A 72,089-nucleotide genomic window follows, 5' to 3' on the forward strand; every position below is an offset into this window, starting at 1 on the left:
GGCTCTCTGCATGGCCACCTCGGTTGCGAGGCTAGCGCCGTTCTTGCGAAGACCTGCCATATCTGAAGCAGTCTGCTGTGTTTGGTTCGCGATGGCCGCCATGATCTCCTTTTGGTGCTGACTATGCTCGCTAGCGACACCCATGACATGAGCCCTTACTGCACTTTCTGATTATGCGATCTGTTGTTGGGTATCTGTTGCATTTTGGGTGATGCGTTGGTCTAACTCGCGCATGCGCTGGTCCATCTTTGCTTGTTCCCTTTCAAAATCAGCGAGTATCTTCTTGCAGTGATTTTCAATGTTCTCCATGATGATCGCGAACCTCACCTCCGAGGTCACTCCTTCTGGAATAGGCTTTGCGACGAAAGCCTCTCTTCCTCCACTTTCCACTGTACTAGGAATAGCGATAGTGATAACATTGGCGGCAACGCCGGCTTATTGAGCAGTAACACTCTGGCCCTCAGTAGTGGCCGAGTGATTCTCTTCCCGTTCATTAGACATGTCAGATGATTGAGCAGGATGAGAGAATCGTTAAATCACTTGTTCTTCAGAAAGACCACGACAGTCCGCGCGAGAGTGAAGTCTGTAACTGGAGGTCTTGTGTCTTGAGCAGTTAGCTTAAACCTTTTGGTAAGGGTTTTCGCTCGACTTCCCACTGGCTGTGTTCACGAAGAGACACTATTACAGGTCCCACTGGGTGTACCAAAATGTTTGACGCGGAAACCAGTTGGCTTGCAAACTATCTCTTTTGAGCGTGTGTGCGCAGGAGTGCTAGCACCATAGGGTGCAGTCGTCGGGGTAGTCCCTTGACCTGACTTCTTCTTCAAGCGCTATGGACGAGGAGAGCACTAACCTCGTCACAGGGTTGTTCTCTAGCCTTTCGGGAAATGACTTCTTGCCTTACAGATAAGGACTTTGGGTGTGATCTCTTCGCGTCACCGAATCGATACTTAGTATTGTAGACTAAGCAGAGCAATCACCTAGGAAGTTTGGAGAAAGCACGGGTTTTGTTAAAGCGTGACTTTAGCTTGGCTGTGTTGCGAGGGTGTTAACCTTACTTCGCTGGTGGTATCAGTGGCAATAGTACTGGCAGTCGCCTCGCGAGGAGACTAGGACTGGAAGCACAGTCGCCGGGTTGATCTGGTGATGCTGACAATTTGCTCGCGAGGAGACTAGGACTGGCGGGCGGACACCGGGTTTCAACGAGGTTGAAGGTTTGCTCCGGGGAGGCTTTGTAATCTCTGGGATTAGTTGATTCGGAAAAAGGTCCTTTGTTCTGTCCTTGAACCCTAGTATTTATACCTAGGGTTTTGACTGTTCCTTGCTATAGAAGGATTAATTATTGATTGAAGTTTCCTATTCAATCTCTGCTACTTGATTCCAATAAGGTTTCGTTTTCCCTATGGACTACGGAATGGGTGAAGCTGTAACCCAAACCCAAGCAGGCTTATTTTTGGGCCCCAGGTATCGGCCCGCTATGCTAAATCTACTAAAAGATCTTGCTAAAATTACTTTTGGGCTCAAACACTATCTACATAGTTTTGAAGGTAAAGTCATACACGTGACTTGAGTGAGTGTTAAATGTTAACAAGTAAAACTGTAAAACAAAAGAAGTAGGGCATTAAAAAGTGAAAAAAATGAAGCAACCACATGAGTTTGAGTTGAGCGTGAACCACACACGGACCTAAATTAGATCCTTAACATGCGCTCGCTTGAAGCAACAGACTTTTTTTTTTGGTGTGTCTCCCACAAGACTGGAACCTTCCCCCACTTTCTCCAAATTTAGGGTTTCTCCAGGGTTTATCACACACCAATACCCCCTCAGACCCAAAAAAAAAGATAAAAAACAAAAAAAGCAAAATTCCAATTGCACTAAAGACTCAACCTTTCTGTTCGATTGATTCATCGATAGAGCTTCCCCCCAAATGGGTGGCTCCAATGGCGTCAGGCTCTTTTACTCGCTCGCTCGCCGCTCCACAACCTCCGTATTTCTCTTCCTCCTTTATACAATCGATTACAAACTTGAATCATTATCATTTTCATTCTAATTTCTTGAATTTGGATTGGTTTTAGGTATATGCCAGAGTGCTTGGAGGTGGTTATAGGATGTTTAACACTGGGATTTGCAACAATTCCAGGGTTTTAGGAAACTATTCTTCTACTACTACTACTACCAGTAATGGTATGTCAAGCACACACCTTTTTTTTTTTTTTTTCAGTTTTCTTTTTCCTTCAGTTCAAGAAATGGGTTCTCTACTTGGGTTTTAGCAAAGGGAAATGAAATGAAAGGAGGCTCTTGTTGAAATATTCGAGTTTATGGTGAATTGTTCTCAATCTAGTGATAAGCAGAATCATAGTTTTCTTATTCCTATCTGAATGGACCCATTTCTTTCTTTGCCAGTTTACAGAAGGTTTCCGGGAGCTCTGAGTACCAATTGGACTACAGTGAGATCAATTCATGGAACTCGTATCCCTCACATCCCCATAACTTTTCATTTTGATTTATTTGTTCATGTATATAACTGTTCTAGTAATTTCTGTTTTTTTTATATAACATGAAAATCTGGGTGTCTTTGTCTCATCATTTTTTTTTTTTAGGTTGAGAAAACTTTGGTATAAATACTTTAAGGAGAGAACCGGAGCTTAAGGTTTTGTTTATATGTATCACACAGTTTCTTATATTACGACACCATTATTTGTTGTTACTTTGATATACGTAAAAGAGTCTGAAATTTATTTGCGTGGCTTGCACTTTCTTTTGTGTGCCAGCATCTATGGCTGCGAGAGATTACTATGAGACACTTGGGGCTAGCAAAGACCTGGTTCCACTCCGGATTCATTTTTCTCTCGAAGTGCCTTGTTCTTCCCTTATAGTTGCCCAGCTTTACTTCCACATAAGGATCAGAACTTGCAGTAATGGAGCTGGGAGGGAGATCTTTGGCCTTCACAACTCGAACATAAAGATAAAACATCTGCTCAACAAGGTCATAAGTGCTTGCAAATCTCTCACCACCACTCATCCATCCTCTTCCTCCATATGCTTCACCATTTGGCCACTTCTCACCAAGCTGAGGGTTGGTGTCCTTGAGGTCGTAGTCTTCTTCGTAGCTATGAGGAGCTTGCGGACGAACTAGCTGCATGGTTATGCTTGCTGCTTTCTGCACTTGATATTTTTGTAGGTGATGGAATGTTACTGCTTCCTTCGTCTCCTTCTTTGGATCTGGAGCAGAGGAAGTGCCAATCAAAGAAACAGTAGCAACAGCTTTCGGAACAGCAGCGAATACTTTGCTATGAGATAGGACTTTGTGTATTTCTAGTAGTTGATGAGACTTGGAAAGAGGGGCTTCTAGTGTTTTGGGTAGAGGAGATTTGGGTTCAGATTCTAGTGAAATATAGATTTTTAGGCCAATTCACCCTTGACGGATGAGAAAAACCACTTCTTCTCTAGTTGGAATCTTTCATAAGCTTCCTTGCCTTTTTTAACAGTATTTGAGCAAGGAATTCTTACAGTTCCAAGGAAATGTCGATCAGGAATAGGGACTCTCCTCTCGTTGTACACAGAGACTTCGACGGTTTTGTGATGGAAGTTTTCAATTTGGTGGATGTCGAAGACAAGTTTTAGGTTCCAAATGGGGTTTTGAGGTTCTTTCACTACTAGAAAAAGGGCCTAAGGGGACACATAGAATAGGGACAGATGAAGGATGTGTGCCTTTAAGTGATCAATAGGTACAGGAGAAGATATGTGTCCCTTTAGTTAGAAAAAGAACAGATGAAGTGTCCCTATTTGATAAAAATACCACATACACACTACTAATATGTATTTTTATCTCCACAATGGGGAGAATGGATGGACGAAGTGTCCCTATTTGATAAAAACTAACACGTATACACTGAAATACGTATTTTATCTCCCATTCTCTCCCTCCCATTTCTTCTTGTTTGTTTTCACGAGGTGTGTATTGCGACTCCACTTCTGTTCCCAGTGCCACATCTCTCTTTGACAAACCCCGATCGAAGCCATCTCTCAAAAATGAACCCTGACCAAAACCATCTTTGCCTCTAGCTAGGTTATTCAATTTGTAGCTTATGAGTTAGGGGTGGGAAACTTGAAGATCTAGGTTGGTTTGGGAAAACTGAAGGGGATCTAGCCTAGGTTTAAGGGTTGTTCAATCTGGGTTCTTTGGTTGTGTTGTTCCATTAGTTTCTTCACCCGATTTTTCTTTTGTGTTCTTCAGTCCGGTTCTTCGATTCGATTTTTCAGTTGGGTTCTTGGGCGGTGGTGGTTGGTTTCATCTTACCATTGAAGCCAGCTACTGTCAAGAAGGCTAGCACTGCTCTCCTTATGATGAGGTATTATAGTCAAATTCATTTTCAATTTCAAATTTCAAATGGGGAGCTCTTACTTTTTAACCTTATATTAAGAACTAGGAAGTAAACTAAACGAAGCTTATATTATGGAAAAGAAGGTGCCTTTCTCATTATTCTTTGCATTTCAGAATCTGGGTCTTGATCTGATTTTCGTTCTATGTTTGTTTCCAATAGCTTATTGTTTTTTTGGTTGAATATTGATAGTGGGTTTAGTTGATTTCTTAGGCTTTTGTTTGGCTTAGTTATGAAAATGGACCGATACAAGTTAGCTAAGATTGAAACTTTTTTTCATTTTTGGTCTGATCAAAGATTCAAAGCTTCAAATTTTGATCGCTTAGGCATGGACATTGTGCCCAATTAAGCTAATTTTTTTTACCCTATTTTATTTCGAGGGTAATTGAACCTTGCTCTGTAAAGCTTCAAATTTTGATGGGGAGGCATGTACATTTTTAGCAATTAAGCCTATTTTGACTCTGTTTTTAACTCTGTTTCAGTCTGATGTTATATGAACTTATGACCATAGATTTTACTAATTTTGGTAGTAGTATGTGTTTTTGAAACCATTTTTGGTCCTGACGATGTTAGTGACTTAGTGAGCATTGTGTTCTTAGTAGGATAAACAAAGTTGATTATGATGAAGGCAAGAGGCACATGGAACAGGATCAAGCATGTTAAACTAGCTGGTGAAAATTGGGCTGCTATAGACTGCTTTAGAAATATGATTAGATCAAAAGTTGGGTATGAAAGTGTGACATTAGTTATTATTCTATCTGCGATTGTAGGCACAAATAATTTGGAGGTGGGGACAGATTCATGGTGCTGCTTTGGAGGTTAAAGGTTTCAGCTGATAATAGCGGTGAGTATGATTAGCATTAGATGAGTGAACAACCAAAACATTATGCCATCACATATTTTCCTTTCACTTTTAAGGTCATTTTCTACACACCTTCAATTAAGCTTCAGTTGAATTATTGTTTGCTCTTAGATTGTGCACGTAAATTTGTTTGGTTGCTATTAGGCCTCATGTTTGTGCCTACATATTTCTATATTAAAGGTAATCTCTCATACCAATAGTTTTTCTACTGCAGTCCTTTGTCATAGTATGTCACGTTCTTCTATTCTTACTAATACAATTTGTGTTTTTCTTTAAGTGTGTCACAATTTTAGCTGCATCTGACATGTTTTTTGAAATGACCAAAATCTTTTGTTTTTGATTTGGAAAGAAACGAAAGACCCAAAGTTTTGATATTAAGTTGTTGCATATTTGAGGGTTAATGCATACTGCTTTTTACAGTTTTACTTGGAATATTTTGGTTATGATCTAACCTTTGTGATTTTGATTGTACTTCTCTTGGTTTACATTCTCCATGTAAAGCTCATTGAAGACCTTTTGTAAGATGAGAGCTTGAAGAGTAAAAATATATGTTAAAGTTTGCATCTTTTGTTTGAGTTGAATTCAAGTTTAAACAGGCTTAAATCGCTTAATGAATGAGCAAGCAAGTACTTTGAATGAGAAAAAATGAACAGAATGTGGTTATCCAGTTAATATAGCTCAATATTTATACCTCTTTTGTCAAAAAAGAAATAAAATGAGCAATCTTTAAGAACCTCTCTTGAGGGATATGTTCTCCTTTACTAAGGATCTAGCCGTGGTATGCTAGAAGAGGCTTTCCATCTAGGGAGAAAAGGGTGTTTATCTAACTTCTATCATTCATTTCTTGCCCCAGTTAGAAAAATTTGGGTAGAATTTGGAGAGAGGTGTGTGTGGAGTTTTCCTATATCAGTAAGATAAGTCATGGTACTTTTGGGTTTATCTGCTGATGCTTAAGTTTATTGTTAAATATTAACTAGCAGAAACTAAGAAAGGTGTAGTTCTGATTTCAAATGGTGTTCAATGGGAACCTTATCTTGGTTATTTAACAAAAGAGACAGCTGATCCAACCTTTAAGAGTGCTGAGCTTCCATGCAATATGCAAGAGTTTTCAATGTTGTTTCTGCTTTTGATATTGGACAAGTGGAAGGCTACCTCTCTTTTTATCGTAGTCATATGGATATCTTTAATAGTTTTCTTTGTACCTCTGTGTTAGAGTTCTACCATTTATTTGTTCAATACACAAGTTTTCTACAGAAAAAAAAAAAAATTGGAGGAAAGGTAAAATGTTTAGGCACTGGTCCTCGAGGACCGTTTTGGAATTAGCAGTAGTCAGCCTTTTCTTATTAGTTCCTTATACTGCTGATTTTTAATTATGAGAATGATTTAACAAAAGATTTGCTAATTTTGTTAACTGAAAAAGACTTTTCATATGTTTTATATTTCATTCGCAGATGACTAACTGATAAATGTACTGTGTGCATTTGCAGCTGTACTCAAAACACTGAATCAGTTTTTGTCATCAGAACCAACCAACTTGGTAATTTTCTCACTTTTTTGATACATGTACAAACTAACCATCATATGTTTCTTGCTTTGAAACTTACTCAAACTTTCAATCACAGGGAGTTTTTGGCTCAGCTTTCTAGGTTGGTGTATCGACATGGTATCTATGCTCAACCTTTGGGGATTATATTACAATTATCACCACTTTTATCCAGCAGTAAAGTTTAGTTGAATTTTCTATTGTATCCATGTTCAAGCCTTTGGGGATTATAGTTACAGTTGCCATTGGTTTTGCATTGAAACCTACTATTGCTCTTTTGACTCAGAAAATTCAGAATAAAGCACGGGCTATCTAGCTTCATTTAGGGTTTAACTACCAAAAGATAATTGTTTTTATGTACTCTACTAAACTGAAAACGCTAATACCCGCAGCAAAGCGCGGGCTATCTATCTAGTTTTTGTCAAATGTAAGTTTCATTTCACTATTGAGACCTCTGATATATATATATATATTTTGAGGTTTCACATGTTACTAAGATGGCTAATGGGAACATGCGTAAAAATTGATGCTTCTTTATTAATCTGTGATCTTGAAAAGCCACATACTCTTGTCCTGCTAGTTTAGTTCAATGCTATGATTTATGCTAGACCTGTTCAGAAGTTGCACAGCTTGTACACTTGTGTCTGGTGAAAGACGAGTTATATTGATCATCAAACATTCATGTACAAATTAGCTTCATTCAGGATGCAGCGATGATTCCAAACATGCCTTGACTGAATTGTGTAGTAGTATGGTAGGGTTAATAGTAGTAGCATGTGCTTCAGCTTATTAAGTGCTGCTTTGATCATATAATTCACATACTTGTGCAGTTTGCTGGTTGTCGGTCTGCTACAATCTCTATTCAGGAAGTATGTGTATAAAGGTAGTTGATTTCATATTGAAGCGGGTCGGACTGTTGGACCAAGTGCTACTGAAGTACTTAGCTTTTTCATGTATTAATGATCCACTGAATTGAAGTTTCGTAGTTGGATATGGTAACTTATTCTATTGTATCATTGAAATACTTATTCATTAATCCGATTACGATTACTGTTTTTATTCTTTGATATGGTTTCTACTGCATATTGGAGTACTTTACCGTTGGAATTGTCCAGGATTGATTTGAATCTATTATGGTCAGGGAACCGGGAAAAAAAAAAAAGGGTCATTGGCACAGATTAAGTGTCCCCAAGAGTGAGTATATTTTTCATGTATTTGTACAAGTGTAGTACAATACTTGATACAGAATCCAGATTTGTAGTGTAGAGAGACCCATGGGAGCTACTCTTTTATTTGGGGACACTTGAGTTTGAGATATGTGTGCCATTTAGCAATGGGAACACAAGCAATAGGCACACATATGATATATGTCTCTATAGCTCAATGGGGACACATATTTGTCCCTATAGGTATCAAAAGGCACACATATTATTAGTCCCCTTAGGCCCTTTTTCTAGTAGTGTTTGGAACAGTTTTGGTTCGGCTAAGCTGGTTCACAAAATCAACTTCTACAAATGGACTAGCAGACCCCTCTCTGTCTTTGGGCATAAGATCATGAGCATCTACAACTTCTACCACCAGCTTCATCTTGGCTGCTGGGAGAATCTATAAGGAAGTAGCACCTCACAAGTGATCCAAAACTAACTTCAGAAGCAAAGAAGTTGTATAAAGGAAGGAACACAATTTAAAAGGAAAAAAGAAGAAGAAAGAGTAGAGGTTCTTTCTCTTGCACGGTGGTGCTATTGTTATTTTTGGAGAAGCAAGGAATGTCTTGATGAAGACGGTGGTGCCACTTCTTTAAATATATATCCAAGCCAAAAAATGGAGGGAAGCCTTGAACTTTTTCTAGAGTAGGAAAGTGAACCTTTGCCATACCTTAATTCTCAAAATTATGATTAGTTTGGTTACCAAGATATCATGAATTTGGTTCCAAAGCTCAATGCAAATTTTAATTTTGGATTCATCCTTTCGATTTGAATAACCAAACAGGGCATTATCAGCTAGTACCATTAAGGCATCACGGACCTGGCAAAGAGAACCTTTAGATTTATATATGTTTGAGCCCAAAAGTAATTTTGGCAAAATCCTTTAGTGGGTTTGAGCCAGCGGGCCTATACCTGTGGCCCAAAAATAGAACTACTCGGGTTTGGGTTATGGCTTCGCCCATTCCGTGTTTCATAAGGAGACGAAACCTTATTGAAATCGAGTAGTAGAGACTAAACAGGAAACTTCAATTAAGAATCCTTCTGAGGCAAGGAGCAGTCGAAACCCAAGGGTATAAATAGAGGGTTAAGCGGCGAAATCAAGGACCTCTCTCAAATCAATCAATCCTAGCGATTACAAAGCCTTCCCAGAGAAAACCTTCAACCTTGTTGAAACCCGGTGACTGCCAGTCAGTCCTAGTCTCCTTGCGAGCCGACTGTCAGCCTCACCAGATCAACTCGGCGACCGTACTTCCAGTCCCAGTCTCCTCGCGAGCCGACTGCCAGTACTACTACCACCGATACACCCAGCGAAGCAAGGGTAACGCCCTCGCAACCCAGCGAAGCTAAAGATACGCTTTAGCAAACCTCGTGCTTTCTCAGAACTTCCCAGTGATTGCTCTGCTCAACCTACAACGTTGAGTATCGATTTTGGTGACCGAAGAGATCACACCCAAAGTCCTTATCCGTAAGGCAAAAGTCCTTTTCCGAAAGGCTAGACAAGAACCCTGTGACGAGGTTGGTGCTCTCCTCGTCCACAGTGCTTGAAGAAGAAGTCAGGTCAAGGGACTCCCCCAACGACTGCACCCCGCGGTGCTGGCACGCCTGCGTAATCACTCGCTCAAAAGAGACAGTTTGCAAGCCAACTGGTTTTGGAGCCAAACATTTTGGTACGCCCAGTGGGACCTACAATAGTGTTTCTTTGTGAACGCAACCATTGGGAAGTCTAGCGATAACCCTTACCAAAAAGGCTACGCTAACTGCTCAAAACATAAGACCTCCAGTTACAGACCGCATTCTCGCGCGGACTGTCGTGGTCTTTCTGAGGAACAAGTGACGCAACGATTCTCTCATCAACACCAATCATCGCCATGTCGAATGTACAAGATGAGGATCGCTCGACCGCTACTGAGGGTCAGAGCGTCAATGATAATCAGGCCAGCAAGCCTGTCATCCCCGCCACTGTCGACACTTCAGTGGAAAGTGGAGAAGGAGAGGCTTTTGTTCCGAAGCCTATCCCGGAAGGTGTGACCGCTGAGGTCAAGTTTGCGATCATCATGGAGAATGTCGAGAACCATCGCAAGAAGATGGACGCTGATTTCGCCAGAGAAACCGCAAAATTGGAAAAGCTTCTCCGCGAAATTGAGCAGCGGATGACTCTACATACGGAGAGTACCCGGCAGCAGATCGCACAATCAGAAAGTGCGGTGAAGGCACACGCAGCAGGTATCGCTAGCGGGCAGGACCAGCGCCATAAGGCAATTTTGGACGCCATAGCGGATCACACCAAGCAGACCGCATCGAATATAGCAGATCTTCACAAGGATGGAGCCAACCTGGCAACTGAGGTGGCTATGCAGAGAGCCGAATTGAACCAGGCGAGGGATGTATTGAACAAAGCCTTAGGGGATCCTAACACTATCCTTGGCTCTCTTGGCCAGCCATCCAGTTTAGCCAAGTACGTGCCGCCAAATCAGCGCGAGAAGACTAACCAAAATGCCGGTTTTTCTTTAGCTACTGTTGCTACTACTCCGTCGAAGAACAAAGAACAAGCCCTGGTTATTAGTGGCAGTAAGGAAAAGACTGCTTCATCAAGCGGACATGCCACCAAGAAACACCAAGTCTCGAAGGGCCCGGGAACTGCGTCGGAACCTATGACTTTCGTCCAGTACGACAGCGACGGAGCAGAGATGGTATATCAAGAATTCCCTGTCGAAGGAAGAGGTTACGCCTGCAGTAACTCTCCGGCAACAAGCTACTACCCGCATTGTGCATGTCGGGGAAGGATCAACAATGGTGAACCAAGCAGCCTCTGGGCAAACTACTCACCGAAATGCGGTGACACCTCCTCTGCCTCCGGGCCCAGAGTATGTGAGGCGTGATGAGGTAGAGGAGATGATCAGATTGGCAAACCCTAGAGCCCAGCCGGATGGGGTTTATGAGGGACCTTTCCCGCCACATATCATGCTCGCACCTTTCCCTTGAGGTTATAAAAATATCATCTTTTCTACTTTTTCAAGGGAGGACACTGAAGATGCGGCGACACATCTGGCCAGGTTTAGGGTACAGTGTGGCCAATATCAGAATGATGATGTCCTCAAGTGCAGGATCTTTGGCACTTCGCTGTCAGGTGCTGCCTTCAGATGGTTCTCTAAACTCAGGCCAGGGACAGTGGCGGATTGGCCGGCAATGGAACTACTTTTCCGTGAGACATTTGGAAATATTGAACCTGAAGTAGACCTAACCTCTCTCACTCAGATGGCCCAACAGCCTACAGAATCGGTAGTCGCATATCTTCAGCGCTTTCAAATCCAGAAAGCCAAATTGAATGTCATCCTACCCGAAAAGGAGTTAGTCAAGTTGGCGGTCAAGGGTTTGGAGCCCCGACAGCGAAAGAAGCAACACGGCAGCATGATTCAGTCGATGGGTCAACTCATCACGGAGGTGGGCAGTTTTGAACATCTCCTCAGAGAGACAGATGCAAGGAAGAATGCTTCCAGAGGGACGTACGTGCCAGGTAAGCACCGTACTGTAGCGGCCCTGAGCTACCAGCTGGCCACTTACGACCCTTATTACCATCACAACATTGGAGAAGTGGTCCAAGACGACGAAGAGGACGAGGATAACGATATAGCAGCTTACGAGCTAACCGGGAAGAAGAACCCGTCCTTGAAGCAGTTGAAGATTTCCAAAGAGCCTGTTAAGCTCAAATCGATGGCCTTCACCAAACCGGAGTTCGCAACATATACTTATGATGCCAACAAAGCTCACGAGATCCTCGACGAGATGATTACTGCGAAGATGGTGAAGACTGATTTCGAGCCTTTTCCACGGCCAGAGCAGTTGAAGGGAAAGAAATACTGCAAGTTCCATAATCTGTGGAACCACAACACCGTGGACTGTGTAAAGCTCAAAGACCAGATTCAGGTATGGCTTAATAAAGGTAGTTTGCAGGTAGAAGCTCCGGTCACAGCGGCGACACTAGTTGATGTGGATCCCTTCCCTGACACCGGGATCAATATGGTCAATGTGGATTGGAACAAACAGCAGTGACGGAAACCAACTCTGGATTTGGTTCCAAGCAAACAGAGTGATAGCTCCATCGCAGATGAAGCGCCAGTCAAGGATAGAACTGGGTCAACCAACCAGGCCTCACCCGTGATTCTGTGCTCGCGTTGCAAAGAGGAATGCGGTATCCAAATACCACACGAGGATGTCTAACAGACATTTCACTTTGGTTCTCTACCACCAATCAAGTGGGCTTCGTCATCGCGGAACTATCAACCTTCCAGTCCAAGAGAAAGGGAGAAGACGATATCACCACCATCCCCCAGAGACTCCAACTTATTCATGAAGCTAAAAGCGGCTGCAGGCAGTCCAAAACAAGAGCAGACCAAGAGCGACAGCAAAGATATCTTGACCAAGCCCTATATACCACCTGCTTCAGCTAACCCTATCAAGGAGGGCAGATGGTACACCAGGGAAAAGGGGAAGGCAGTGGAGATTAGCTCGTCCAGGAAAAGGAAGTTACAGCCCAGGTTTGACGAGGCCAAGCGCGCTCTAGAGGCTTTAGATCAGGGCCTGATCAAGCCTTCTCAGCTAGTCAAGTCGCCCGAGCAATACCAGAAAGAGATGGAAGCGCTGGCTGCTAAACCATTGAGACCACCCCGTGTTTTTAACAAACATACAGATTCACTAACAGGGGCTTCAAAGCCCAATGTGTTTTGCAGGATTACTAAGGAGCGCTCACCACCTCTTACTCGAATGGGGAGCTCGCCAAGTCGGCGCCCGCATGTCAAGCGCAGGCTCTTCCACCAGACACCAGTGGTCAAAGCTTCAGTCTTTGATAGGCTGGGGGGCAAGAAGAGGGCTAGTGACACCTTGCAGTGGTGACCCAAGAAAATCCAAAGTGTGGTCATCTCTGCTTCAGAAGAGCACATGGAAACAGAGATCCCTAAGTCGGTCGTTGTGGAACAGGAACTTGAGTCACCAGAGCTTGGACATTGCGAGGTAAAGTGCCTAACGGAAGGTTTGTTGGTAGATAGTTTTGCTAAGCAATTCGAAACTGATATCCCGGTCGAGGAGCCCAAGCTCGAATTGGACGATGACATGGAGGGGACTGAGACAGCTGACGTTTCTTGCAGCATGGTTTATGTACTCCCCGCAAGATATGCATTGCCAGTCGCTGCTCAGGATTGCTTGGGGACAGAAGAAGAGAATGTGCAACCATTGCAGGTCACTTCGGCAGCCGCGACACCTGTAGAAGACAGGGTCTCGCCGGAACCAGAAGAGGTTCCAAACAAGGGGTCACACATGAACTTCTCCAAGCCAACGCCAGCCATGGTCTAACATATGCGACCGCTATACATTACGGCAGACATCGGCGGTATCAAAGTCAGCAAAATCATGATTGACACCGAAGCGGCCGTTAATGTCGTCACTACTAGGACCATGCACTTACTTGGGATCAAGTGGGAGAAAATCCAGTCCACATCTCTTGCACTCAAAAATTTCGCGGGCACTGTAACAAAAACCTTAGGGTTATTGTTCTTGGGTATTAAGGTCGGACCAGCAGAGGGGGTTTATGCCTTCTTCGTGACGGATTGCTATGCGGCCTACAGTGTTATTTTGGGCAGAGACTGGATCCACAGGAGTTATTGTGTACCCTCAACACTTCATCAAGAGCTAGTTATGTGGAATAGGGAGACAGCTACGGCGGAGGTGGTCAGAGCAGATCCCCGTCCATTCCCGGTCTCCACAAATTATGTAGATGCCAGATACTATTTGGAGCCTATCACTCCATTACAGGTTAGTGGCATCGATGACAAGGGCCGCCCCACAGGGGTGACGGCCTCTGAACTGGCACAGTGGGGGCTCACGCTCGCAAAAGAAGGCTTGGAAAGGCCTGGCCACGTTGTGCCCAAACCGTTAACCGATTAATGGATTACAACCTCTCAGAGGAGGGGATAGAGGCCTTCTACTCAATACATGAACGGTTGTCATCATACATGGTGGAAAAATAGGCTTATGATCGCATCGCGACCTTAGAGGTCGTTAATGAAGAACTTTCTGACCCAGAGGATGAAGATGAAGTCACTATTCAACTTGCCCCGGCAGCGCTGGACGATACGCCTCCTAAAGTTAGGGACCCTACTGAGAAAGTTAATCTAGGTACGGTGGACGAGCCCATGGAGGTATCTATCAGCGCTTACCTAGAGCCTAGCGAGAAACAGAGGCTCACTGAGTTACTATTAGAGTTTAAAGACTGCTTCGCAGAAAAATACGAAGACATGCCCGGCCTGTCACCAGATTTGGTGTGTCACCAACTACCAACTCTTCCTGACAAGAGGCCCGTCAAGCAGGAGCCTCGCCGAATGAATTCGGGGACCTAGATCCTCGTAAAGGAGGAGGTAGAAAAAATGCACAAGTCAGGTATTATAAGAGTTGCCAAATATAATCAGTGGCTATCTAATATAGTGCCTGTCTGGAAAAAGAATGGCAAGATGAGAGTCTGCGTTGATTATAGAGACTTGAATCTCGCTACACCTAAGGATGTTTACCCCATGCCGATCGCGGATATGTTGGTAGACGCTGTGGCAGGACATGAGTTGTTGTCCTTTATGGATGGCACTGCAGGATATCACCAGATCTCGGTCGCTGAAGAAGATAGACACAAGACCGCCTTCCGTTGCCCTGGCTTCGCAGGAGTTTTTGAATATGTGGTCATGCCGTTCGGATTGAAGAATGCTGGTGCGACGTATCAGAGAGCCATGAACCTGATATTCCACGACATCCTGGGAAAGGTTTTAGAGGTGTACATTGATGACGTAGTCGTCAAGTCTCAGAGGAAGGGGGACCACATCGCCGATCTCAGGAAAGTATTTAAGCACATGCGCAGACATAGACTCAAGATGAACCCGGCCAAATGTGTGTTTAGGGTCCAGGCAGGAGACTTTCTGGGGTTTATAGTTCATCAGCGAGGAATTGAGGTCCCCAAAGACAAGGCCAGCGCAGTCATTAACGCATCTCCCCAGCGGACGAAAAAGGAATTACAGCATCTGTTGGGTAAGATTAATTTCCTAAGACTTTTTATCTCTAACTCTGCAGGAAAAATCCAGTCGTTCTCACCCTTGCTGAGGTTACAAGGACAAAATGAGTTTGTTTGGGAACCTAAACATCAAGAGGCTTTCGACAGTATCAAGGCCTATTTGGCAAGCCCACCAATCCTGGTTCCACCCCGAGCCGGGACCCCATTGAAGCTATACATTTCAGCAGCTGAGGCTTCCATTGGCAGCCTACTCGCGCAAGATGATGAGGGAGGTGTCGAGCATGCTATATTTTATCTCAGCCGCACATTAACAGACTGCGAGACAAGGTACACCCCTATGGAGAAACTGTGCCTAACTCTATACTTTTCAGCATGCAAGTTGCGGCACTACATGCTATCCTTTACTACTTGCATCATCGCGCAAACCGACTTGGTCAAATACATGTTATCACGGCCTATCTTGAGAGGCCACATTGGCAAATGGGTATTAGCTCTCTCAGAGTTTTTGCTCCAGTATGTACCTCAGAAAGCTGTCAAGGGGCAGGCCATAACAGACTTTCTCGCCCATCATCCTACATTAGAGATACCCAAGCTGAAGGAGTTAGAGATAGCCTTCACCACTACAACTCGACCAGATTTGGCGCGCATCCCTGAGTAAGCGGTTTGGTACCAAGCTACGGTCTCTCTACAGCCTTGGGTATTATTCTTTGATGGTTCAAGAACTGACACACTGGCTGGGGCAGGAATTGTTTTGGAAAATCCAGCCGGTGACCGCTTCTCTTATTCATTCCAGCTAGAATTCCAATGTACTAATAATCAGGCTGAATATGAAGCTCTTATCATTGGACTCGAAGTCTTATTGGAAATGGGAGTACGGGACGTTCAGATTCGCGGCGATTCTCAGCTCGTTATAAACCAGCTCCAGGAAAAATATCGCTGTGCGAGTTGGTTGCTCGTACCATACCTGAATCGCGCTATTGAGCTTCTGGACCAATTTACCAATGTCGATCTGGAACATATACCACGCGAGCGTAACTTTACAACTAATGAACAAGCTCAGTTGGCCACAGGCATTACCTTGAAGTATGGAGTGCGCGAGCGCATTTTGAAAGTTGAGCGTTGCACATTACCCTCATGGCTTGCACGACCTGATCCACCAGACGATCCCGTGGTCGCGGTGCTAGACCCTATTGATGTGGATTGGCGAATCCCGTTGATTGAGTACCTCAAACAGCCAGACCCTAGAGCTGACAGGAAGATTCGTTTCCTCGCGCTAAATTACTTCCTTAGAGGTGACGAGTTGCGCCGACGTGGGGAGGATGGTATCGACTTTCGATGTGTCTATGGCAATGAAGCTAAACGTTTGATGCGTGAAGTCCACACGGGGATATGTGGGGCCCATCAGGCGGGGCCTAAGATGCGCTGGCTTCTGCGCTGTCATGGTTATTACTGGCCCAGTATTTTAAAGGATTGCATCACATTCGCCAAAGGTTGTGAGGACTGTCAAGCGCATGGTCCAGTCCAGCATGTTCCTAACATTCCTATGCAACCTATCATTAAACCTTGGCCTGCGCGAGGCTGGGCACTAGACTTGATTGGGATGATCCACCCACATTCTTCCCTTCAGCACAAGTTTATCATCGTCGCCACTGACTACTTCACTAAATGGGTAGAGGCAGAGCCTTTGAAAGAAGCCTCCGGTGCCACCATTCGCCAGTTTATTTTCTGTAACATTCTCTGCAGGTTTGGTATCCCTGAGGTGCTGGTTTCAGACAGGGGGGCAGCGTTCATGGGAGGCCCGGTCGAGGAACTGGTCAATGATTTTGGTATTCAATTCATCCATAGCACTCCGTATTACGCTCAATCTAATGGTCAAGCGGAAGCTAGCAACAAGACCATCATCACCTTACTAAAGAAGATGTTGGTAGAAAACCCTCGCCAATGGCATGACACTTTATATGAGACACTTTGGGCCTATCGCACTTCTAAACGGAATCCCACCGCAACAACGCCGTATGCTTTGATGTTTGGTCATGACGCTGTCCTACCGTTAGAAATTAACGTACATTCCCTTCGCGTGCAAGAACAACATCATTTGCTTGGTGAAGATTACGTTCAAGTTATGTGGCAGGAACACGAAGATTTAAGCGAGCAGCGCTTGGCGGCGTTGGACAATTTGGTGATGGAAAAACAGCGTATCGCACGCGCCTATGATAAGAGGACGCATGGTCGTAGTTACAAAGAAGGCGACCTCGTTTGGAAGGCCATTTTACCCCTGGGTGAAAAATTAACCGGTTGCGGTAAATGGACGCCGCGATGGGAGGGACCCTTTGTTATTCACCGAATTTTGGAGCGCGGGGCCTTTCACCTTAGAGATATCGATGGCGACATCCATCGCAACCCCATTAACGGCCGTTTCCTGAAGAAATATTACCCAAGTGTCTGGGAGTTCGAAGATCCACCTGATCCCGTTCTTGCCCAGGTTGGGGGGCAACCTTAATCTTCATCGACTCGCATCATTTCTCTATGATTATTCGGCTTTTTCGCTGTGGCCTATAGTTTTTGTCTCTACTTCCCCGATGAACATTGGGGGGCAAATCCATATCTAGTTAGGCCTTCTTGAGGCTATTATATAACAGCCTATACAAGAGGCTTTGTTTGTACTCATAATCCAAGTTATCCCAGTTACTTTTTCAATTTTTTTCAAATTGCATGTCTTGACAAAGTGTGTGAAGAATAGATGTGAGAGCCTATACAAGAGGCTTTGTTTTTTACTAACAAATTTTTTGCAGATTTTTGGTTAAAACAAGAATTTTATTCATAAAGTGGCTTTGCGGCCAGAAGCATACAACAGAATAGAGCAATACAGTTTCACATGCAATTACAATGGTAGTTCTGACAGGAGCATAAAAGTTTAAAAGTGACTGGTTGTGGTTGCGGGGAGGAGGATCTGGGCGCTACCACCTCAGAGCATTCTTCCTTTCTTCACTTAGATCCTCCTCCGATCTGAGTCGCCACTACTGTCATCGGTACCGGAGGAAGAGGGAAAGAAATAATCCTTCATACCCCTTCCTTGGGCCTTTCCTCAGGGCAGGAGTTGGGTTCCGGAGCAGGCGCGACTCATAACCACATCTACCTCCTGGGGAAAAACAGAAGTCTCGTACCCAGGCCCCAGAGGTAGACCGCGGAGGCAGAACGGTAGACCTCAAAGTGGTCTTCCGCCCTTCCTCCACTCCCTCCTCGCGGGCAGTCTGAAAAGTTGGACTCCTCAGAATGTTGTTCTACCGCGTTAGGAGCGCGGTATGTTCTTCGGTTTAACTGAGACTGGCAAGTTCATCCAAATTTTCAGAAACCAAAGACATGCCGCCGAACCTGAGATTAGGCAATGAGGCCTACCCAGGTCTTGAGATTAAGCCATGAAGCCTAAGAGTTTGTGGCTAATGGTGAAATCATGGACGGAAGATTTTAGAAACTGAAGAAAGAGCAACAGGTCTTGCGAGGTTATCTTTGGGAAAGGCATGGTGATTTGGTTATCGCTCTTCTTTGGATACCGGTATTTATAGGGCCAGCCTCGCATCGTGCGATAAGCAGTTGAGGCACTTTCAACGCCATCAATAAGAGAATCAATGCAGTTAAATGCTATAATCTCGGAAATGGAAGATATTGAAAACGCGTGGGAAGCAGGACAGTCTCCAAGGAAGTAACCGCCCAAATTGGGATTATCTTTTCAATGGTTTTGCTTTTCATTAATTGTCAGAGTCTAAAATGATATTTGGGCCTAACAAAGCGGGCTAAATATTAAATATTAATTTTGTTCATACAAAGCAAAATGGGCCTGAAGTAAGAGGCCTAGAGTTTACGACCCGCATGGGTCAAGCGAAGCAAGTGTTCGTCTACACGAAAGCAAGCGTCAGCAGCAGCTCGCTCTGCTTGTCGGACTGCTTCGCGTGCTTGAGCCAAGTTCTGAGACATCGCTTCTAAGGCCGCTAGGGGCTGCTCTATCTGAGGTTCCTCTTGCTCAAGTTGGGGCGTCACCACCACCAATTGGGCCTCGGCTTCGATCAGTTGGGCTTGAAGGTCCTGAATGTGGGTCCGAAGGTGGTTCTGTGAGATCCGTAGGTCCCTGACGCGGATGGCTCGATCGCCTAAGGAGTCACGAGACACTTCCGCTTGTTGTGCAAGGCCGCGATAGTGAGCCTGGACCTGCCTAGCCTGCGTGGTCGCGATCGTTATCTCATTAATCTGTGTATGGAGGTTTTGTAGGAGCTCATATATCTCAACAAATTCAGCTTCAGTGATAGTGCGTTCGCGGCGAAGCACCATAAGATATTCTTGAGCTCTGGCAGGTGCGCCCGGCAGTAAAATGTCAGGACCCAGAAGTCGCTGCAGACTGTCCCTCGCTTCGTCTGTGACTCCTGGGGGAGCCACTTCGAGTGCGTGAACCAGCCTTTCCAGCCTATTAGGAGGCTCGGGAGGAGGAACGTTGGCAATAGCATTAGCGTCAGCAGCAACCGCAGCAGGAATTTCCTGAGGCTCGACGATGGGGGCCGCGACCGGTTCCGGTGCTGCATTCATATAAGCTCCTACTTCTAGAACCTGGGGGGCAAGTTCTTGAGCCACCACGCCCTCACCAGCGGGCTCAGCAGGATCAGCGACAGCGACCTCCTCAGTAGGGACATTACCCTATAATGGGGAAGGATTGTCAGATGTACAAAGATAAACAAGAACTGAGGCATTGACTTTATGCCAAGGGTACCTCTGCGATAGGAGCCTCGTCTGGGATACCTACCGGCACGGGCTCTTGAACCGCCTCGGTAGGATCCGGATTGAGCGATACGTCTGCCGAGGGTTGTGCAGTGATCGGCTCCTCAGGTGGTGCATCCGAAAGGGGTGCATTTTCTTCCGGCTCGGGTGAACTGTCCTCTATGATTTGCACAGGAATGGAGGCTGAAGCGCCAACATTGCTGATAGGAGGTGGAAGGTTTTCAGGCTGAAGCGCCAACATGGCGCTTGTGAAGCAGTTGTTCCTTAGCTAGCAGCTGAAGAGCCTTCCCCAGCATGTTCAGATGGCCTGCGATGAACCTGTGAAGAAAAGTTATGAAGTATGGACTGAGGTGTGGATAAGTCCTAGTATGAGCTCTTTGCTTCTTACCAATCGGTCAGCCAGTGGTTAGTCTCCTTCCCAGGGGTCAGCGCAAGGGTCCGAGCGACTGCGCTTGCGAGCTATAGCAGCTGCGACCTGTCAGAATCAAGAGGTTAGAATTTAAACCACAAAGTATGATCCGGAGGATAAAGGATCCTTACTGCTTGTGGATCGTCATCATCAGAGGAGGAAGAATCGTTGGCTGCAGGTTCAGTGAGTACTGCTTTCTGTTTTCCAGGTTGTCCGGCGGTCGGGGAAGCACTGGTTGTGCGGCGGCCAGGGCGCGGCGCACTCCCCTAGTAAAAATAAGTATGAGTAAAATGGGTAAACAATGAAGGAATTTGCAGGGGTTAAAGTTACGGTACTTACTTCTGGAGGAGGTTCACGAATTACGATGCCAGCTTGGGCTGGGCGAGGGGCTCGCGCTGGTCGGACCACTTGAAGAGGCCTGGGTCTTGTAGTATCTTCAGAGAAGCGAGCGAGCATTTCGATATCGGCAGGATAGGGATTCCTCAGCTAACCAAAGAGAGTTGCGAAGAGTTCGTCGTCTGGTTGGGTCCAGCAATTGACGGAGACTTCTGTCCACCAAATCTCATATCCTTCTTCAATTCCGTCTACAGCGTCGATGGTCTGGGCCCAATCAGGAAGGTCAACTAGCGCGAGCATGCTTTGTGCCGGTGGGGGCCCTGAGGGGGGGCCCGAATCTGCTCCAAGAAGTGTTATAGTTCCAGGCATCGTACAGAGGGAACGGTACCAATTGAACAAGGCCAAACTGGCGGGCAAAGTGATTGGGAGCGTAAAGCTCGTAGCTGAGTTCTTCAGCGGCTAACCTGATGTCTGAACAGGAGATCGAGGGGCGAAAAGCCAGGCGAGCGCGGTTGGGGTAGCGAGGATCGCCAGGAAGAAAACCATATCCGAGCACAGATGGGAATCTTCTGCCCAGAATTATGTCACAGTACGGCATCTCATCTACCAAGTACAGGTAAGAAAAACATTCAGAATAGGGGGGAGACGAGTACTTGTCCTTGCGGCAGAACCATCGACCTAAGAGTTGATCGGCCGGTGGAAGTAGCAGGATATCTTCGCGGCGGAAGAATTGGAAGTAAGTCTGGATCCAAAAGTCCAAAATACAGAAAGGGTCGGATATGTTGGTCTCAAATGGGTGCATTGTCGCTTGGTATAGCATGCGGTAGAGGGCCCCTAGTACCGGTTGTCCTAGCCCGACGTTGCGGCCGTTGTAGAGGGCCGTTGCTAGTTAGGTCCAAGTGCCAGTGGGCTTACAGGAGGAGGTGCAGAATATGAACTTACAAAGCCAATACTCAAGGAAAGCAATTCCTCCGGTCGCATTATGTTCCCGGCTGTAATATGCCAACCATCTCGGGTATGAACCACTATGAGCGCTGCGACCTTGCTGGGTCATGGTCAAAGTAAAGTTGACAGAGTCAAATTGGCCATGCACATAAGGCTCGCCATCACTGGGCAGGCCAGTGATGGCGAGGATATCCAACAGGGTGACACTCATTTGACCGAATCTAAAGTCAAATGTGTTAGTGGCGGTATTCCAGAAACAGAGGAAAGCAGCGAGCGGCGAGCGATTACCACTGCGAGGAAGATTGAAACATAGATCAATGGTGTGAGTGATGCCTGCAGCGTTCCAATGACCTAGATCTCGTGCCCGCGTCTCGCGATACCAGGAGGTTTCCGAAACACTGATAAAGGATGGCCAATTCCCTATCTTGGCTCGGCGGTTCTGGGCACCCTAACTGCTAAAATCTCCAGGAGTCCTTCAGAGGACTGGAATGGGTCGGCGAATTGGAAGACCGTATAGGGCGATGGCGTCGTCCGGGATAACACCTTGCGGCGCTGGGCCCAGTCCGGTTTGATGGTCAGAAAAACGAAGGAGTAGGGGTCGATGAATAGAGGTTTCGAGATGAATGCGAGCGCCGATGTTGACTCCCCAAGTCCGAGCAGCCTTTTCGTTTAACTCTTCTTCTTGGTCGATGATGATTTTCTTAGGGGGAGCCATTTCTGGTTTGTTTGCAGAAGAGATGTTGGCAGAAATGGGTTTTTTCTGGGTTTAAGAGACCGGAAGGGTTTTCTGATGTGACAGAGTTGCGGCTGTGAGTTTAAATAAAAGAATTTGTGAGGGAAACGATGCGATAAAAAGCGTTTCACAAACGAAAGGACGCGACCTTCATTAATGGCATCGTTTCAAGCGACCGGCACGTCTTTCTAAGCCCCCTTCAATCAGTTACATTCTAGCGGGCTTGATTTCGGGGCCTGGGGGGCAATGTTTGAGCCCAAAAGTTCTATTGGCAAAATCCTTTAGTGGGTTTGAGCCAGCGGGCCGATACCTGCGGCCCAAAAATAGAACTACTCGGGTTTGGGTTATGGCTTCGCCCATTCCGTGTTTCATAAGGAGACGAAACCTTATTGAAATCGAGTAGTAGAGACTAAACAGGAAACTTCAATTAAGAATCCTTCTGAGGCAAGGAGCAGTCGAAACCCTAGGGTATAAATAGAGGGTTAAGCGGAGAAATCAAGGACCTCTCTCGAATCAATCAATCCCAGCGATTACAAAGCCTCCCCGGAGCAAATCTTCAACCTTGTTGAAACCCGGTGACCGCCAGTCAGTCCTAGTCTCCTTGCGAGCCGACTGTCAGCCTCACCAGATCAACCCGGCGACCGTACTTCCAGTCTCAGTCTCCTCACGAGCCGACTGCCAGTACTACTGCCACCGATACACCCAGCGAAGCAAGGGTAACGCTCTCGCAACCCAGCGAAGCTAAAGATACACTTTAGCAAACCTCGTGCTTTCTCAGAACTTCCCAGTGATTGCTCTGCTCAACCTACAACGTTGAGTATCGATTTTGGTGACCGAAGAGATCACACCCAAAGTCCTTATCCGTAAGGCAAAAGTCCTTTTCCGAAAGGCTAGAGAAGAACCATGTGACGAGGTTGGTGCTCTCCTCGTCCACAGCGCTTGAAGAAGAAGTCAGGTCAAGGGACTCCCCCAACGACTGCACCCCGCGGTGCTGGCACGCCTGCGCAATCACTCGCTCAAAAGAGACAGTTTGCAAGCCAACTGGTTTTGGAGCCAAACAATATAGAGATTATTTTGTGTTTTCAAGCTGTGTTACTTTTGCTTCTCTTAGGAGCCATATTTTACTTTAAAGCTTTCCTTCCTTAATATCTATGAATCATTAGAGAAAACTGGCAACTATTTTTCATATCACCTACTTTTGCACGTGGACTTCATAGTTTCTTTTGCTGGGGAATCCTACCATTCCAATTGTGTTGCTTTTTGTTTGCGGAAGATGAAGATCGATATATCTAAAGCTAATATTTGTTTGATGCTGCAACTTTCTTCCGGATCGATCACTTGTAATTACCATATTCCCATTTGACCCTTCCCTTTCTGTTTTGACAATGCAGGTCTTGTGCTACAGAAATAGGTGTTTGATCAAGGGCAAACCTGTAAGTTGATTGAACTCTGATAAGTGTGTTCAAGGAACATCCCTTTCTTGGGTAGGCAGTAATCAATCTGTATGTGAATTTTGGAGTAAAGTAGTTGGGAAAAGAAAGGCATAGTTGGAGGTCATGATTTGCATGCAAAAGCAAATCTGCAGGGCTTATGTTGTGAGCTATCTCAAAGATGCTTTTCTTTCTGCTTAAATTATTCACTAGGTTTCTTCTTTAATCTTGTTTTTAATTGTTGTCTCCCTCTTATCTTCCATTGTTGAAACTGTTCAACATCATGTTCAAGCCAGCTCAATTCCTTTCTAAACTACGTGGTTCAGATTCATATACATATGGTGGGATTGATGTACTTTCATAGAACTGCATTAATGGGCCACAAAACAAATAAATAAACGAAATTTGTTAACCATATGTTATGCTCTTTCAAGGCGGTTGTGAAGATCATTACTAAGATTTTGCTCTTTCAGACTTTTTAATCTGACACAGCTTTGGGTACATCACTAGAAAGAATGCCCGCTTGTTGCTGTGGTTTTTATTTATTTATTTATTTTTTAACTCAAATTTATACATATTACAAATAACATATTATTAAATATTGCTGTGAAAGGCCTTATTTAAAAAAAAAAAATTGTTAAAATCAATACATGGGAGTTTGTTCACTAAAAAAAAAAAGTATAGGAGCTTTTGACACCGTTACAAAAGAACAGAGCAGTATTTCAAATAACTTATGAAGGCTAAATACCAACAACTCAATGGTAACTCAGTACATACAAAACATTCATTCCACTTTCAAATGAACCAGTTATGCAAAAGGATTCTCCATGATATACTTAGATTCGACAACTTGCTACAATCGTTGATCTCTATAGTCATAGTTGTCAACATGACTATTTCCATTAACATCGAGCACCACAGTCTCTAGTATTAGTTTCTCTACTCATCATATAATTAGCCACTGCAAAACCATGAGTATCATAAAATGATCAATAAATGCAAAACACTAAATTTTACGTTGTTAAATTAAAGCTCATCTACTCATCACAAATCAAGTTGCTAAGAACTTGGGGTGGGGTGGGGGGAATAATGTCATTTTAACCTAAATAGAAAATGGCAGTATCAAATATGTCCATTGACAGTAGGAAAGAGGGTAACATGTGACAAAACTATACAACACCATCAAATCAACCATTTTATAAATAAGTAAAAATTTATCAGGGGGACTTTACTGTTTAAATGGATTAAGATTATAAGTGTGAAGGCAAACCTCAGGGTCCATTTAGAATGCAGTCCCCTGCAAAACTTGAATTTCATTCACTTTGGTGGTTATCTGGAAAAAGGCACAGCGAATACTATTAGGATTCAAAATGATTGTGAAAACTATTAAAAATATAGAATGGCACAGAGGAACAGAAGACATACCTTTGCCAATCCAAAATCTGCAAGCTTGGCAGATCCATAAGCTGTCGCCTAAAAACTTTGCACAGAAAAAATGAATAGTTCAGAATCAATGTAGACAAAAAAATGCTGAAAGCAAGCAATGAATCCATAATTCACTACTTCATCTCTTTTCTGCTTCTATTCTGCTGTCAGAATTGCTCACCTTATCAACCTGCAAAACTATAGCAGTCTATCTGCTTCATCTCTTTTCTGCTTCTATTCTGCTGTCAGAATTGCTCACCTTATCAACCTGCAAAACTATAGCAGTCTATCGTCAATCTTGCGCATTTCCATATATTTCTCTGTATGTAATAGCAAGGCTCAATTGTCTAAAGAAGCTGAATGTTGTACATTATGATCCCCACCACTAACTGTAACATCAAAACCCTTTATATCCCTTCGTATCGGGGGGGAGGAAAAAACAACCTTAATTTCCCAATCTATCTAGAAACAGCAATATCATCAGAGTTCACCCAAACAAATGCATCTAACAAATTCCAAGCATCAAAAGCCATTAATAGAACTCACATCTTGAAACATTTGAGTAACACTATCTGCCAAGCTTGAAGCCATCTCTTGCTCTGAAACCTTATCGGAGAACTCCACTGAAACCAAAGAGGCTCTACACTTCTAAAAGCGGCAATTCTCCACGAACCTAAAGCAACCAGATGCACAATTCAAATATTCAATCCAAGAACTTGTCCATACATATAAACACAATCCAATCTTATTGAAAAAGAAAAAAACCAAAGTCTTTCTGGGCTTCTCTGCAACCAGATTATACAACAAACACAGTAAACAAATATAAGCAAATTGAAGAAAACCAGAAGGAAGACAAATTACTACGCAAGCCAGAAGAAAGACAAAACTTACCAATGACCAAGAGCAAGCCAGAAGAAAGATGCTTCAAAAAGACAATTATGTTGCCTTTGAAACTTCCAACCAGAACAATCAACACAGTTTCAGAGGTAATACTTGCCCTACATAATATAAAATGTCAGCAATCCCTTCAGGTGCAAAGTGAACACAACAAAAAAATAAAAATTGCATTTCACATTAACTTCTAATCAACCCTGAAAAATCAAAATGAGCAGAGCACTTCTTTAACAACGGAGTCATGTTTTAACCTAACTAATTAATCGACAAAAAACGCAATATTGTCTTGTAGATTAATTAACAAACAAACAAACAACATAGGTAAAACTAATACAACCTCTATTCCAGAAAACAAAAAAATTGTGGTAATTCCCAAACTCTGGAGAAACTGAGACCAAAGTAATGTCCATAATTTAACTCTAGCTCATAGAAATTCAACCACCTCTCAAATGTAATTTTCAAAAATCATTAAAGTAAACAACGAAAAAAAATCGCTGACAGTCCATAGTTCCATTTGGCTTTACCCATCATAATCCCTATACAACCAAATGTTATGCTTCTCCATAAGTGGATCATAATCCCTATACAATCAAACTCGATCAAGGTTTCAAATTTCAGTTTCGGTTTTGATTTCGATACTTCAAATTCAAGGAAATTTTGGTTAAAAATAAAGAAATCACATTAATTATACTTATAAAATGATAATTTTGAATGAAACTTTTACATAGACTAAACTAACCTATAATAAACATATTTACAATGTAACCTCACTAAAATCATACATAAATAATAGAATTGTGATATTTAATATGGACGAGTATTTAACTAAAACTGTAGTAAGTTGCTGAACTAGTGTTTTTATCTATATGTAATTATAAATGTTTTGTATATTGATAATGTGAATGTGATTTATTTATTTATTTAATTTTTTTTTTATGGCTGGAACCCAGTGGGAGGCTTAGCCATCACGCATTTTTCACTAATAATTGGTATTACGTTCCCCCCCCCCCCCCCCCTCCCCGCAGTTGTATTTTTCTAATTATTAGTGAAAAAGACGTGATGGTCAAGCCTCCTACAAGGAGCAGTATTGTATGATACTAAATGGAAGCAGGTCGACCATATGGATCGAACCACATCATAGTAATACTTATTCTTAATACTTTATATTGCTTTTATTGTACTTGTTTATTTTCATTCACGGAGTTTTGGTATTACGTCCCCCCCCTCCCGGCCGCTGTGGGGACAGTTGTATTTTTCTAATTATTAGTGAAAAAGACGTGATGGCCAAGCCTCACACTGGGTTCCAGCCATAAAAAAAAAATAATAAATAAAAAAAGAACAAAGAAAAAAAAAGTAAATTACATTCACATTATCAATATACAACATAATTAAATTTTTTTATTTTTACTTTATTTTATTTTTTTATTATATTTTTCTTATTTTAAAAGAGGATCAAAGGGTTTCACTCTTGCCCCCATGGTGACTCGAACCCATGACTTCGTACATATATAGTAGGTGCTCTAACCACTGAGCTAACATAATTATAATTACATATAGATAAAAACACTAGTTTATAAGTACTAGTTAATTACTCGTACATATTAAATATCACAATTCTATTATAAATGTATAATTTTAGAGAGGCTACATTGTAAGTAGTTTTATTATAGGTTAGTTTAGTCTATGTAAAAGTTTCATTCAAAAATATCATTTTATAAATGCAATTAATATCATTTCTTTATTTTCAATCGAAATTTCCTTAAATTTGAAGTACCGAAACCGAAATTTAAAACCTTGGCCGAGAGAGAGGTAGGTGTTGAGACCAAAATTTTCTCTTAGAGGTCCAATTCGATGAACTCCCACGAGTAAGTTGTCATCGATTTTGGATTAGAGTTTGGTGTCCAAAGCAAGAAAAAATATACCAATTCATTTGGCCACCAGATCAGCAGAATGATTTCATTGATTGATCAAAGCATTCAAAGCAACATGAGACAAATATGGAGGTAGGCCAAACTAAATTACACCTCTTGGTGTGATTGGTTATTGGTCCGTGTGTTCTTTTCTTAAGAAATACAAACAATAGCCAACAAGAAATTGAGATCAGCTTTGACTATAAAATCCTTTTGAATTTGTAATCTTATCAACAAGTATTCAAATTCATATGCAATCATAATAGAGGATGCATGAGTCGGTCTATGAAAGAAGAAAAAGTGATCAGCCTCATTTAACATATACTAAAGCTCAATCCACTGTTCTACTGTTCATACTGTTGACAACTGTTTATAAGCGTGTGAAAAGACAGTTTTGCCCTTTGTGTTCCATCAATTACCGGCTGCCACTCTGAGTGCTACAAACACTGTACATACGGAAGTACTGTCTCTCTTCCCTCGCGAATTTAACCTGAGAAAGAGAGAAACTTGGACATGCTTCTCTGCTCAGCTTAATTTGGGGTTAAATTCGTGCTTACCCAGTTGGTAAATAGATTGGTTTGACGGTGAAGCTACGAAACTCCAGAAACCAATACCAATTGATCCTCCTGACCGATCTCCATCTGCCACTGCTCTCTTAATTTTCAGGTTCATCAGACTTCACAACAATCAGGTAATGAATTTCCTTGCTACGTTTTGTGTGCATAGAGACTTGGGTATAGTTAGATTATGTTAGTTTTCTTGAATTCCTTACTACGTTTTGTGAGTCTTTTTTTTTTTCCATGTGATTGATGATTTCCTGGGTCTGGGTAATTCAGAGACTTGGGAGTGCGTGTTTATGAATTTCCATGTTAGATTGGATATAGTTTCTGGGTTTTTTTTTCTCCATTTGTATTAGTGATTGGGAAGAAAAAGAAAGAATAGGTGAAATCTTGATTTTGGTTTTTATTTCCAAAATACTAATTTCTCTTGAAACATTATATGGATGGATGGATGGATGGATGGGTTTAAGATAGTATTATGTTTTGTTTTGTTTATTTTGTCAGATGGAAAGTTTTGTTTTGTCAGTTTTAAGATAGGATTATGATTTTTTGTTTGATCACATACAGAACCAACTTATGTACGAGAGCCATTCGGTGCTCTAGAAGAAGGTAACGAAAGACATTTAGTTTCAGTAATGAATTCCTGTCAATAATTAGGGTTTAATTTTGATCGAGTTTTCTTACTCAACATTTCAATTTGTAGGCACAACTCGCTGGACGGTTTGTCAGCCTGAAACAATGGTTGGTATATTTATGTACATTGATGCATATATTTATTTGTTTCTGAGTTGCACCAAAATTAACAAGGGTTATAGTAATCCATACTATTTTTGTGACATTTTTCCGGTGTAATTGCAGGCAACTCTGGCAGATACGTTTCTTGCTGACTGTGATTAGCTATCTGACAATGAAGCTGATATTCCTGTGAGTATTTTACAACCTTTCTTATGAGAAACTTATAATGCTTTTGTCCTTTATTAGGACTTGGCAGACTTAGAGACACTGAACTATTTAATATGGATACTGATGTGCAAACATGGAAGAAGATGTTGATGCAAGTGTGTTTCGAATGACTCTTTTACTTATTCTCAGCAAATATTTTGGTCTCCAAAACTTTAAGTCTCTGTAAGCTTAAAATCTAATCAAAAAATAGAGAATCAGGGGAGGACTCAAAGTTATCTTTTATGAGAGTCGTGAGCACAAAAGAGCGAGAATATAGATTAAATAATCTAAAAAACGGTAAAAACCATTTAAACTTCAATAGATTTAGTTCCATACCCTCCTAATATAAAAGTATGATTAAAATTAGTGTTTAGAATGCCATTCAGTACCATTTGCTCTCCTTGCTGTTTCTTCTATTTCTATTTTATTACTGGAATCTGCATATTGACATGTAGGTAACCAAAGCTTACAACTTGAATTCATTTACCGAGTTCTTTGCTTCAAAACTTTTTAGATATATGCAGATGAATTCTTTTTATTAGAGATGAATTGTATGAATTTTGCGGGGAAGAGTCATAAAGCAAAACATATCTTGGTCGGGTATTGTGCAACATTTAATATTATAGTTTTACCAAAAAACTCAGGGACTCTATTGCAAGAAAACATACAATATATAGTATTCGTCATACATGAAATTGTTTAATGTATGAGAACTCTACATAAAGAATTCTAAATGCAATTGACGTATCACACAAATAGCTTTTCATTCATTAGATGTCTTTTTATAAACTGTACTAATGGTTTCTCTATGCTAACTGAAGCCTGCATGTGTTTCTCTAACTTTTTTTTTCTTAGATGAATTCCAATTATGGTAATGTACTGTATATATAATCATCAGTGTTGTTGTGTGCTTATTCTAACTCCTACTGTTTTTTTTTTCTATTCTGGTTGAAAGTTACATCTTTTTTCTCTTTTGATTTTTTGGATAATAATTTGAGTAGTGTAGTTCAAAATGTACTCGAAGTTTCATGCTTGCAGTCAGTAGTTAGACACAACTAGAGTAGTTTAGCTTTTGCTAAGATTAGTACCTGATTGTAACTGGTATTTGAGAAGGTAAGAGTACAGTATGTGATTACATAGACATTGTCTAAAGTGACAAGTTTAGGTTTCAGATTTCTCTTGATCTTTAATATGTGGGTTTTGACTTAACCATACATTTTGCTTATTGTTACAGGAAGGACGCCGTGCACATTTCATCGAAAGAGACTTGACTGAGCTGGTGAGATGTTGCAGCTGGGGGGGGGTGGTTATCAATAAATTGATTGAGTTGGGTCTTGAGGGTAAGCAATTTAGAGTTCCTTTTTTGTTCTTAAATAGCTTGCCATATTTTATGCTCTTAGTGAATGTTAAGTGAGCAGAAATTTTTTAATCAACAATATCTATTTGTGGCTGCAGATTGTGCAAATGAGGTTATCAATTATAGTATTTACTCAGTGGAGTTTAGTATCATTTTGTTTGGTATAGCCAAATTGCAGGTACATATTTCTCTGTAATGAAATTTGCCTAAACATAACTTTAATCCACAATTCTCTGGATTAATATAAAGCTTAAATGATTCTGTAGGCAGAGAATCATAAATGCCTAACTATAAAGTGCAGCAAAGTTATGGTTAAGCAAGCATTCTAATTTCCTGATTGAATTATAGCCATAAGAGAAAGCAAAACTGAACTTTTAGTCAACTGCATATTTTATGTACCTTAACGCTTTTGGCAATGCAATTTGGTTATATCAAATTTACCGGTTACTTTCATTATACATAATATGTACCTGCATTTTCTTGCTGAAGGAGATGTGTAAATTATTTTGTGAACTTTGTAGATTGGTTCTGCTGGAGGTCCTATGTTCTGAATGTATAATGGTTTTAGCTATTTATACTTTCTGCTTCCTTGAAGAATTAATCATGGTTGGGATCCCTGATCAGCAGAATAATTGGAAATTTGAAACTTCCAATTTCAAATATTCGCATCAGATATGAGGATGTTGAGAGGTAAAAAGAAAACTATAAATTTCCTTCTTATCCTCCTTAGTTTTTATATCTTGCATGTATGCCTTATGTCTTCAATGCTGTAGCAATTTTGGTCATCTGTTTGCAGCAGGCATAACCTTGGAGAGATTTTCAGCCATGACAATTGATGATAGTGAAAAGGGACATTTGAGCTGCTTTCAGAAGGTTATACTTACATAAGAATCAAGTTGCTAAACTGTAATTGGATTGTTTTCATTAATTTAAACATCTTAGACTTTTATTTTATTATCGTCGTAATTTATAACGATTAATGTGTCTTATAGGCGGATCTCAATTACACTTCAGTTCTATAGTCAACACCCCCCCCCCCTTAGGGTCATGTTGATATTAGAGTACTTACATTGAGCAGACTGATGTTTGGGGAATTCATGAGCATTAATTAATACAAACAGGTTATTTGATACAAACAGCGAAAATTCTCTGTGTGGCTGTTGTCTTTCTAGTAGAAGGTTTTATTACTTCAAACAACAATCATAAAAAAGGTTTGACCAAATAGGCAAATACAGTTTTCATTTACAAAATTTTTTCCTGTAATTTGATCGACATGTTTGATGATTAATTGTGGTTTCTCAGTTTTATTGAATAGGCAATTATATACTTTTGGCGCTGATGAAGCAATTGTGTGATACCAATGAAATTCATGCATCATCAGTTTTGAAGATCCGATATGCAGAAATGGAATCCATAAGAGTATATCTCTTACTTTCTCTTCTCCAATGAGTGGTGTGAATGAACAAATAGCTTGGTTGTTTGATTTGATTTGGATACAGAATGTAAAATTTGAATACTGTATATCAAGGCTAGGACTAGGTGACAAACAATTGTGTCTAAGAAGACTGTACAAGGAATGCTTTCATGTAAATATTTAGTTACTTCAACATTGAGATGCAGGTTGTAAGTGTATAGTGTCTCATATTGAACAGAAATGACCATTAACTAGATTCCAACTTTCTAGAAGTTGCTGGAGTTCCAGAAAATCTACCTAACTGGTATTTAGTACTAAAAGGTATAGTAATGTAGTGAAAAATGGGGGACAGAAAAAGGTAATTGATTCCCAATCAAAAGGGATAGACAAATAGGATTCTGAACTTCATGTCCCTTATGCTTTTGACTCTTTGTATCAGTTTTTCTTTAGCCTAGGGCCTGCATATATGTATAGGAGTAATATTCCACCTTAACAGATTTATTGAATCAATATAATCAATATCTTAGTTGTTTCATTGCTTTCTGTGTGTTAATCCTTTTCATATGACTTATATGCAACACTACTATCTGCATGTTTTGGCTTTCGAATTCTGAGAATTTTTCGTTTCATTTAAACACATCTTAGTTATCTATGCTAATCAAACACTTCAAAACATACAAAATTTAACAAGCATAAAGTAGAAATTCTACCCCGCGGCATCGCGCGGGTTCTCATTCCTAGTTTAATATACTAAAGCTCAATCCACTATTATACTGTTTATACCGTTGACAACTGTTCATAAGCGTGTGAAAAGACAGTTTTGCCCTTTGTTTTCCATCTATTACCGACTGCCACTCTGACCGGTTAGTCATTGTTTTGGGGTCTTTCTAAATGTACCCAGCAAAATCTAAGTATACCCAGCAATATAATTATTTTTTATATCTTTAATTACATCTAATTAAACAGTCAATTATTCCCAAAATACCCTCATAAAATATACCCAGCAACTGCTCTGCTCTTCTACAGACCAAAAGAAATAATACAACACTGTTCTACTTATCTACTTCAACAATTTCGAGTCAGCCATGATTCATAGAATGCACTGATATGATGTTTTCACATCTTTCTCTTGCCCAGATCATCATATATCATCACCATTAAGGAGGTCGCTTAAATTATTTCTTCAACTGTCGATCGTGGTCTAATTCAGTTATATATATATATATATATATATATATATATATATATATTCATCTCATTCCTTCAGAACTTTATTTGTCAATCGAGCCGACATAACCACAAATAATTAAGTTTCTGCAAATTCTTAATGTTTTATTCACATTTAAAGCTTCTCTACCAATTTAAAATATTCAATACAAAGAGAGAAACAAAATCACTTCACACTTCATTTTTGTCTAATCTGGGCATCCCATTCAAAGTCCTTGTTCACTGGGGAAGTTGCTTGATATCTTTATGTTCATTACTTCATTCACTCACTCGAGTTTGGAAGACGAGAAATGAATTGATAAAATATTGATAGTGCTTTTATAATAAACTCTTTGTTGGGATTGAAAATTTGAAATAGAAACTGGGGGATTGATGGAGATGACCGGTTATAAAGAGTTGGGTAAGTTTTGTTTGTCAATGAGTTTCTTTTTGCTGGGTATATCGTTTTTAAGATGGGGATAGTTTGGAGAAATCACTTTGTTTAATTAAAAATATTTAAAAATAAATATATTGCAGGGTTTACTTAGATATTTGCCGGGTACATTTAGAAATATCCTTTGTTTTGACGCGATAAAAGGGTGTGGACTGATTTTGATAGAGGTTTGCTGTTGTTTTCACGCGATAGAAGGGAGTGGATTTAGCTCTTTCCAATCTTCGATCTGTCGATAAAAGGTAATCATGAATCATCTGCTCTTCCCTCTTCAAATCTCATCTCCCAGATTTGATATAGAATTTGGAATTTTGATTCTTTGATTTGATGTGAGATTTGCCAATAATTGATCGTGTTTGGGTAGGTGATGTAGAACTAAACCAATCGTGCTTGGGTCTTGAAGATAATCGTGATAGATCAACCAGGTGAGAGGTTTTGTGCTATGATCAAGATAATCGTGTCTATTTTTCATTTAATCTCTTGAATTTGGTTGTTTCGTCCTTGGGTCTGGAAGTCTTCTTCTGCTATCTTTTTCTTATATTTTGTGTGGTTTGGTGTTTATTGGGTTTTTGGTTTTCGTTGGTTTTGAACTGATATGGGTTTTGTGTGTGTGTTTTCAGATATGGATGGTTGATTGGAACGGGGCCGTAACTTCTTTTACATTGTTGTTTCTGCAAATAGCTGAAGTTCAGACAAAGCATATATGGTCTTTTTGGTTCTTTGCTGCGAAATAATCGACCCAATTTCAGGTCAGTTTTCCACTTGCAAGTAATCTAATTTTTCATTTGGAGTTCCCAGCTTTAGCTTGCTTTAAGTCCATGGATGAAGAACCAAATATTTTTCTCAAGGCTATGGTTGTTTTGGAGCTTTTGTCAAGAAATTAGCGATTGTTTATAGTTAAATGATCTGTTCACTACTATGATTTGTCATTAAATTGGGAACAAGAGAGATTACCAACTTGACTTAGCCCACTGACTTTTATTTGAATGTTAATAATCTAGGTGGAGAGATTCCTCTTGAGATCGGAAAGATGGGCAGCTTAGAAGGTTGGCTCTGTTTCTTTCAATAATTTTTTTTTTTTTTTTAATTTTGATTTCTGTATGCATTTGATTAGTTTGTTTAGAGTGAGCATGATGATTTGAACTATTTGCGTGTTATTGAATTAGTGTACTCTTTGTAACTTGGGGGCTAAAAGTTTAGTTGAGAAGATGTTGATGGTAGTGGTGAGATAACCTAAGTGGTGGCTTATGCTTTACTAGAGTCTTGAATGTGAAAACTCTAGATAAAATTAGTTTTCTTCAATTTTTGAAGAAGTTTCTGCTGTGCCTTTTGTTAATTGAATTATGTGTGCTCATGCAGAGGTTCAGAAATTTGATGAGATCGCAAAACAACCTATGTCAGAAGGTGATAATAGCAAAGTCTACTAACCCCAAATTATCATTCATGACATCTCAGACAAGGTATGTTGCTGCATTCCCTTAGTCATCAGGTTTCTTGATAAATATTATACTTACTCTATATCATTTTTGATTTACCTGAATAAATACTTTTGAATGTATTTGGTGTACAATTATATCACATAGCTCAACTTATATATATCACATAAGCAATTGAAGAATGAACGAGAAAGCCATGGATTGAAGAGTGATTACTATTTGCTGGCATTGAACTTTTCTCTCAAAGAATGAGCTTTTCCTCTGTAAATGGTCTGATTCTCAACTTCTAATCTCTATTTCTGGCAATTCAATACTGCGTCTCAATTCAAAAGTATGACTACTTGACAGTGACGAACTTACTGAATTTGTTTGATCACTATCTGTCAGGGATTAGTAGAAAGCTGGAAAATACATACAGAAGTCAGGACAAAGTTGCACTTCATGAAAGCTTCAACCAAGATGAATGAAAAAGTAATCTGCTTTCCAAGTTTTTTATTACTTAGTTTTCCAAAAACAGTTTCACACTTTTAGAGAAGCTTAAATTGTTTTGATTTAAACTTTGCTTAACTGTTCTCTTTACCACAAATTATGGCATTCAATTTCAATGAGAAGCCTCCAAATAGTGTTCAACTCTTCTAGAATTAAAGTTGACATTTTTGGATAAAATTCGGTGATGAATCTTTTACTTCACACTCAGTGATTCCTTTATCTTCATCATTTTTCTCAATTTTAGTTGCTCTATGTTTCCCCTATCTCGCAAAATTTTCTAACCAAAGTTGATTGCTGTCTTTCCTAATTCTTCTCTGACCCTCCTGATTATAAGACTGGTTTTCAACACAAGGCCATAGAGAAGTTACCTTCTTTCACTAAATTTCATTATGGATTGTTCATTTATGTGACTTAAGAATCAATGAAAGATTAAAATGGTATTTTGTTGAAGCCACCATGTTTTTCACTTTAGGCTTCCACCTTTTTTAACACTACACAGAAAATATATATATATATATATATATATCTAATATTCCACACTTAAAAACAAGGCAAATAAAAGACCAATTATTGATACCCTCTTTTTACTTGGAGAGAATCTCTCATGCACCCAAATTTTTTGGATAATACATAACCTATAAATCATTTTATAATCAAATACGTAATGGCCCCTTTAAGCTTAAGCACAAACTATGCAGCTTTTGAGGTTGAACTATCGTTAAAATTCACTTATTAAATTGATCAATAGAAAGATATTATAATACCTAGATTTGCTATTTTTGGGGTTTTAGTAATGTTGTTTGAATACTGAGCCATGTTTAAATTTGACGACCTGTTATTATTGATGTCATAGAGATTCTTTTTATGGCTACTGATCAAATTGATAATATTAGCTGTTGGAGATCCTGTAATCACTTTGATACCTTCCATGCTCTTTTTAATAGAAGTGCCTAATATTACCTGTTTTCTCTTGCTTAGTGCTATAATGAGATCAATTGTAATTTCATAAAGAGTGAAACCATTTGTTGCTTTTTTCTGCATCTATAATACTTTCCTATTAGCTGCTAATCAATTTCAATAACTTATAATGTTTTTTTTTTTGTTTCATTTACTTATGAACATTATTTACCATATTGTTTGTTTGTTTGAATGGAATTTCTGGTATTATAGTGTAGCAGGTGGTTTGTGACACTTGATAAAGAAGATAATATATTAAGTAGAGAACTATTTGAAGTTGTTTATAAAGGAAATTGCATGATGGGACCGAAATTGCTATTAATAGGATGGAATCTGTGGCAGTGGGTACTAAGGAATTAGAAATTGCAGTCCTCAGTAAGGTTAAGCATAGGCATTTGGTTGCTCTGTAAGGATATTGCATTAATGGTAATGAGAGTATCTGAAACATCATTTCAATGCAATTATATGTAGTATATAATTTGACTAATTGTATATATTATGTCCATTAGAAATTAGTGGTTTTTGGCTTCAGTGGTTTTTGGCTTTTCTCTGAGGAATAATACAATAAAGTTTGTTTTTTCGGGCTGTGTCTACTATTCTACAATTCAATCTCAGTTTCCTCAAATTCTGTTAAATTGAAATTTAAATAAAGTCAAAATGTAGAGGCATGTAGCTGTAACTTCACAAATTCTAAAGCCCATTCTGGAATTTGATCCTCAATTTCCATTCATAAAAATCTCAAGACTATTATTCTTTCAATTTCTACGTTATTTGTATGATCGATTTAGTTACTTCCCTGCATTTTGTCTGCTTAGCGAAATTCAGTTTTAACAACTAACATGCTTTAGTGGCCATTGTCCTTTGAGTTATTTGGTTGTGTTTTAGTGTTTCATATTACTGTTAAAGAGGAGAATAATCTCAGTAATGATGCAATAACTAAAGATATTAAACATGTAAATATTTCTCATCAAATTTTCAGAAAACCTATTTCCATAATTTGCATGCTGCCAATTATAATACACCTGTTACATTTTACCTCTAAACTTTTATTTACATATTCCATACCATACTTTGGTCATTTGTTCAATCAATAAAAGATTGATATCTTTCTGCTAGACATAAGATAGCATTGCTATACATTTCTCTCTTCCTAATTGTATTGGTATTATTCCTCATATACTATCACTTGAAAGTTGGGAATGGAACTGAGCTGCGAGTAAATATTCAGATTACAGAACACTTGGAGATACTCACTTGCAAACACAAATTACATATATGTAGTTGCTCACTTTAAGTTTTATAATCTGTCATTTGAACAACTGATCTAAACATTTGAATTGGAAGACTAATATATGCATTTTGTAAATGTTTCAATGTCTGTATGTAGCTGCTGATCAACTGAAACCATTGTGTTGATGACCGAACATAATAGGGAGATAAGATTTTAGATCACCAAGCAACTTGCAGCACACGGACAACTCTTTTAAAGAAGAATCAGATAGTAGTGTAGTGCCTTAAAGTTACAGGAGGAACAATATAGAGAGCTAGAGGCTTTGGAAACAATTTTGGAGGCAGGAAACTCTCTTATATTCTGCATTACTGTTTGATACACTATACCGATTAATGTGATATATGATGTTTCTCATTTTGATCAAGAATCAATTCACTTCTGTTATATCTTTCATTATTGCAAATTGTTAGCAACAATAAATCCCGCAGCAAAGCGCGGGGTACCATTGCTAGTGTGAACTAATCTTCAACTTAAAGGCATCAAACTTACCTCTTACCAACTGGAGACTGAGTCAAGATGAAAAAGATTTGAGATTTGTACCTATCTTAAGTTTGAATAAACAAAGAAGCTACCAGTGCAAGCTTCCAACGTGAAAATTGGAGTTTTGTTGCTGCTGTGATCATCTTCAAACTGACAATTTGAATTTAAATTGCATGTTATCCTTATCTCCAACCAACCGGTTGAGTTATCAGCTGCCTATAAAAAGGCTCAACCTCAAGAGTAAAGAAAAAAAAGACGGGGATAGCCAGAGGAAGAAAAAAAAAAAGCAGAGAGGCTGGGGGAGAGAAAAAGAAAACAGCAGAGAGTAGCTGGCTGGCAGAGAGAAACACGCAGGGAGAGATAAAAAAGCAAGGGAGGAGCAGAGAAAGAAAAGGAAGGGAAGAAGACAAGAATAATTCGAAGCTAAGAAGAGACCACGAGAAGCTACAAACATAGAGCAGTGGGTATAACTTCTTCTATGTGCTGTCAATTATCATTTTCACTCAAATGTTCTCTTTGTTCTGTATTATATGATTACAGAAAACTAAATAGGTGATCATGTAATACTATGAGCACTCCGAACAGGAAGTTGATGGTCTATCCTCTCTCTCCAAAAGCCCTTGTCGCTTTCATTCTCGCAAATCTCACCAAACGGCTTCCAGGCAAGACACAAAGTCGACATCAAGCCCTCATTCACAGCCGTAGTGTCACTCCATGCTCACTTGTTTTTCGATGCCTATACTGCGGTGCGTCCTGCGTACAGGTGGCAGATGTTGGAATTAAGTGGACTTAACATTATCTAAAAGCATTACGTAAATGGACAATTGATTTAACTAAATGAATAACAAGAAATATGTAAATGTAATTCTAATACCAGTTACCTATCGAGATGTATATCTCTTGATAGGAGTAGGACTCTCATTGTTAAAGACCTGATTAACATAAATAATTGTGATAAAGCTTAAGTCTCCTATCTGATAAACATGAAGTAAAACAAGGACTCCTTATGGGATGAGTCCAAGGATAAGTTTTGGCCAATATATAAGGAGGAGAAAGTCCCTATGTTCAACACTGCCATTTGCATACATTATCAGTCCCATTCTGAAGCATCTAGTGTTGAAGCATAGAAGAACAATTGAATCGTGCACACTTGTTGTCAATTTTAATTTAATACTCGCAAGTGCACGATTCAATTGTAGGATAGATGTGCAAGCACGAGGTCATTCCCTCAAGGACTGATTGAAACAATTTTGCAATGGCAAGTGTGCTTTACTTAAGTGAAACAAACTGATTTTTTATGATGATTGAGTTGTAAACAGAAAATTAAAGAAAGAAAAACTAAAATTAAAGACAAGAATGAGCAATGAGATTTAAACTCTAAAGAAAGCAGATTATGAAGATGCTAAAGCATTGAATCCACCACCTAATACTTCTAACCTATTTCCCAATTGATAACAATTGAATTCCCTAGATATCATGCTAAGATTTCCGTACATAAGCTTTATTGATGCCAAGCATATGCCAAAGTTCTTCTAACCTATGAATTCCAACTTATTGATCCTGTATAGAACTCAAGTAGCCAAACTATGATTTACTCCACTTAATGATCAGGTTCAAGCAAACATGTTCAACTCCATTAAGCACAAAAGAACTAGAAAATCATGCAAACAAGAATATTGACTATGATCAAGCACTTGTGTTCTTAATTCACAACTCTTAAATCACAAGATTAAATTATCTTTTGGCACCTTAGAAAACATCTACTCATTGATCAAGCATCATATTTTCCAACCAAATAACTCATAAACAAAACCTAGGTCTTATTGATCCCAAGCAAAGATTTTGAATAAAAGTTCTATTGAAACGGTGATTAAGAGTTTAACATAGAAATCCAGAAATTCAATAGCAAACCAACTAGATAAATAGAATAATCATACTAAGGGCTTCATCTCAGCTCTAGCCTAGAAATTTAGCAATCCATAACCATGAAAAACATGACTAGAATCAAAGAAAACATGAAACAAACAATGGAAGAATTGAGGAACTCGGGTCCAGCGATGGTGAGAGCTTTCTCTTCTCCTTGTTCTCTGCCGAATATGCTGTGCCTTCTGTGTCTCCAAACGTCCTAGGTTTTCTGCCGTGTATGTCTCTTTTCAATCCTACTTGACTTGGGCTTCTTCGGTCTTCTAGTCCAACTTGGAATAGCTTTCTTCTCTCCAAAGAAACGCAGGGTTATTAAAGTCAATGCAAGAAATTACTCCAAATATGTCAAACACGTTCAGCCTTGTTCCATTCAAGTGCTAAGAACAACAGACTTGGGCCTCACAAGTCAGATTCCGAAAATCCGTCAGAATCTGCCTTCCCGAACTAGGTTCGCTAAAATCATCATAACTTGCTCCACAAGAATGCGAATCCACTTCCGTAAAATTCCTCAGAAAGCTAACATCCGTATCTTTCCAATGGTATAAGGCTCGCCTGCTATTTCCTTGTGAGAAGGTACAGTTTAATCTGTGAAGTTGACGCAAAGCAGAGACAATTCTGGACGCTCAGGATAGCAAGCACCCTTTCAATCTTGCATTTGATTTTAAGCTCCAAATCTTTCTTTTCTCCAATTTAACCTACAAAACACAAACACAAAGTAAATGACTCAAAAATGACAAGAACTAAGCCTAACATCCTACATTTAAGGGTATAAAAATGTATGAAATTATGAGTTATCAAATACCCCCAAACTTAGATTTTGCTAGTCCTCGAGCAAACAAGAAAAGAAAAATAAATAGGACTCAAAGCATGGACCTAATGTCTTCCAAACATCTCAGAGAACTTATATTGCCCACAAGTATGGTCAGTCAAGATTCGAGCAAGCACAATATCAAATTCACAACGTCACTTAAAAGCTAATCTATTTTGATGACCATCATGCTCAAAATTTAGTGCAAGGACAATCAAACCAATGCAACAAAAGAAACTCAACTTCCTCATGTTTCAGACAAGTGTCAACTCAATTTCTCACAATGATGCACTCAATTTCTTTCCACTCATGATTTTCTGACTATGGCATAAGCTTCCATTTTCACTCAAGTTATATGTGAGAGGAATGATGTATAAAGGCAAACAAATAGCTCACATACGAAAACAAGAACGAAAAGCTTTTTCTGACAATATTTTTAATTATGATCTCATGAAAGGAATGCCAAAACTCGGATGAAAGGCCAGTGACACCATATGCTCACCCCTCTGCACAAGTCTCCACAAATCGAACACACAACTTCAAAGATCAAAGAGGTCTTTATTTAGGGTTGCAATGGAGCTATGGGTGTAGGTTTCAAGAAAGAAAGGATCGGGAAATCACAAAAATCCTAAGGAATTTAGTAGAGCACTACGAAGATAATGTAGAGAGATAAGAACTTCAATGAATTTCCTCAATGCAATAAAACTCGAAACACATGAAGCAAGAAACTTTTTCTCAAGGCCGGATGTCATCTTTTTGGGCCTTTGCTTCATTCTAAACACCACAATATAATAAAACACTTATCGAATCCAAGGAAAATTCTTCTATTTTTTTTCCACTTTCGATTTTTTCTCTGGCTTCTTTTTTTTTTTTTTTTTTGATAGCCATTAATATTTTTTTCTTCTTCCTTGGATCGACATTTACAATAACACTCCTCCATATTTGCTTACAAAAATACCTTGAACTATAATGAATCTCTGAAAATTTTGCTCCACTAACTCCTTAGAATAGGGTCAAGATATAGCTATACTAGGTTAAAGGGTAAGGAATTTGTGGTTGACAAAAGAAAAGGCTTAATGTAGGCTCAAGGGGGTTTATCTAGGGGGTTGCACAACTTGTGTGCATTAAAGGGACACAGGTTTAATTTGGCTATGGTGGTTAATCCTAGGGCCTTTATCCTTTCCCATCCATCATGCAATTCAACCATACGCTTCAAGAGGCTTTGGGGCAAGTTCTAGCATTTGTCCTTATATAATATATGCAAGTCGAATCCGAGTCTCAACCAAGATGAATAAAAGATGAGATCATGCAAAATCCATGTCAAGAAAATAGGATGATCTATTCTAATTCACTCAGAAAAGAAAAGAACATAAATAAGCTCAAATTCTCACAAGGGTTAAAATCAAGTTTAGCTCATCCTAGCATGCATTAATCAAATTTCAATCATAACACCAATCCAACCATCAATGCAAGACAAGCTGAGCACAATGGTCATAAAAATCTATTAACAATTACTTAAAATCATGAATCAATACATGCTTGCTATCATCTTGAGACCATAATATTAATCCGAAAGAAGTTAATGCTCATCATGGTGTTCGGAAGAATCCTAAGACTTAGACTCACAAACAAAACTAAAAACTCAATGAAAACACAAAAAGATTTTTTTTTTTTTTTTTTTTTTTGTATAAGGTCAAACAAACACAGAACACAGACCTAAAATAAGATAAAAATACGAAATAAAATAAAAATAAAAATACGAAATCCCACCCCCAAACTTAAATTGAGCATTGTCCGCAATGTGAAGAACAAATCAGTAGCAGGGTTGAAGTGCATACTGCAATCCCAGAATATAAAACAGCAGTGCAGCAATAACAGTAAGGGGACAGAACACGACCAAAACAACTAATGGATGAAAAAGAACTACAAAAATAGAAGAAAAGAGTTAGGAAACGTCCCTGGTATGAAGGTAGCAGATATGACATGATTAGAAGCCTCATTCTTGCTGAACACGCACTCCTCTACTTCCAAGAATCATTGGGTTGCCTCCCAACAAGCGCTAAGTTTTATGTCTTCAGCCAGACTAAGTTTAAGCTCATTCATTTGGAGGATCAGTGAAGGAAACATGCTGCTCATTGGTGTCAAAAGATGTCTCCAAGTAAGGTTTGAGACGTTGACCATTCACTTTGAATATAGAGTTGTTCCTCAAGTTCTTGATTTCAATTGCTCCATGAGGAAACACCTTTGTGACCAGAAAAGGACCCATCCACCGAGATTTCAACTTTCCTGGAAAGAGTCTTAGCCGAGAGTTATATAGCAACACCTTTTGGTTTGGTTCGAATGTCTTTTGACGAATGACTTTATCATGAAACCTCTTGGTGCGCTCCTTGTAAATTTTTGCATTCTCATAGGACTCATTACGAATTTCCTCCATCTCATTCAGCTGCAATGCTCTCTGTTCACCGGCTGCATTCATGTCAAAATTGTAGTGCTTGATTGCCCAATATGCTCGGTGCTCCAACTCTACCGGAAGATGACAAGCCTTCCCAAAAACTAAGCGATATGGCGACATGCCAATTGGAGTTTTATAGGCTGTCCTATAAGCCCATAGAGCATCATTCAAACGTTGAGACCAATCTTTCCTATCCGGGCGAACTGTTTTCTCCAAAATATTTTTAATTTCCCGGTTGGAAATCTCAACTTGACCACTAGTTTGAGGGTGGTAAGGTGTAGCCACTTTGTGAGTGATGGAATACTTCTTCATAAGTGATGCGAAAGGCTTGTTGCAAAAGTGTAATCCTCCATCGCTTATAATAGCTCTAGGAGTGCCAAAACGAGCAAAAATATTGTCTTTGAGAAAAGAAAGTACCACCTTGTGATCATTAGTCTTGCAAGCAAGTGCTTCAACCCACTTTGATACATAATCCACTGCCACCAATATGTAGAGATTGCCAAAGGATTGAGGAAAAGGTCCCATGAAGTCTATTCCCCAAACATCAAATAATTCAACCACCAAAATATTACTCAAAGGCATCATGTCACGTTTAGAGATATTACCCATTCGTTGGCAACAATCACATGAAGAACAAAATTCAAAAGAATCCTTGAATAATGTTGGCCAATAAAAGCCACTTTGAAGAACTTTAGCCACTGTTTTCTTGGCTCCAAAATGCCCACCACAAGCATAACTATGGCAGAAACGAAGAATGCTTTGAAACTCACTTTCTGGGACACATCTTCTAACCAATTGATCTGGGCAATATTTGAATAAATATGGTTCATCCCAAATATAATGCTTCACTTTAGAAAGAAATTTCTCCCTCTCTCGCTTGCTCCAATGATCTGGAATTTTTTTAGTAACAATAAAGTTCACAATATGAGCAAACCAAGGAGGAGAATCACGTACCATAAACAATTGTTCATAAGGGAAATTTTCATTCAAGGGAAGGCAGTCCACTTCATCATCTTCATGCACCAATCTACTCAAGTGGTCTGCAACCACATTCTCACTTCCTTTTTTATCTTTTATCTCCAAATCAAATTCTTGAAGTAAGAGAACCCAACGGATTAGTCGAGGCTTCGCATCTTTCTTGGCAAGTAAATATTTAAGGGCAGCATGATCAGTGTAGACAATTACTTTGGAACCAATCAAATAAGATCTGAACTTGTCTAGAGCAAATACAACCGCAAGCAACTCTTTTTCAGTGGTAGAATAGTTAAGCTGAGCATCATTTAGAGTCTTTGAAGCATAATAAATAGCATGAGGAAGCCTTTCTATACGCTGCCCCAAAACTGCACCCACCTCATAATCCGACGCATCACACATTAATTCAAACGGTAAGTTCCAATCCGGAGGCTTTATGATAGGAACTGAAGTTAGGAGGGCCTTGAGCTTGTTAAATGCCTCTAGACATGCTTCATCAAACACAAATTCTGCATCTTTTGCTAATAAATTGCTCAATAGTCCTGCAATCTTGCTAAAATCCTTCATGAAACGCCGATAAAAGCCGGCGTGGCCAAGGAAAGAACGCACTCCTTTTACTGTTGTTGGTGGAGGAAGATTGGTAATTAAATCCACTTTTGCTTTGTCAACTTCAATGCCTTTGCTTGAAACAATATGTCCCAACACAATACCTTGCTTGACCATAAAATGGCACTTCTCCCAATTTAGCACAAGATTGGTTTCTTGACATCTTTTGAGCACTAGAGCTAAATGAAGCAAACAATCATCAAAAGAAGAACCAAAAACAGAAAAGTCGTCCATAAATACCTCAATAAATCGCTCCACCATGTCGGAGAAAATACTCATCATACACCGTTGGAAGGTGGTAGGTGCATTACACAATCCAAAAGGCATTCTCCGGTATGCGAAAGTACCAAAAGGGCAAGTAAATGTAGTCTTTTCTTGGTCCTCCGGTGCAATAGGAATTTGATTATACCCCGAATAGCCGTCAAGGAAACAATAATAACTATGACCCGCCAATCGCTCAAGCATCTGATCAATAAAAGGTAATGGAAAGTGGTCTTTGCGTGTGGCAATGTTGAGCTTTCGGTAATCAATACACACTCTCCAACCCGTAGTCATCCTTGTAGGCACTAACTCATCTTTTTCATTCTTCACAACGGTTATTCCTGACTTTTTAGGAACCACTTGAACTAAACTAACCCATTGACTATCTGAAATTAGATATATAACTTCAACATCTAGGAGCTTCAAAATTTCAGCACGCACAACCTCTTTCATTGGTGGATTCAAACGCCTTTGTGCATCACGTGTTGGCTTCATATTGTCTTCAAGATGGATTCGGTGCATACACATTGTAGGACTTATACCTTTAATATCTGCAATTGTCCATCCAATTGCTGTTTTGTGAGCTTGAAGAACTTGCATCAACTTCTTTTCATCTTCTTCACAAAGGTCCGAAGCAATAATCATTGGAAGTGTCTCACTTTCACCTAAAAATACATATTTCAAGTGTTGTGGCAGTGGCTTGAGCTCTAACTTCGGTGCTTGCTGAATGGAAGGCACAACTTTATTTGTGGACAGAGGTAAAGACTCAAATTGGTTCCACTTTCTTGATTCAAAAACCGGTGCAGCATTAAGAAGCTTCTCTAACTCATCAACCTCTTTCTTGGCATCAAAATCCATTCCAGATTGTGTCAAACATACTTCAAGTGGATCTTGAGATGAATTCAAAACAAAAGATTCATGAGTAATAGGAGAAATTGAATCAACCATAAAACATTTACCGTCTTAAGAGGGACGTCGACCAGCTTCAAAAATATTGTACTCCACGGACATGTCACCAACTGTCATAGATAGAAGTCCATCTTTTACTTTAATTATGGTATCAGCAGTAGCCATGAATGCACGACCCAAAATGATTGGTACATCCTCACTTGAATAAGCGTCTGGTTCAGTTTCAAGAATGACAAAATCTGCAGGCAATATGAACTTATCAACCTTCACTAACACATCTTCAACAATTCCCTTTGGCCTCTTGACTGATCGGTCTGCAAATTGCAAGGTGATTGATGTTGGTTGTAGGTCACCAAGCTTTAATTTCAAATATAGAGAGTACGACATCAGGTTCACACTTGCACCCAAGTCCATCAAAGCACGCTCAAAATAATGATCACCAATTGTGCAAGGGATTGTGAAGCTGCCTGGATCCTTCAACTTTGGAGGGAGTCTTCTTTGAATTACGGCACTGACCTCTTCTGACAACAACACTTTCTCATGATCTTCAAATTTCCTTTTATTAGTGCATAACTCCTTCAAAAACTTCGCATAAGCTGGGATTTGTTTAATAGCATCAAGCAAAGGAATATTAATTTGTACCTTGCGAAATAGTTCCATAATCTCAGTCAAGTGCCTATCTTTCTTTGGCTTCTGAAGCAATTCTGGATATGGAGGTTTAGGAACAAATTGAGACTCTGAAGTAGACCTTAAAGTCGTTTCTGGGGTGCTAGAAGTCGCTGGGTTCGAATCAGTGCGTTTTCGGGATTGCTGTTGCAGCTTCAATCCTTCTGTAGATTCCTTCTCTGCTGATTCATTAATTTCTGGGTTTCCCCATTTGACTTCTTCTTTATCTCTTGGACTACGAACTTTTATATCAACTTCTTTTCCACTCCTCAATGTGATCACAGCTTTCATAGGCTCATGTTTCTCAAATTGACCCCTTGGATTAGCAAGAGTTTGGCTAGGTAAACGCCCTTGTTCTCTCTCATTCAAAGCAGTGGCAATCTGACCAACTTGAACTTCTAGCTTAGAAATAGCTTGAGATTGAACTTGCTGCTCTTTCTTGGTCTCTTGAATAGCTTGGAGCATCTGAGCATTGGCCTTTTGAAATTCCATCTGATTTTGTGCAAGTTGCTGCATGGTTTCTTCAAGGGATGGTTTCTTTTGTTCAACCGGCCCTTGATAATTTTGCATGGGAGGATTCCTTGGCATTTGCACCTGATTATTATTACTATAAGAGAAATTTGGATGTTGCCTCCAACTTGGATTATATGTATTTGAAAAAGGATCATTCACAGGCCTTCTATAATTATTCACCATGTTGACTTGCTCATCTTGAAGAAATTTTCGGGACAAGCCTCTGTGGTATGTGCAATACTTGAACACAAAGCACATGTCTCCCTTGCAGCCTTATTTAATAGAGGAGTAAGGCTCTTCATTTGTCTTGCCAAGGCTGCAACTTGCTCTTCCAACTTAGTACTTGCACTAACCTCATATAGTCCTCCTCTTTTGGGCACTGATGTATAAGGATCATATTGCTGCGAATTTTCACATATAGTCTCAAAAGCTTGAATTGCCTCATCTGCCGTCTTTCCCATCAAGCTTCCACCAACTGTAGCATCCACCATACTTCTACTTTGGGAGTTCAAACCTCTGTAGAAAAATTGAGCCTTTTGGGGTTTAGAAAATCCATGGTGAGGACACTTCAAAAACAAATCCTTATAACGCTCCCAACTCTCATAAAAAGGTTCTCCTTCAGGTTGAGAGAAGCCAAAAATTTCTGCTTGGAGAGCATTAGTTTTCTTAGCTGGGAAGAATTTCAACAAGAACTTTTTAACCAACTCATCCCAAGTATTGATGGAACCAGGGGGAAGAGAGCTTAGCCACTTTCGTGCCTTGTCTTTCAATGAAAAAGGGAAAAGCCTTAAACGGATCTGCTCATCTGATATCTCATACCGAAAAGTTCCACATATGTCTTTGAATTCCTCCACATGGAGATAAGGGTCTTCATTTGTCTTCCCATAAAAGTTAGGCAAGCTCTGGATTGTTGCTGGTCTAATCTCAAAACGCACTCCTGCAGGAATAGGAGCTACAACAATACAAGATGATGTTGTGAGTGCAGTAGGAGCCGTGAACTCCTTCAATGCTTTTGTTTCATCTTCTGCCATTGGAACAACAACTTGTGCTTGAGTTCTTGCTTGCCTTAAAAGTCTTCTACGAGTTCGTTCAATCTCGGGATCGTATACAATGATATCTAAATTCTGGGATCGACGACCTTGCATAAACAAAATTCAAACCTACAAGAAAAACAAACGAAAAAAATAAGTAAAAGAAAAGAAAAACTAAAAAAAAAAACTATACAGAAATTAAGTATGGCACAACTAACAAATCAAATTGAATTAAGTCAGTCCCCGGCAACTGCGCTAAAAACTTGTTGTCAATTTTAATTTAATACTCGCAAGTGCACGATTCAATTGTAGGATAGATGTGCAAGCACGAGGTCATTCCCTCAAGGACTGATTGAAACAATTTTGCAATGGCAAGTGTGCTTTACTTAAGTGAAACAAACTGATTTTTTATGATGATTGAGTTGTAAACAGAAAATTAAAGAAAGAAAAACTAAAATTAAAGACAAGAATGAGCAATGAGATTTAAACTCTAAAGAAAGCAGATTATGAAGATGCTAAAGCATTGAATCCACCACCTAATACTTCTAACCTATTTCCCAATTGATAACAATTGAATTCCCTAGATATCATGCTAAGATTTCCGTACATAAGCTTTATTGATGCCAAGCATATGCCAAAGTTCTTCTAACCTATGAATTCCAACTTATTGATCCTGTATAGAACTCAAGTAGCCAAACTATGATTTACTCCACTTAATGATCAGGTTCAAGCAAACATGTTCAACTCCATTAAGCACAAAAGAACTAGAAAATCATGCAAACAAGAATATTGACTATGATCAAGCACTTGTGTTCTTAATTCACAACTCTTAAATCACAAGATTAAATTATCTTTTGGCACCTTAGAAAACATCTACTCATTGATCAAGCATCATATTTTCCAACCAAATAACTCATAAACAAAACCTAGGTCTTATTGATCCCAAGCAAAGATTTTGAATAAAAGTTCTATTGAAACGGTGATTAAGAGTTTAACATAGAAATCCAGAAATTCAATAGCAAACCAACTAGATAAATAGAATAATCATACTAAGGGCTTCATCTCAGCTCTAGCCTAGAAATTTAGCAATCCATAACCATGAAAAACATGACTAGAATCAAAGAAAACATGAAACAAACAATGGAAGAATTGAGGAACTCGGGTCCAGCGATGGTGAGAGCTTTCTCTTCTCCTTGTTCTCTGCCGAATATGCTGTGCCTTCTGTGTCTCCAAACGTCCTAGGTTTTCTGCCGTGTATGTCTCTTTTCAATCCTACTTGACTTGGGCTTCTTCGGTCTTCTAGTCCAACTTGGAATAGCTTTCTTCTCTCCAAAGGAACGCAGGGTTATTAAAGTCAATGCAAGAAATTACTCCAAATATGTCAAACACGTTCAGCCTTGTTCCATTCAAGTGCTAAGAACAACAGACTTGGGCCTCACAAGTCAGATTCCGAAAATCCGTCAGAATCTGCCTTCCCGAACTAGGTTCGCTAAAATCATCATAACTTGCTCCACAAGAATGCGAATCCACTTCCGTAAAATTCCTCAGAAAGCTAACATCCGTATCTTTCCAATGGTATAAGGCTCGCCTGATAGTTCCTTGTGAGAAGGTACAGTTTAATCTGTGAAGTTGACACAAAGCAGAGACAATTCTGGACGCTCAGGATAGCAAGCACCCTTTCAATCTCGCGTTTGATTTTAAGCTCCAAATCTTTCTTTTCTCCAATTTAACCTACAAAACACAAACACAAAGTAAATGACTCAAAAATGACAAGAACTAAGCCTAACATCCTACATTTAAGGGTATAAAAATGTATGAAATTATGAGTTATCAGAAGACTTTGTTCCATTGTGCAGCTGCTCATTGCTAATAGTTGAAGATGTCTACCTCGATGAATGCTCTTGGACAAGCTGTGGCTGCAGGGATTGAGAGTGGCAATCCAGGTGATTACTCCTACTGAGATTAGGAGAGCTTCTGGCGTGCTGCATAATTGTTTTTGTTCTTGTGCAGGTTGTGTGTTATGTGTCTTGTGATATGATCTTGTGTGTTTCTTGTTTGCTAACAGCAGAAGCAAGGTCCAAGCTAGAAAGCACACTGCACTTGTTTTTTATGCCTATTCTGCGGTGCGTCCTGCGTATAGCTGGCAAAAACAAGCCTGCTGCCAAGTGAAAGCCTGTGGATTGCCCGCTAACTACAGTTCTGCAAGTGCAAGCCAAGGACAATACTACAAAGTTTCGGAGTTCACAACAATGGGGAAGCTGCTCCAAATTGATCCCCGTGCAGTGTTTCAATGCTCAAAGCTCCTTTGAAATGGTGTTGCTCATACATGACTCATTGCATAGAGTTGGTTGTTCATGAATAGCAGAATTCCAATGCTAAACGCTCCCTGCAAAATGACATTGCTGTGAATGCAAAATTGCCTCAACAAGTATCAAATAGAGCCACGAATGCTCTTGGTTAATTACACCTCCACAGGGACGTCTCTCTATTTCTTGTGGCATGTGACACCAACTTGAAAAGTCAAACGGAGTTGAATTTTCCGTTCCAATCAATCAGTAAGGCAGAGGGGTGAAGCTGGTTGGTGGTCTTTGTTGGTTATTAGATCACACAAAATGCAAAATGGAGACAAAATCCACCGCTCCATGTAGTCCACCGCTCCATGTAGTGACATCCAAGATTGATCTCTTCCCTTAATAATGAAGCCATACTGATCATGCATGTGTCAAAAGCTAATGACAAAAGTAATTGGTTAATTAATGGACAAGAACTTTTCATTAGTTAACTTAACTTGATGAATCTCATATTGAGAAAGCCACAAAGGCAGACGACAAGTCGACAGGCCAAGAAGCATGGCTGCACTACATCGAGTTGTCAGCTTAATTCAAATGTCAAAGCCGCAAAAATACAACGGAGGTGAAACAGGGCCTAAAGCACAACCCAGAATGAGTTTGCTCTCCACTTCTCTAGAACCCGAGAAAATAACAAAGAGAGCAAGCAAATCTCTCCAAGTCGTCAAGAGAAGGCACCAAAGAGACCAGTACAATTTCTGCACAGCATTGGTGCGGCAAATCAAATGAGTATTCTCCACCAGGCCTCTTACAGAAATGGAAGCAAGCCCACCTGTAAAGGTCTACTTCAAATACTGAGTCCAAAATCAAAAGTTCGGCTCGACAAAAACAAAGCAACGACTTAGCATAAAGCTCAACTCTTCATAGTGGGTGTCCAAATCACTTTGTTTACCTCAGAAGCTCGAGCCCGATTAATTTGCAGCTCAAAGCCCATTCCAAATCAAGGCCCACTGCAAATATCAGCACATCGGGTCCCCGGATCAAATCAGCGGATACTCTACCAAATTAGGTGTCCAAAAGAAATACATTTGACTGGTTCAAAAATATATACATCCGTCGAACATGAAAGTCGGTACAAAACCGAAAATCCAAAATCCAATGAACTACAGTGGCTTGATCCCTTCACAGGGTAGATAGGCAGTCTACCAACCCACTTGATGCAACCACAACTCCAAACAGAATCCCTGACTCCACCAGTCAAATTCGACCAGTCCCAAATGAATCACGACTCCAGTCAAATTCTCCCAACACCGGAAAATCAGATCATTCCCAAAATCACACAAAATTCAAGGGATCTAAACCTTTCAAATGTCCCAAATACAAATTCTAAATAAATGGGTCATCTACCCATTTAAGTCCCAAATGCCGGAATTACATGTGGTTTGATCACGCAAAGGGTATGTAGGCAATCTAGAACCAAATCTATCTACATGCAACCGCATCCTAAACACAAAATCGAATCCCTGACCCACTTAAACCAAATTCGTCCCAAACACTACTCTCATTCCAAAATCAAAGCCCTCCAATGAGTCATTTACTCATTAGAACTCTTGAACTACGAGTGGCTCGATCCCTCTCCAAGGGTACGTAGGCAACCCATTCAAATATTCGGGTGCAGCGGCAAAAACAAAAAAACACACATCCCATCAATTGGTTTCTTCATAAATGGAATCAAAGGGTGTTTCTCTGTAACAAGGGATTGTAATTAAGAGACACATTATGTCTTGAATGGGTTTCTTCATAAATGGAATCAAAGGGTGTTTCTTTGTAACAAGGGATTGTAATTAAGAGACACATTATGTCTTGAATGGGTCGAACCCAAAATAATAAAAACTCTATTCACTACGAGTGGCTCGATCCCTCTCTAAGGGTACGTAGGCAACCCATTCAAATATTCGGGTGCAGCCGCAAAAACAAAAAAACACACATCCCATCAATTGGTTTCTTCATAAATGGAATCAAAGGGTGTTTCTCTGTAACAAGGGATTGTAATTAAGAGACACATTATGTTTTGAATGGGTCGAACCCAAAATAATAAAAACTCTATTCACTAAATGAATACGAGTGAAATTATGTTGGGTGACATTTACGCTCACTGTGTGCAATTTTCTCTCAACAGTAGGCAAGTAGCCCAAATTATTTGAGAGATTCCTCGAGATGAAATCCCCTCAATAGTAAAGTGGAATTGGGTTCTAGTCAAGAAATAGGCAGAGAGGGAGGCGGCCCAACATATTCCTCGGGCAGATCCAACATATTTCTCTCGCGTCTGCAGCACTTTCGAATGTACAAATGTCACGATAAATTTGTTCAATTTGCTTTTAGTTGCTTATTTGATTATTGAACACAAGCAAATATAAATTGCTGAGTTCTCAAATAAATCTAATCTATAAAGTGAATTAAACGTCTTGTGAATTGTCGGATAACGAAATTTGTTAAGCAGTGAAAACACTGTGCATAGATGATGGATCAGTAATGAAGTTTCGGTGTCCTAGAAAGAGGAAATTAGGACTCGTTGTGAAAGATAACATTTAACCGTATGTGCTTTCTGGGGAAAGTAACAGGTTAAAACAGTAATTTTCATTTTAAGCTGGATTAAATGTCGTTTGTCCTGGTAAAAGATGATAAACAGAGATTCAAAACCGAACAGTCCAAGTAGTCGACGTCCCTGGAGATGGGTGAAGGACATTACGCAGAAAACAAGCTGCAGACTCGAAATATTCGAAGGCCTCGAACCCGAGTCGACCGGAAGGTGTTTGACGTAACGCCTGAGAGAGGAAGCAACTAAGAAATTGAAGAGGGCAGTGTAGGTTGTGCTGGAATCTACTTGGAAATGTGATGGCAGAGTCGGAAGGCTAAGTAATTCCTGGCCAAGACCAAGTAGTCATCAGTAACTAAGGAAGTTTCGGAGTGTCATATTGCTACCTAGCTTTTGCTAGAATACAATCATTACATGTGAATGCATGGAAGGTGTTCGACATAATGCCTCAGTCAAGAATTGAGCTTTTTTCCAACTCAAATTTCGAGGTAAAGAGAATGAGAATGAGAGTGGGGTAGCTTTGAAATTGAGAAGGGTAATGTAGGAGTTGACAAGAAAGTGGGATCTGCCGGGTTGTGCTGGAATTTTCTTGGCAATGTGAAGGCAGACAAGGTAAGGATGTTATTTCCATCTTTATCTGTATGATTACAAATGCATTAGAGGTAGTAATTTTTTGGAAAAAAAAATTAGAAACCGGAATGTTTGTTGTTTGTGGAGGGATTATGTTGATTTTGCTGCTTTGCATATAAGCATAATATGAGCACAAAGCATAGAAGATCCTCAAAGATTAGTGAAGTAGAGGAAGTCACCAAACTAGCAAATTGTCTTGATTCTCTCACTATTATTCAGTGTGCAAGGTTGCTCTACCTATATTATGGAGCACTATGAAACTATTAAGTATACAAATATTAGGATAAAGTTGTTTATTTTTGCTTTTTTATTACTTATTTGATTATTGGAAACAAGCAAATATAGAATGCCTGGTTCTCAAATAAACTTAATGTGTAAAATGAATTAGTGACTTGTGGATTGAGTTAAGAAATTTCTTCAGCAGTAAGAAACTGTAAAATGGACTAGTAAGGAAGCAAGTTTTGGTGTCATATATTGCTACCTAGCTTTGGCTAGAATACAATCATCAAGTATGAATTCACTTATATCATTAACTAGATAGAAACAGCTACCAAATATCGACCGCGGTTAGAGAATTAGAAATAGTTTATACAATACAGAGTTACGGACCCTGAAGCAGTTAGCTTTAGCAACATTATGGAATATTACCTACACATTGAGATGATGTATAGAACAAGAGAAAACACATTGTGGTCCATCATATCATCTCTACAGTCCTGTTAAAAACACACAGTACGCTCCATTTTTTGAAGTTGGTGAAAGCTAACTGGAAGGAGGAAATTAGGGACCCATGGCTGCAGGCCATATTACTTTAGTCAATAATGCTGACTTGCATGATTGAAAGATATTTGACCGAAAGTGCTGGGAAATTTTCATCTCTGCTTTTTACCTCTGCATACTTTCCTGGAATATATGTGCACAGTATGGTTTCTTATTAGTCTAGTTTGATTCTGATGAAGAATCAAAGTTTATTCTAGTAGATGAAGAAAGTTGCTGAGGGAAGATCAAAATATAAGCTAGCTGAAAACCCATTAGACTTGTTTGAGTGTTGGAAAAGCGACCAGTATTCAACTTAATTGAAATTCCAGTCGAGAATGTTTTCTTAACGCTTGGGTTTGAGTGAGGTTCTAATTGAAATGAAGTCTCAACAAAATTTCTATAGCTACAGTATTTCAAAGTCTGAGTCAATGGCTAAGAGGTCCGAGACCAAGTTACAGATGTCTCAAGTTAGGTGGTAGACACTTGACAGCTGTACCATGGATGATAGCTAGTAGAGTGGGCCAAACTTGCACCATCGTGGATTAGTGTGTAAGATGCCTTGCTATGTTTGATAAGTCACTTCAATGGAATGCTTCATTTTGAACAGTCGGTGAAAGCAATAATGGTGGCGTCTACTTTTCAAGGACTAAAATTTCGAGTTTCGAGGAAATATTGATGGTCCCGAAAACGGAAATTTCGACGGAAATTTCGATTTCGATAAAAAATCAAGAAAATGATGGAAATTTGAAGAAAAATATGGAAATTTTAAGTGAAACTTTTGGATATGTTTGTTTTATCAATTGTCTACTATATATGAAAAGAAAACCTTGAATAAACATTGTTATATAGTAATTTGTTATAATTTTACATAAAACGGTCATTGCTGAATCGTCGATAACTCTGAAATTTTTTGAAATAAACATCTAATTTTTTTTTATGGCTGGAAACCCAATGGGAGGCTAGGCCATCACGCCTTATATACATTCTTTATACATATCATACATTACATCTTGAATTACATGAGTAACTTAGAACCATGATTATACTCATTTATATGCGTGTAATTATATCTAAAACACTAGAAATAAGTCAATCCCATGTCAATTAATATGTAATTAATCTTTTTTTACTATTTTGTAGAAAATAAGCGGAATTGTGTGGAAACGAGAGAAATTGGTGCAAAAATTGGAGCAAATTGGAGTTTCCGACAAAAGGACGAAATAGTCAATGCGGGTCAACCGTGATCAATGCCATCAAAGGAGCGGAATCCAATTGCCTCCGAGAGTATGTGTGGAATTACATGACGACGAGAGAAGAAAGAAGACGGAGAAGATGAAGAAAGGAAAAAAAAAAAAAGAGAAAGGGAAAAAGTGAAAATAATAATAATAATAATAATAATTATTATATAAAAAAAATTAAGTTTGCTGACGTCATGATGACGTCAGCATTGCTGATCCCTCCTCCTTCTTCTTCCCACGTGCAGCCATTTCCTTTCCTTTCTTTTATTTTCCTTTTCATTTTCTTCCTTCCTCTCAGCTGATGCCACGGCGCCAAAAACTTGTTGTGAAATTTTAATTAAAACTCGCAAGCGCACGAATCGTCGTTAGTATAGTGTGCAAGTACGAGGTCGTTCCAACTGAGGATTGATAATCAATTTAAATCCTAACCTAATTAATCCAAATACAAAAACACGATGAACAATTAAGATAAACAAAGTATTGTTTTTAGATTTTTCGAATAAAGAAATAATGTGAAACAAACAAACAAACAAAATAAAGTTTATAAGTTGAAAAGCAAATATAATAAAACATAGAGTTTTGGAATCAACCACTAACAATCCTATTTATGTTTCGATGCAATTAACAGATTCTTTTGTTTCTTTTGATGACAATTCCCGTATCTAAGTCCAGGTACGGCACTTAGACCATAGTTTTCCTTAAGTGTATGATTCTCTCCAGGTACGGCAGAGGTCGTATATCCTAACATGCAGTTTATCCAGGTACGGCATAAATTTAACACTTAGGACTCATTACGTACTAGAAAACAAGAGAATCATGCAAACCGTTACTTCAGGTACGACAATAATGTAATTCACAACTCTTAATCACAAGAAGCTAATTTGAATTATATTGCAGGTACGCCTCAAATTCATATTCTAATTACTAGATGCAAAGCCCTAAGGTGATCAATCAAAGAACTTAAACATAAAGCATCAATTCAAATAGTGACTAAGAATTCATCATAAAGAAATTATAAATCCATCAATAAATCATCAAAGTACATAAATAATCATGCTAAGGCATCATCTTAATCCTAGAAAAAGGTTTAGCAAAATATAACTAAATAAAACATAGAAAGAACATAAAAAGAATGGAAGGGAAAAGATGGGGAAGATGGATGAGTCGTCTCTGCTCCTTAGGCGTCTACATTGTGCTCCCGAGACTCCCTCTCTCATGCAAATTCGTGCTCCCTTATATAGGGAAGATTTCTGCTCATCTTTGGCTTCAAGTTTCCTTGTAAGACTTGGATTTGGATTCCTTTATTCATTTGGAATGGGAAAAGCTTGAAATATCTCTTGTAGAAGTAGGAATAAGTTCCTCATTGGATCTTCATCTGAATTAACTTCCTTGAAACATTAGGATTGACCATCTTGTGCTGCAAAACTTGAGTTCTCCACGAATGGTTGTAAATTCCCGAGCAGATTTCCTGTCTGACCTATCTTCACTCAATTAATCATAACTTTCTCCAGAAGAATCAAAATTAAGATCCGTAAAATTCTACAGAAACTAGACATCCGTAGCTTTCCATACATATAAGGCTCATTATCTGATTCGATCTGAGTAACTCCCAGTAATTCGGCGAAGTTGGATGTTCTGCACAGACAGATTCTGGCACCTGGGCGTCTTTCAATCCTAGTTAGCTTATTTTGGCTTCTTTTCTTCTCTTTATGAGGCAAACCTACAAAAACACTATAACAACATAAATGACTCGAAATAAGGAGAACTAAACATAAATTCCAAGATTAAGAGGCATAGAAATATAGGATAATATGAGCATATCAAATACCCCCGCACTTAGACTTTGCTAGTCCTCGAGCAAAACAATGAAACTAAAAACACAAAGACACAAAACAAAACAAATGAAAACACACTAAGCCTTTCAACGTTAGTCTCAAAAATCTCATACTTTCATGGCATCAAGATTAGCACAGCAACCAAGAATCAATCCAACATTTATTCGAGAGTCAACAAAAACATATAACTTAACATATAAACATGTAGGACATGGGGGCAACATTGGTGATATTAATCTCAGCATTCTTCAAACAAGTTATGACTCATATCCTCACCGGTTTACCCTCTTTCTTCTCTCAGATTCACGGCTCATGCAAAAGCATATATTCACTCAAGTTATATGTGAGAGAGATAATATATAAGACAAACAAATAGCTCACATATAATAGAAAGAAAAAGCTTTTTCTGAAAATATTTTTCAAATATGATCTCATGAAAGATACCAACTACTTGCACAAATGAACCCAAGCCATAGGTTCAACTCTTATAACTCATCTCCACAGATCAAAGGCTGCTCTTTTCAAGGATCAAAGAGGTCTTATAATTAAGGTTGTAATGGGGCCAAGGCTTAGGGTTTATAGAAATAAAGGGATAGGAAATCAGAAAGTATCCTAAAAACCTAGTAGAGCTCTTGTTGATGTAGAGAGACAATCTTGAAATTCCACTTTATAGAAACATCATAGACTCCTTTTCCTTTGAATGCTTGTGAATCGGACAAAGACCAAATTTTTTTCTTGTATGGGCCTTCACTTCAAATCCAACTCCAAATCCACATGGGGGGACTAAAATCCATAAACAATTATCATATATATATTTTTTTTCTTCATTGCCGTCACATATAATTTTTTTCTTTTTTCTTCTTTTCTTCTCACGGCACATACATATATTTTTTCTATGGACAAGTCTTACCCCCACACTTGAACTTCCTTCTCTTCTCCATCTTCATTCTTGATGCCAAAAACCTCTTGTATGTCTCAAAAATTAGCTCCACTATGTCTTTAGAACATGGGTAAGGATAAAACTATACTAAGGTTTAGGGTTTAAGGATTATGGGGGTGATGAAAGAAAAGACTTAGTGTAGGCTCAATGGGGTTAAACTAGGGGGTGTACATCTTGTATACACAAATAGGGACACATGGCTATTTGGCAATGGTGATAATTTCCTAAGGTGCCTTTATCCTTTCCAAGGTCCAAGCATATATTGATAAAAGTCTTGACAAGTATAAGAGTGAATTCTAGCATTTTATAGTCCATTAAACTTAATCTATGGCAAGCAATCAATCAAGATGAAAGAATAATGAGATCAACAAAATCATCGCCAAGAAAATAAGATGACATATATTTTTTTTCATTTAACACTCAACGAAGAAAAGACGAATAGGCTCAAATATCTCACATAGGTTATGTATGAATCAAAAACTTATCTTAACATGCTCTTTTCTGTACCATGTAAGCAAAACCACATCCACTACACATACATATGACAATCATACATCCTTATTAACCAAAGAATAAAGTCAAACATCATCTCAATTTTATGATCCTCTTAAGCCATGATTTCTGAAATATATACTCATCATAGTTGTTGAAAGGCCTAAGACTCAAGAAAACAAAAACAAAAAAATAATGACGCACAAATAACAGAGAAAACACAAACTTTTTTAATTTTTCGTTTTTCATTTTTTTTATAAACCCACAAAACTAACAACCTAATATAAACAAAATCAAAATCCCTTCCCCCACACTTAAATCTAACATTGTCCTCAATGTTGAAAGAATTAAAGCATGCAATGCACATAAAAGCATGGAAAAGAGATAAGTGAAAAATAAAAACAAGAAAGTAAAGAGAAGAGTTTAGAGCTCCCTGGATTTATTGAAGAATAGCACAAAGCCGATGTTGAAGTCAAAACGATCACCCAAGTTGTCGGAGAAAAATTTTCGCGCAGATTGAGCACTGCTTGGTATTTCTCAAATATCTCTAAGCTCACAGCTCCGAATGATGATCTGCTTTTTCCGTTGGAAACTAGACTCATGTAGCTTTCCGGTGATATGCAATAAGCCAATTAAAACTTCCAAAAAGATGTCCAGAATCTACGTCAAAAAGAAAGTACAGAACCTGAAAAGATAACAAGAAATTTCACATCAGCAAATTCAAAATTGAAAATTATAGAAAATAGAGAAACAAAAGAACAAACAAAAAGAAAACAAAATTGGTAATCAAGTTAGAATCAAAATCAATTGTCAATCCCCGGCAACGGCGCCAAAAACTTGTTGTGAAATTTTAATTAAAACTCGCAAGCGCACGAATCGTCGTTAGTATAGTGTGCAAGTACGAGGTCGTTCCAACTGAGGATTGATAATCAATTTAAATCCTAACCTAATTAATCCAAATACAAAAACACGATGAACAATTAAGATAAACAAAGTATTGTTTTTAGATTTTTCGAATAAAGAAATAATGTGAAACAAACAAACAAACAAAATAAAGTTTATAAGTTGAAAAGCAAATATAATAAAACATAGAGTTTTGGAATCAACCACTAACAATCTTATTTATGTTTCGATGCAATTAACAGATTCTTTTGTTTCTTTTGATGACAATTCCCGTATCTAAGTCCAGGTACGGCACTTAGACCATAGTTTTCCTTAAGTGTATGATTCTCTCCAGGTACGGCAGAGGTCGTATATCCTAACATGCAGTTTATCCAGGTACGGCATAAATTTAACACTTAGGACTCATTACGTACTAGAAAACAAGAGAATCATGCAAACCGTTACTTCAGGTACGACAATAATGTAATTCACAACTCTTAATCACAAGAAGCTAATTTGAATTATATTGCAGGTACGCCTCAAATTCATATTCTAATTACTAGATGCAAAGCCCTAAGGTGATCAATCAAAGAACTTAAACATAAAGCATCAATTCAAATAGTGACTAAGAATTCATCATAAAGAAATTATAAATCCATCAATAAATCATCAAAGTACATAAATAATCATGCTAAGGCATCATCTTAATCCTAGAAAAAGGTTTAGCAAAATATAACTAAATAAAACATAGAAAGAACATAAAAAGAATGGAAGGGAAAAGATGGGGAAGATGGATGAGTCGTCTCTGCTCCTTAGGCGTCTACATTGTGCTCCCGAGACTCCCTCTCTCATGCAAATTCGTGCTCCCTTATATAGGGAAGATTTCTGCTCATCTTTGGCTTCAAGTTTCCTTGTAAGACTTGGATTTGGATTCCTTTATTCATTTGGAATGGGAAAAGCTTGAAATATCTCTTGTAGAAGTAGGAATAAGTTCCTCATTGGATCTTCATCTGAATTAACTTCCTTGAAACATTAGGATTGACCATCTTGTGCTGCAAAACTTGAGTTCTCCACGAATGGTTGTAAATTCCCGAGCAGATTTCCTGTCTGACCTATCTTCACTCAAATAATCATAACTTTCTCCAGAAGAATCAAAATTAAGATCCGTAAAATTCTACAGAAACTAGACATCCGTAGCTTTCCATACATATAAGGCTCATTATCTGATTCGATCTGAGTAACTCCCAGTAATTCGGCGAAGTTGGATGTTCTGCACAGACAGATTCTGGCACCTGGGCGTCTTTCAATCCTAGTTAGCTTATTTTGGCTTCTTTTCTTCTCTTTATGAGGCAAACCTACAAAAACACTATAACAACATAAATGACTCGAAATAAGGAGAACTAAACATAAATTCCAAGATTAAGAGGCATAGAAATATAGGATAATATGAGCATATCATCCCTATCTCTCATTTTCTTTCTTCTTGCACACGAACAGCCACACACACACGTTAATTAACCTAGGCCATATATATATACCCTTTTCTCTTTGCAACCAAAGGGGAGAACCCAACTGAGAGCAGCAGCCGAAACCACCAAAACAGAGGCAGCCCTTTTGGGCTGCTCTCTCTCCTCCTTCTCCTCCAATTTATCCTTTTTTTCTCTCAAAATCCATCCCACCTCACCAAAATTTCTTCTCCTCACCAAGATTTTCCCTCCTTACCAAGATTTACCTCACTAAAATTTCCTTCTCACCAAGATCTACCTTACCAAGATTCCATCTTCTCATCAATTTCACAAGATTCAAGGGGGAAGCACTTAAAGCATAAGGGGTTTAATCACCACTTGGGTAAAAGGGAGAAATTATAATTCCAAGGCTTGTTATGTTTGCTTTTTAGCATTTGTAACTTGACTTGGTTGTTCTCCCTCTTCTATACCTTTTCCTCTTTTATTTATATGAAATTGATGGAATTGATGGTGTATATATTTATGGGTAGTGAGTAGAAATTTAGTTGGGTGTTAGGGTTGTGTGCCCTAACCGAAATTTGATGTAATAGATGCTTAATTTAATTTATATGTGGAATTTGTTAATCATTGGATGCTTGTATTTTGTGATAATTGATTAGAATGCATGCTTAGGAATTGTCAACTCTTGGGTATGTGTTTTAATAAGTCTAGATTAAAATTTAGGGGATGACATCCTTAGATTTAGAGCTAGAACCCCGATTTAATATTTGTGGGAAGTACAAGCATGGTTCACTACATGATTAGCTTGATAGCAATTATGGTGAGCTTAGTTGCCTAATTCCTCAAACTCTAGGCCTCTTGATGTGAATTAGTGACCCTTGAACCGGCTCTAATTCATGCCAAGTGAGTTCCTACGGCCCTTGAACCGGAGTAGGAATACCATGAAAGGGAATTTCGGCCCTTGAGCCTTGAAAAGCCTTGGGTACGGCTTCTACCATCTTTAATAAATTGCACGTAAATCAAATTAGCATCTAGAGCATTGAATTAGGGTTAGGAATCACCCCTAACTACCAATCCCATATTTATATCGTTTCTTAATTTGCTTTCTTTATCTAATTTAGTTGTTAGTTAAAGTTTTCATTTAAATTCTTGCACTTTAGTTATTAGAAATTAAAATGACTATTTTCGTTGACAATTTCTATCTCATTGTAAATAATCATCACTAGGCTCATAGCTTTGATTAGGTTTCGGTGCGAACCAAAGCCGAGCATTGCTAAGGCTTGGTGCCTTAGAGTAGCATTTTAATTTATTTTCTTTTTCTTTTTCTTTGTGTGCTAAGTGTCTTTATTTCCGATTACCCAAGGATTGTGGGTTAGCCACTAATCCCCGTGGTACGATAAACTTTGGGCATAATACTTCCCTATCTTGACAATGATACGTACGCTTGCGTAAATGTGTATCCAAGTCAAACCACGTAGAAGACCTATGAGGTACAAAATCTTCACTATCTTCATCATCTCTATATGTAGAGTCTTGAGTGTATTGTGAAGAATAGTCATTAAATGATACCTCCCCTCTGTAGTTTTGCATGTTTTGACTTACATGCCAACCATATGGGAGCGGGGGAATTGGCTGCGGGTTTTGGTGCTGGTAGTTATAGTAGGGATCATGCATTGCTTGACTTTGGCCATAACCATAATCATTTGAAGATTGTCCTTCAGATTGTGTCTATGAGTTGTCACTTGATTGCATCCCATAAGACGTCATGTATGCCCCAGGCATTGCCAAGTTTTGCCCATAAGAGTAAGGTCCATAATTGCTTCCTCCCACACCAAATGAGTCAAAAGTGGGAGATAAAGAATCATCTTCATGCCTTGACATGCTTCTTTGACCTCTTTCCCTTGGTGTATAGTGTTTTCCTATAGCACCAATACCCGATCCTGCTCTCCTACTCCCATGATCTTCATCTTGTGTTGCATGTGTGAAGTTTGGAGAGAAATCATGAGAAAGGAGAAATCATGCAAGAATGGAGAGAAATCATGAGAAATTTCGGAAGTTTCGGAAATATCGCTAATTTCGGCGATATATCGGATATATCGGAAAATTTCCAAAATTTCGTCCGAAAGTTGCTTAGTATGTTACGGATATATAGGACCCTAAAAAAAAAAAAGAAATTTTCGACGAAATTTCGCCGAAATTTTCGATTTTTCAGTCCTTGCTACTTTTTGAATGATTGAAAGATAGTTCACCGAAAGTGCTGAGAAATTTCCTCTGTGCTAGCTTTTTACTTTTGACTTCTTTCCTGGAAAATGTATGCATAGGTTTTTTACTTGGTGTTCATTCCAGTGAAGAATATAAGTTTATTCAAAGCAAAAAATGTACCAACAGTCCCTCAATTCTTGTGCACCGGCCAATTTAATACTCACACTCTCAATATTATCAATATGATACCTGAATACTTATTTTGCTATCGACGACATACATCCGTTAGATTTTCTTGATGGAGCCGTTAGAATAGTGACGTGGCAAGTACGTATCACATATTTTTCTCTGTTATTAAGGACAAAATTATCTTTCTCTACTAACAAATTTTAAATTGGGCAATGATATAGGGCCTCAATGAGGCCTAAGATTTATGGCCTCAAATCATAGGTGTCATGCCATGTAAGCAAATACTAATTTTATTTTCAATTTCACATAATATATCTTGCCACATCATACTATTGCAACACCAACTTTACCCTTTTATATTTCCTTTTAGATGTTAGGGGTGAATCAATTACATTAATAAATTTAATTAGGTGACGAAAAAAAATCAGCTATTAATTATGCATTAATTTAAGAGATATGTCTACAAATTCTTTAACCAATATTTTTCTTCATTTATTTAAATTCTTTCCTATAATTTTTCTTTCCAAATTATAGCATAAATATATTGAATTAGGTGTCAAGAAATAGGTAATAACTTTATTGATTAATTTCATCCAAAAATAGCATTAATAAATTGAATTTGGAAAATACATATGTCTAAATTAAGAGGTAAGAAAAAAAAATTCATGTTAGTAGCATTCATTAATTATCATCTACAATATAAATATAAGGAAAATAAACAAACAGAAAATAATAAACTAAAATATAACGTTTAAACCCTAGCTACATAAAGATAAAAGAATGAACATAAGAACATATATAATGATATAACTATGTATTTTTCACATTATATTTTCAAAATTTACATAAACGCAACAAACGTTGAACTCATATACATGTATTATGCAAATCTATTGATCAAATGTATGTGCAAATCTATTGATTGAATTACATGAAATTTTTTCTATTCTTGACATTGTTATTTAAATCTAAGCATGAGTGTAATGAACAGAAAAAAAAAAAAAAAAAAAAAGACAAAATAATTTTTTCTTTTAGAAAAAAAATCAAAATAACTTGGAGTCATTAGATTTTGAAAAGCTAAAATTGTATTTTTCTCAAGAATTACATGGCATGATTTGACAAATAGGTGATGTGTGTAGGTGACATGGCATGACACCTAATATTGATGCCATAAATCTTAGGCCTCATTGAGGCCACAAATCATTTTCCTTTTAAATTTATAAATCTTTCTTTTTACTTCTTTATTCCTTTCTTCTTCTTCCTCAGTAAATCCTCTTCTTCTCCCGTCCTCATAGCAAACCCAGATCTAGAATCATAGCAAACCCAGAAAATCTAGATCGCTTTCTTTCCCATCAAACCCAACAATTTCTCAATTCCACCCATCACATCCAAAACCCCCAATCCTGCTAGAAAACCCTAACCCGAAACCAATTCTTGCAATTACACCCAATTTCCTGGATGGAATTTTCAAAGAAGAAGCCATCATCAAGAAGCATGGGATCATCGTCTTCATCCAAAACCCATTGCAGTGCTGCAAGATTCACCATGGCCAATTGGCAAGTTAGTCATTGCTCTGCTTTCGTCATATTCATCTTGAAGGCTGCTGCGAAAACCCTCCTTCAAAGCCATTGATGAATACCCAGTTCCAGAAATTTTCACACTACAGTCTAAACAATTCACATCATCAGGCAATCCATTGTCAAACCAGAGTTCCGGTCAACTTCAATTCTCACTTCCAAATTACAATATTAGAATATTCCTATACAGAGTTAACAAGAAGCTACTAGATCCCTAAATGAAGTAAGCAACGTACTTAAGTCGAAGTAAGAAAAACTCAAAACAAAGCAAGAATGCAACCGATCATCTCAGATCTGGGAAAAAAAAAATCCAAACCTTCTCAAGAGCCTTCTCGACCTCCTCGGGAGTTCTGAGCTTGGTCTTTTAATGATCATTTGTGTTTAATTTGAATATGAATAATATTTTGCTTCTAATTTTCGATGTTTCACAGACTGCCGAATCCATTCTCACACTCAAGGTTCCTCGGGGGAGAATGAGAGTGGTGTTGGGTTGGATTTGGTTTTGGTGGTGGTTGGGTCAAAACCTTAAAAGGTTAAAGCTCTATTGGATTCGGATGGATAGAGTTAAAAAAGAGAGAAGGAGAGACCTGCCATTCTTCTATGTTCTCTGGAACCAAACCAGGCAAGAGAATCCTATCGATGAACAATAATGAAACAATTGACCCAGAATTTTTCTTTTTCCAGAAGAAAAAAAAACAATTAAGTAAGTAGGATTTGATTAGTTACTTAAACCTCCGCAATCCTTGAACGTTTTAGTACTCTTGTAACTCAATTCATTCAAATTCTCAGACTTAACAGCATCATCAACAACATCCAAGATGATGAAAACCCAGAAATTTGGTAGCCTTAATATGGCTTGATTTAGTAATTTAAAAAAGAAGAAGAAGAAAAGAAAGAGAAAAATAAATTAACAAAAGGAAATGGTAAATTGGTCATTTACTCTCTTTTTTTGCCTCCACGTGCTTGTCACGTCATTGTTCTAACGTTTCCGTCAAAAAAATCTAACGGATGCATGTCGTTGATAGCAAAATAAGTGTTCAGGTATCACATTGATAGTATTGGGAGTGTGGGTATCAAATTGGCTGGTGCACAAGAGTTGAAGGACTGTTGGTGCATTTTTCTCTTATTCAAAATAGATGACCTAAGTTGCTGAGGGCAGAAAGAGAGCTGAAAAACTAGTTGGGAAGTGTCTATTGATATATTTACTCGTCCAAGTTCTAACCAGGTTAGTACAACCGCTAAGAACACTAGTGTTGCTGTGCAATTACTCATCTGTTTTGCATTCTGAATCTTTGTATTCATCGGAAAGGTTTGCCTATTTTGACTTGTTGATCTTCAGGCTACAATATGGCCGCTTCTTCTTCTTGCTCTGATAGCATCCCTCAGGAGAAGCATGATGTTTTTCTTAGTTTCAGAGGCGAGGACACCCGGAATAATTTCACCAGCCATCTTTATGAGGCTTTATGTCGGAAAAAAATCCAAACTTACATAGATTACAAACTGGAGAGAGGGGATGAAATCTCACCTGCCCTTTTCAAAGCAATTGAAGAATCGAAGCTTTCGGTGATCATTTTCTCCCAAAACTATGCTTCTTCTGGATGGTGCTTGGAAGAACTTGTGCACATACTCAAATGCAGAGATGACCAGTTTGTTATACCCATCTTCTACGGGGTAGATCCATCAGCCGTACGCAAACAATTTGGGAGTTATGCAGATGCATTTGTTGAACATGAGAAACGTTTCAAGGACTCAATGGACAAGGTGCTCAGGTGGAGAAAGGCTTTGACAACAGCAGCCAATATATCTGGGTTTGATTCCCAAACAATTAGGTAACTCATTCATTAACTCATGCGTCCATTTGTGACTTCTATTATGGCTATGAGTGTTACTGCATCACTTACTGACTACTTTGTCTTTCATGTGTATATGGCAGGCCGGAGTCTGATTTAGTTAAGATTGTGGTCAATGACATTTTGGCGAAATTGAATCTCAAATCGGAAATGGCAAGTGGTTTAGAGGGCCTGGTTGGAATCGAAAAACACGTCCGACAAGTTGAATCGTTATTATGCCTTGACTCACAGGATGTCCGGACCGTAGGTATTTGGGGTATGGGTGGTATCGGTAAGACCACTATTGCTGATGTTGTATTTCACCTTCTCTCTTCTCAATTCGAAGCTTGCTGCTTTATTGCAAATGTTAGGGAAGCATCAGAGACGAGACATGGACTAAATGATTTGCGAAATCAACTGCTTCGTACAGTACTTAAGGAAGACAATCTATATGTGGCCGCTCCATCTATTGGATCAATGTTTGCAAGACAGAGGCTTTGCTGTACAAAGGCCCTCGTTGTTCTTGATGATGTGAGTGATTTAGGCCAAGTAAAATTTTTGGTTGGAGGTGATCGTATCCTGTTTGGCCCTGGAAATAGAATCATTGTGACAGCTAGAGATAAGCGCATGCTTGGTGTTGACGATGATAAGATATATAAGGTTAACTTACTAGATTGTGATGAAGCTCTTGAGCTCTTTCATTTGAGAGCTTTAACAAATCTCTCCCCCCCAACGGATTATACAACTTTGTCAAGAGAGGTGGTAGATTATGCTGGGGGTAATCCATTGGCTCTTACAATCTTGGGCTCCGTAATATTCTGTCATTGCGAGAGCAAAAAGGACTGGGAAGATGAATTAGATAGATTGAAAAAATTTCCAAACAAAAGAATCCAGAATGTATTGAGGTTCAGTTATGATGGATTAGAAGAAAATGAGAGGGAGATATTTCTCGATATCGCCTGTTATCACAAAGGGAAGTATATTAATGAGGCAAAAAGAATTTTAGATGCCAGTGGTTTTTGTGCCAATGCAGGAGTAAAAATTCTCGTTGATATGTCTCTCATATCCGTGGGTAAATGTTCAACACTTGAGATGCATGATTTGATACAAGAAATGGGTCGGGAAATTGTTCGTGATGAATGTGTTAAAAATCCTGGAAAACGCAGTAGATTGTGGCTTGCAAATGATGTTCGTCATGTACTGACAAATAACACGGTAAGAGCCGAATACACTCTATTGAAAGAGAAAAGACCAAGCAAAATCTCATTATACATATATAAAAGATGAGTTAACTGTTCATTCAGCGTTACTGTTCATTCGGAGGAGAAAAGACGATTATGCCCTCAGTTGGATTTTTTTTACGTCTCTGCCACTGACCTATTTTTTTTCCTCTCGGTTCCTCCAGAAGCCTCCAACAGACCGACTTTTTTGCTTTCTCTTTTCCTCCTCCTGCTTTCTAAACAGCTTCCTTCACTCCCTCAGACGACTGCCTCCTTAACTGCGGCTCTTCCTCCAACGCCACCTTCTTCAACGACTTCTTTATCGGAGATTTCAATTCCGGCTCGGGTTTGTCTTCAACAACAAAATCCCACCTCCAAACTCACCCTCTCCTTACCACACACCACTGCTTCAAGCTATAGCTTAAGCATCAGGAAAATTGGAACTCACTTGGTAAGTTTTCATTCCTCACCGTTTTCGGCTTAGGGTTTTGATTTGGTTGAAAACCCTTTGTTTTCTTTGGAGAAAAATGTTGTGGGTTTTAGTTTTATTGACTATTGCTTATGTATGTGTGTGGAAAATTTGAATCTTTGGTAAGTTTTGATAGAGATGAGCTCGAATTTTGATTGAGATTGGAGATGGATGAGTTCGACCATGAATCTAACCCACAACTTTATGATATTAAACCATGAAGGAGGTTTGATCAGGTTTCAATATTATTAACCTCATGATTATGATATTATTAAGAATATATCCTTTTCATTTTTTATGCACAGTAGTTTAAACCAACTTTTATTGTTCATAAATCAATTGAATCAATTTAAACACAGTATACGTTTTGTCAATCAACAGTTTTGATGTCACTTAATGTAAAGATTTCATTCATTACTTATATCTCCTACACTTTCAAATTCTAAAATTTTGTTTTCATATATCAAATACTTATCTATCAATTAAATTTGAATAAACTAATACATTTGTTATATGATTTCAGCTTTGACGATATAATGGAACCTGTGCTTATTCGTGCAATGGAATCTTACAAATGCCATTATAAGATCAGAGTTTGAATATCAAGATTGTGGAGAGCAAAAAAGTACAATACTGACAAAAATGATGGTCTGCAATGCGTTTTGGTTGATGAAATGGTAATTTTCTTACCTGCAATTATTTTTATCTGTTATGTTCTATCTCGATGTTGTGGAATTGGAAAATGTCACTATGTTCCATTTCAAATTGTCTCGCTGCAACTGATTTTTTTTTTCTTTTCCATTTAATACAGGGTGATGCAGTTCATGCAATTGTAACTGAATCTGATTACCACTTGGTTCACAAAAAATTGCATCAAGGCAAAGTGTATGATATTGATCATTTCTTTACACGAAAAAGCCAGGAGAGTTACAAAATTGTTGATCATTAAGTGTAAGTGTACTTCAATGCAAAGACTGTCTTTGCACCAGTTGAAGAAAGCTTCCCACCAATTCCACAACATCGGTTCTATTTTGTAGATTTTGACCAGCTGAGCAATACAATTCTCTCAGGTGAATGAACAAACTACAAATAATAAATCGTTATTCATTATATGACATTTAATAATCTTCACTAACAGAATCTTTGTTTGTTTTATTTTTATTTTTAATGCAAGATGTTTATGGCTGTTTGAAGTTAGTTCTACCAGTGCGTCAAGATCCTGTCAAGGATAAAGAGGAATCGAAATGTGAAATTCATCTACAAAACTTAAGGTAAAATTTTCATAAACTAGATCAAAAATTAAATCTGCTATATTTTCCGGAAAAAGAAAAAATGAAACTAACTCTTCAAATTCAAAATTTAGAAGAGAAGATCTTAGAGTCACTCTCTGGGGTAACATTGCCAGGCAGTTTGACATACAGAGCATTAAAAAACTGTCTCCACCAGTGCTCATAGTGTTGACCAGTTTAAAGATTAAGGAGCTCATGGGTAAGCATTATTCCAAAAAAAAAAAAAAACTCCTTCCTTTTTCTTTTAATTACAGGCTGCCATCCTTCTATAATCTTCTAGACGTTTCTTCTATAATCTTCTATTTCCTTAATTGCAGGCTACTGTTGCTGTTAATGAGAAGCTTGATTGCTGGTATCTCTGTCTTAACTCTTAACGCAGTAGAAGGCACCGCATTCTGAGACCTCGATGATCGATTGGACCGGTTTCAAGTATCGTTCGAAAGCCTTCTTTACTATTCATTTTGGGAAACTTTTAAACTTTTGATTTTGTGAATTGAGCTCATTTGATCAAATCGGAGGATCCGATTGAGCAATCAGAGATATATGAGAGACTCCAGGTAAGCTTCTTATTTGATCAAATGGTTTGACATTTTGGGTGCAATTGATTGGGTTTTTCAATTTTAGTGCATGTTGGTTTTTATACTTTATAGCTTCCAGAGTTCGTCCTCAATTACAGTCTGCCATTCTTCTATAACCTTCTTATTCGATGGCTGCCAGTTCTAAGTGATAGCTGAGAGAGTGATTTAGAATAGAAAAGAGAGCAGCAAGCGAAGGAACAGTAATTTTGGGTGATGTCACATCAATCTCCCAGTTTTGATAGTTGATTGATAGACACAGAGAGAGGGTTCGATCGATAGACTAAAGGAGAGAGGGGTAGAGTACCAGTTTGATCATAGAGATGGAAAGAGGCTTTATCACCTGCTCAGGACATCAAATTGAAGCTTGAACAGGTGAAGGAAAGTACTACCTTTTAGGTAATTTGAGGGATGCATTTATTTCTCTCTGGGATCGATTGCATGTAATTTTGTAACATTTGTTTTGAGTTTTGGGAGTGCTTTTCATGTTTTTGGTTTCTGGGTCTATTTACATGGTGAGCTCCTTACAGTATATGCTGGTAAGGAATATGAAGGCAGGGTAAATTGAATTCAAAATTGAATGCCTTTGTTTGAACTTGAGTATTCAGCATAGGAAGATCATATTACTCTGGCAAAACTTGCAAGCTCTGCCTACTTTTTGTATCTTCTATTAATGATTATGTCTGGGATTTTGGTTTACTTCTTAATATATAATACTAGAGGGTCAATTATTATAGTACTAAGCTTTTAAAATCTGATTTGAGTATCTCCAGGGCTACAGCACATAGTACAAATGGAAAAGAAAAAAAAAGCTAATATGTAACTGATGCATGAAAGTTAATTTTAAATTCTAAACTGAATTAATATATTCATCGTATTTAATTTTCCATATATTCATTGCATTTAAACACAGCTGATCACAAGCAAAACAGCAGAAGAAGAATGTAGGTCGTTTCATATATTTGTATCAACCGGTAGAATCAACAATCTGTTTACTTTATTTTATTG

The 72,089-nt window shown here is 38.8% G+C and overlaps 2 protein-coding genes, 2 long non-coding RNA genes and 1 other non-coding gene across 12 annotated transcripts in view; 4 read left to right on the forward strand and 1 right to left on the reverse strand.

The window, feature by feature from the left end:
* Positions 1 to 18,884: 18,884 nt before the first annotated feature.
* LOC112191776 lies at positions 18,885 to 20,040 on the reverse strand. The gene is made up of 2 exons (XM_024331188.1): positions 19,792 to 20,040; positions 18,885 to 19,718 (listed from the first exon to the last, which is right to left on the reverse strand). Exons 1-2 carry the CDS (start codon positions 20,038 to 20,040, stop codon positions 18,885 to 18,887), a joined length of 1,083 nt encoding a protein of 360 aa, XP_024186956.1.
* A 9,119-nt stretch (positions 20,041 to 29,159) lies between these two features.
* Positions 29,160 to 31,677, forward strand: LOC112181983. 3 transcript variants are annotated; one of them, XR_005805204.1, is made up of 6 exons: positions 29,160 to 29,182; positions 29,300 to 29,365; positions 30,618 to 30,723; positions 30,839 to 30,918; positions 31,262 to 31,430; positions 31,514 to 31,677. It is a non-coding gene; the product is annotated as an uncharacterized LOC112181983 (long non-coding RNA). The 3 variants fall into 3 exon arrangements; XR_005805205.1 differs by having other exon boundaries at positions 31,537 to 31,552; XR_005805202.1 differs by having other exon boundaries at positions 31,262 to 31,677.
* A 2,243-nt stretch (positions 31,678 to 33,920) lies between these two features.
* Positions 33,921 to 39,318, forward strand: LOC112180328. 6 transcript variants are annotated; one of them, XR_005801966.1, is made up of 8 exons: positions 33,921 to 34,053; positions 34,176 to 34,236; positions 34,432 to 34,560; positions 34,813 to 34,857; positions 35,171 to 35,271; positions 35,395 to 35,517; positions 35,635 to 38,928; positions 39,050 to 39,318. It is a non-coding gene; the product is annotated as an uncharacterized LOC112180328 (long non-coding RNA). The 6 variants fall into 6 exon arrangements; XR_005801967.1 differs by having other exon boundaries at positions 35,635 to 38,924; XR_005801965.1 differs by lacking the exon at positions 39,050 to 39,318 and having other exon boundaries at positions 35,635 to 35,718; positions 38,081 to 38,387.
* An 8,805-nt stretch (positions 39,319 to 48,123) lies between these two features.
* LOC112183156 lies at positions 48,124 to 48,230 on the forward strand. Its single transcript, XR_002929750.1, has one exon. It is a non-coding gene; the product is annotated as a small nucleolar RNA R71 (small nucleolar RNA).
* Positions 48,231 to 66,838: 18,608 nt separating this feature from the next.
* The window catches only part of LOC112191790 (disease resistance-like protein DSC1), an 11,603-nt gene continuing 6,352 nt past the window's right edge, over positions 66,839 to 72,089 (forward strand). Inside the window, exons 1-4 of the mRNA XM_040515514.1 lie at positions 66,839 to 66,924; positions 67,039 to 67,528; positions 67,633 to 68,794; positions 70,824 to 70,858. Of these exons, the coding sequence (XP_040371448.1) occupies positions 67,047 to 67,528; positions 67,633 to 68,794; positions 70,824 to 70,858 (1,679 nt within the window). The 5' untranslated portion in view covers positions 66,839 to 66,924; positions 67,039 to 67,046. The remainder of the gene's footprint in view (positions 66,925 to 67,038; positions 67,529 to 67,632; positions 68,795 to 70,823; positions 70,859 to 72,089) is intronic.

Source organism: Rosa chinensis, chromosome 1 (genome assembly GCF_002994745.2).
Source record: "Rosa chinensis cultivar Old Blush chromosome 1, RchiOBHm-V2, whole genome shotgun sequence".
NCBI classification, from domain to species: domain Eukaryota; kingdom Viridiplantae; phylum Streptophyta; class Magnoliopsida; order Rosales; family Rosaceae; genus Rosa; species Rosa chinensis.

Bases quoted from the DNA above. Each gene is read 5' to 3' on its own strand.
- LOC112191776 (XM_024331188.1), bottom strand. From the start codon at position 20,040: ATGTTGGCGCTTCAGCCTGAAAACCTTCCACCTCCTATCAGCAATGTT. The intron at 19,719-19,791 runs GTACCCTTGGCA...TCCCCATTATAG, and splicing joins ACGAGGCTCCTATCGCAGAG to GGTAATGTCCCTACTGAGGA.